The 60,948-nt window shown below is 43.7% G+C and overlaps 1 protein-coding gene across 2 annotated transcripts; it reads left to right on the top strand.

Annotated features, from left to right (window-relative positions):
• Positions 1-1,250: 1,250 nt before the first annotated feature.
• Anapc4 (anaphase promoting complex subunit 4) lies at positions 1,251-33,028 on the top strand. Of its 2 annotated transcripts, XM_026403876.2 has the most exons (28): positions 1,251-1,512; positions 4,246-4,351; positions 6,417-6,549; positions 8,332-8,406; positions 8,548-8,574; positions 8,667-8,711; positions 9,216-9,300; positions 11,626-11,730; positions 13,355-13,438; positions 14,982-15,068; positions 15,787-15,851; positions 16,541-16,583; positions 16,694-16,770; positions 18,514-18,614; positions 18,695-18,746; positions 20,853-20,908; positions 22,985-23,031; positions 24,677-24,733; positions 25,050-25,106; positions 26,302-26,395; positions 28,016-28,113; positions 28,777-28,838; positions 28,919-28,957; positions 29,056-29,157; positions 29,927-30,001; positions 30,974-31,147; positions 32,205-32,328; positions 32,699-33,028. In XM_026403876.2, exons 1-28 carry the CDS (start codon positions 1,384-1,386, stop codon positions 32,924-32,926), a joined length of 2,427 nt encoding a protein of 808 aa, XP_026259661.2. In that variant the 5' UTR covers positions 1,251-1,383; the 3' UTR covers positions 32,927-33,028. The 2 variants fall into 2 exon arrangements, with proteins under 2 accessions (XP_026259661.2, XP_077659275.1); XM_077803149.1 differs by lacking the exon at positions 32,205-32,328 and having other exon boundaries at positions 32,699-32,779.
• The last annotated feature ends 27,920 nt before the right edge of the window (positions 33,029-60,948 follow it).

Raw genomic sequence — 60,948 nt, 5'->3', positions numbered from 1 at the left:
TTGGATAGGTTGAATCCGGGAAAATTGGGGAGACATGTTAAGGTATTTGCAGCAAAGGCAAGAGTAGGAAAGCCTATGTCTGAAAGGGAGCAGGGAAGGCATTTAGTCAGAGATAAGAACAGTGCCTGGCACTGGCATATGTAACAGCTACTTGCATATTTGTTGCTAGAAGAATCTAATGCCTGCTCCTCAAGGGCCAGATTCAGAAAAGGGCAGGAATAGTGGACTTACTGAAAGATGGCTGGCTTTCTCCCATAGATGTCAATTCAGGAGTCCCAGTGGTGTTCTCTTAGGTGGGAACTGTTGAACATGTTGAATATATATATATATATATATATAAAGGAGCACCTGCCAGGCTAGGAGCCTTCTGGGTTGAGTCCATGTATCCATGTATTTTTACATAATAAAACCTTAGCTGGAGGATCAACCTGTGAGAGCCCATAGCCCTCATTTATTATAGTGGGCTGCTACCACCAATAATTTGTGAGGTGCATATTTAAAGAGGACGAAGAATCAAAGTATTATTTGCACATGTGAAGGAGTTTAAGCAGGCTCTCCCCGAACCTTAACTGCAAACTGGAGTCATTTAAAGGGTTTTAATAAACATTGGTTCCCCGGGTTGGGACTGTGGCTCAGCGGTAGAGCGCTCCCCTGGCATATGCGAGAGCCTGGGTTCGATCCTCAGCACCACATTAAAAAAAAAAAAGTGAGGTAAAGGTATTGTATCCAACTACAACTAAACAGTAAATATTTTTTAAAAAAATAAATACTGGGTCCCATTCGGTATTAATCCCTTTAATTGATCTGAGAGGGGGGAGGCGAGCTTTTTAAAATTCTGCTGAGCAACCAGGACTGAGAACTAAGACCTGTTAAAGGACCCCTGGCTGATAAGGACCTAAAGTTTACAGCGTCTCTAAGGCCTTGCCCCCAAATCCTGGACGATCTTTTTCCCTACAGCAGTGAATTACTCTGAAGACTGCGAAGACCTGAAAGCACACCCACACACGACTGGCGGGTGGCCGGAGAGACTCGTCCCTATCAGGCCCCGGGCCAGCCCCCGAGCTAGCTCCGCCCCGAGCCCGCCCTCGCCACGCCCCCGCCCTTGCCAGGCCCCGCCCAGCTCCTCCCCCGGGCACGCCCGTCAACACGCCGACCGCCTCAAGCCCTCCCGCCTGCTCGCCACCTCTTTCCTCTCGCGAGGACTCCCTGGCGCCGGAAGTTCCCGGAGCGAGCTGCGGGGCGGGGTGGAGGGAAGGGTAGCTGGGCTGCGTCGGCCGAGCGAGGCGGCTCTCCCCGGGACCCAGGGAGTCTGGCTTTTCGCCCAAGGCCGGTGCCGAGGGCTCCGCCGCCCTCTGACTGGGGTGTGGTTGCAGGGCCGCCCCTATGTTGCGTTTTCCGACCTGTTTCCCATCCTTCCGGGTGGTGGGAGAGAAGCAGCTGCCCCAGGAGATAATTTTCCTGGTCTGGTCGCCTAAGCGGGATCTCATTGCTTTGGCCAACACCGCGGGCGAGGTAAGTGAGCCGGCTGGGTCCACTGGCATTGGGTCGAGAACCCCAGCCCAGTCCGGCTCCCGTGGGCCAGACTGCTGGAGTGTCATCCGTTTCCTGCGCTTGGAGCCCACCTGCGTGCCCCGCCCCAGCTCCAAGGCGGCAGTCAACTTTTAAGTAGTGGAACTGTGAAGGACTGTATCTACCAAAGACGGTTTATTTATATGCCAGTTTCCTGTATTTGGTTCATGAGAAGTTTTCGCTACAACTACACAGCCCTGCATCCTCAAGTCGCCTCCATTCGTTGATTTGTTTCTTGAAAAGCCCATGCATGTGGTGCCACTCTGGAGCAAGGAGGTGGTAGATTCTTGAACCTGCCCTGAGTCTTTTTTCAGTTTAATAGCAGAATAAACATAAATTGTTCTCAAGCCTTACTGCAAATGTGCATGGTGTAGCTACCAATAGGGGAGGTTTTAAGGCTCTGTGTCCTGTTGTCCAACTTTTTATACCTGGGTTGGATGGCCACTTTCCACTTGAAGGTACCTTTAAATTGAAAAAGAATGGTGTGTCACTGGATTCCTGACAATATGTGTGAACGCTGTCAGCGTTTCTAGTCATTTATATTATGCTTTATCTTGTATAACCAGTTTGTAGACGGTTTTCTGCTAAAGGGTAGTCTTATTTGGCAGCCATTTTGTAAGGAAACCTTCACTTATGCATCTTTCCTCCTTGGGCAGGTAAAGTTGTGTTATGTGTAGCCAAAATTTGAAAACTAGGTGGTAAGGCAATCCTAGCAGCTGCAGAAACTTAGCAGCCTGTAAAACTGCATTACCATGTTATCTGCCTTAACTCAGTGTATCAGTATGATGTCTAGTTTCTTAAGGCTCTCCGTGAGTCTTTAGTCTCTCTTCTGCCAGGGTGCTTTGGAATTCTATCATGATTCTGGAGAGATTTACAGGTAATACAGTCGTGGTAGTAGAAAGGAAGGTAGATATTGGGGCATCAAGAGCATTCAGATGGGTATATGATAGTGGGCACTGTTGTTTCCATTTTCTCTAAGAAGCAGCAAAGGGCATTGTCTGAGTGAATATCGAGAAGTAAATTTGGAGGAGAGAGAAGAGGTGTGGAAAAGGTGACAAGACAGGAGGGTCTGGGAAATGTAATAGGATTGCTTGTCCATATTAAGGACTACGGAAGGTTAGTGGTCTAGTAGACAAAGCAGTGAGTATGCTTGTACCTGTTTCTTCATTCTGTTTTGCTCTGTGGATGCAGACATGATTGGGCTTAAGCAGGATTGTTGTTTCACAAGTGTGGCAAAGAGATGCAAAGGAGTTGAAGTTACATGCAAATGTAGTGACCATAGTGATGAATCTTGGATTCTAACCTGATCAAGGAGACTAGTGAGGGTATTTCAGGGTGAGTGACATTGAATAGGTAGTAGAATCAAAGGATTGTATACCCTGATGAGGTTGAGGAATTAGAGTTGGATCTTAGTAGAGATCAGCTGGAAAGTGGGAATGGAAGTTTGAAACAGATTTTGGCAGCATTGTTGGTAGTGATCAGGCCCGGGGCGTGCACCTAGGAGTGGCTGTGGTGAAGTAGGGAAATATGATCATTGGAGAGAGATAGCTGAGAACGCTCACCAAATGTAATAATGAGTAGTTTTGGAAAATGTGAGTGAGCAAGGAGACCAGCTCTTTAAGGAATGAGAAGAATGGCCTAGGGGTCTGTCATATGTTTGGAGATTTTAAAGAAGTCATCCAGAAATGGTATTAAGAATCGAGGAGGATACCTACTTCATCTCCTAGCCCAGTAGAAAGATTACACAGGACATGGGATACAAAACGGCCACCAGCTGCAATGTTACAGGGAAGCAGTAGCCTCAGGTGAGAGGTGCATTTCAGAGAAAAGGATGAAGATAGTGTTTTGAAGATGACCGATTGATCATGAATTGCAAAGGACGTGGAGGGAGAGTGTCAGAAGAAAGAAATAGTGTAGGTAATTCCAGACAAGAGGATCAAATCTAAGGTGTGAGCGATTCTTTGGGAGTCCTGGGTTCCCAAAGGTGACTGATATTATCAGGAATGAAGGGCATTCTGACCTGTGAGGGAAGGCAGGAGACTAGTGAGGCTTCATGTGTGGGGACTAAGGAGATGGGGAGTGGTCCCATCATGCAGTCCTGAAACTTTTCTTCTTTTTTTCCAATGGTTGGTTATATAGAGAGGCTAGAGTAAGGACAGGTTTAGTTTTGAGGCTCAAGGGGCCCCGGAGCATCATACTGACCTTACAAGGTGAGCATTTACTGGTGCAGAAACGCAAATGTAGACTGGGGTAAGTGACTTATTCAAGATTCATGGCTAGAAAGTGATACAGCTGAAATTAGATGCCAAATTGTCTGATCCAAAGTTTAATTATTTTACTATTTACAGCTACTTTTTAAGTGCTATTTATGTTCTTTGTTTCTTTGTTGTTGTTGTTGTCTTTTTCTTGGACAGCCTTTTTATTCCTTTCTAAAAGGTAAATCTGTTGATATAAAAGAAAAATGTACAAGTACAGGGTTAAATTGAAATGCTTATTTTATCGTTTTCTTTCAAAATGCCTTATGTTCATTCAGCTACTTGTCTTCTGTTCCTCTGATAGTTAAATATTTTACTCAGTAGATGATAAGTGTTTAAATTCTTATGTTGGGGGGGTCTAGCTTTATTTTGTTTTTTGAAATAGATTTTTAATTCTGACATTTTATCTGTTTTATCTTAGGTTTTACTTCATCGACTTGCAAGTTTTCATCGAGTTTGGAGTTTTCCACCAAATGAAAATACAGGAAAGGAAGTAACCTGTCTGGCTTGGAGACCAGATGGCAAACGTAATAATAATATTATAAAAAATAACTTTCTTATTTTCATAAAGAGTGTTCTGTATAAAAGCTTATTTCAGAAAGAATTAATTGTGTACACTAAAATTATAAGTTTGGGAATTTAATTTTTTAGAATGCTTTAACAATTTTTCATAGAACTCAGATGAATTTTACCATCTTCTTTCTTTGGCAGATATCTCTGGCAAAGATAACTTTGAAGTGAGATCTAATGGAGTATACAAATGTTTTGGTTTGATTCTTTCCTTCTTGTGCTTGTGCTGCACCATTTGACCCAAGTACCACCTGTCATTTACCAGTCAGTTCAGTGCCACCTTGGCCTTTTTCTCCCAAGAGTATATTTTAGCACTAACTATGTGGCTCATAAATATTCTTTGTGTGTCTATTTACTGCATCTAAACGACTGTTAGCTCTGACTCCGTTTCTTGCAGTTCTGTGCTGTCTTTTTCCTCTTGGTACCTTTCTGTTGTTGTTTGGGTATGGCTTTGATTACTGAACTCTTCTTCCATGTGTTATTTTATAGTGACAGTCCTTATATGAACTGTTGTACACATGTAGACTGTACAGTAAAATATTGTAAATCCTAAAGCCTAAAGTTCATTTGTATTATTGGTGTTTTAGGAAGAAAGTATATTGTTTTTCTGAAGTAAATGATATGTGCTCCTCACTGTTTGTTTTTTGTTTTTTTCTAAATAAACATAAGTACTAGAAATTCCCTGAAAGCCTATCACTTAGCAATTGGTGAACACTTTTCTGACATTTTCTGATAAAATATGTACATATAGAAATCTGTATGTAGGGTTTTAGCAAAATAAGTTATTTGATGCATGCTGTTTTACTGTGTGATTTTTTTCTTTTTTCTTTTTTTGTCTCAGCATGAAAAAATTTAACACATTAATGTTAAATGACAACATGCTAATTTATTATATATTGTAATTTACTAAATATATCCCTCTTGATGTACCTGTATATTATTTCCAGTTGTTGGCTTTATAAAGCAGTGCTGTATAAACATTCTGAACACTGACTGGGAAGAACTTGGTATGATTTCGTAAAATGCTTCCAAAACACTATACTCATTCTATAGTCATTTTGCCCAGAATGTGTATAGAATATGTGTAAAATTAGGGGACTTTTGTTGTGGTGGTTTGTTTTTTATTTATTTATTTTTGGCCATAATGGGGATCAAACTCAGGGTCTTGCACATGTTAGCGAAGCACCACACCTCTGCCCTTACACCCAGAGCCTTAAAATTTGAGGACCTCAAGGTCTTCAAGATGTTACTATCATCATAAAACCAGGATCTCAAAGGTGGAAAGCCAGTGTGTAGAAATGTGCTTAAGTAGATGAGTTTATCATTTTCTTGAAGTACATTTCATGTTTTTGGACAGTAAAATGTGTTTTTTGTTATAGAAAGATCATTTCAAGATACTTTTACATTGTTTTTTAAAACAGGAGGCTCAGATTGCCCCACATCTAGCAGAGTTATGTGTAGCGGTGTGCAGTGAAACTTCGTTGCTCTCTGTTTAGAAATTCTTAAATTGGATATGTTAGGAAGATAGTAGTGACTTATGTAGAGAAACTATAGTAGATAATTATTCAGCCACAGTCAAAGGAGGAAGACTCATCAGTATTCAGTGGTGGTGTTTACTATTCTGGGTTAGACACATAAATAGACTTTTCAAGAACACAGCAGATGGAATCACTTCCTATCTTTTGGACTTGTTTATAGGACCCATATGTCTTGATGATAAGTTAATTCTTAATCTATTAAGACCCATTTTGTATTTTCTGCTTGACAGTAAGATTACAGTCCAGAGTTTTTGATGTTTAAGATGTTAAGGACAATATGTGAGAAAGTAGATTGCTTATGAAATTTGAGCAATTGAAAATAAACTTGGATAATAATGTATATATGTGCAAAGATATCTTTAGTGTTTAATTTCTATGATTAGGATGTGCTTAAAATAGTCCAACTGGGCATTAAGTGAAATACCCATTTATTTTTTTGCAAATGTTACATAATCTTTTTTGATTTTTTATCCCCTTGTTTTAGTTTTGGCCTTTGCTCTTGCTGACACCAAGAAAATTATTTTGTGTGATGTAGAAAAGCCTGAAAGCTTGCATTCTTTTTCTGTGGAGGCTCCGGTTTCTTGTATGCATTGGATGGAAGTGACTGTAGAAAGCAGGTACAGTAATCAGAAAAGAACACTACCAGCAGTAACAATAGCATACCCAGGAAATGTTCATGTTTTGAAATGGGAAAACACTTGTCTTGAGTGTTCAGTGTACACTGCATTTAAATTTTGGTTTACGCCAAGTATGGTGGTATATGCCTGTAATCCATGTGGCTCAGGAGGTTGAGGCAGGAGGATCATAAGTTTGAGGCTGGCATTTCTTAAAAAGGAGTGGGTTAATCCCCAGTACCTAAGTAAATAAATAAAATTAAGTAAATAAAATAAATTGGTTTTAAGGTTATCAAGATAAAATGCTTTAATATTGTGCTGGGTATTTTTTCTTCTAAAATAGTCTATTATTGGAGCAGCAGTGCCTGAATGGTCACGATTTTTCTCTTCATTCATGTTTAGTAGTTTATATCAATGGTTTTATACTTTCAAGTAACGTTAATTAAAATTGAGATTCTGTTTTCTGTTTCACTTTTTTTTTTGGTCTGGAGTTATGTCTTTTGTGTCTTAGTTGAGCATTCTGTTGTGACACTGAATAGATTCTTTCCATGCCCATGGTTTTCATAGTTTCCTTTGTTTGGTGAAAGTATTTTGCCTTAGTGTGTGTAGTGAAGCAATGCACCAGGCTTGCAGTGAAGGTGGACTGAAGGGTCACTGAGTTATGACTAATGTTAAAAAGAAGAAAGGAAGAAAACTGTTTTTCTTTTGAGGGAAATTAGCTTTCTTTTCATTAGCTTTTCCTTTTTAATTAAGTTTCACTAAGTTAATATCAAATGAGTTGTAAGTACTAACTGTTAAGAATTACAAATGAGATGGTGTGAGGGGGAAAAAAAGAAAAAGAAAATGCTAAAGTCTAATCAAAAAAAAAAAAAAAGAATTACAAATGGTTATTTGACTTTCTAGAAGTGGGAGGAGCAGAGCATGCCTTGCAGTTCACGTCCCAGCCCAGTTACCTGCAGAGTATATTCCTAACACGGTATTGCTAACAGTGTAGAAATGTTATGTGGAGATTCTGGGATCTCTCATCTACAGTGTCGAAGTGGGAAAAAATACTTCCCAAGTCACCCCAAGTCACACGTTTCACTTGTTCACTAATTTGTTTCCAACCTCATTTGGAGGTAGACTTGGGAAAGAAAAGTAGTACATAAGACTATTTCAAAATTCATGGTATTTTCTCACACCTGCTGGGTTGTCAACACCCCCCCCAGGTGTATGTAAGCCATAAACCAATAATCAAATGATAGAATGATTGAAATGTTCCTTAAAATTACCCTTTACACTTGTACATTTAGTGTGGTTTCTTATGTGAGAGTTAAGATGTCATAAATCCTCAGTTGGTGTCTGAATACTGAAAGTACATAAAAGCATATTACATTTGTGGAGAAATTGCTTACTATTATTCATTTCTATAAATGTGAAATGTATAGGATGATTTATTTTACAAAAATAACAAATTCCTAGTTTTGCATTTCTCATTTGTGATATTAGAACGATTGTTTTATGATGATACGATATTGTGGCATCTTTTTACTTGATAAGTTTTATAAAACTGGAAGTCTTTGGGCTGAGATCATGGCTCAGTGGTAGAGCACTTGCCTCACATGTGAGGCACTTGGTTCAATCCTCAGCACCACATAAAAATAAATAAAGATATTGTATCCATCTATAGCTAAAAATATTTTTTTAAAAAAACTGAGAGTCTTTTGAAAGAAATGTACATTTTTAGCGAAAAAAGAAGTAAACTCTTTGGTATTTTTATAATGCTTGGTTTTTCTTCCTTTTTAGTGTATTAACATCTTTTTATAATGCTGAGGATGAATCAAATCTTCTCTTACCTAAGCTGCCCACCTTGCCAAAAAAGTAAGTATCATATCATGTGGAATTAATCTTCCACATTTCTCTGTCCTTTATTTTTAATACTGTGGCAATTTTCTTATGCATTAAAATATATATATATATTTCTTTTAAGAGTATTTTTTATCTTTATCTGTTTTCCCCCAGTTATAGCAGCACCTCAAAAATATTTAGGTAAGATAAACCTTTTTCATTTTCAAGTAAGGTAATATTTTATTATTTGAAGATATAGTTGAAAGATGACCAAATTTATTTTTCTATTTTAGTGAAGAAAATTCTGATGAAATTATAAAGCTCTTGGGAGATGTCAGGTAAATCTTGCAGATACCTTAAATAAGTCTGATTTCTTTAAGTTGATATTTCATATTTGAGTCAGTTTTCAGAAGTTTCAAGCAAGTCTTTTGTCATGTTGTTTCATTGTTGATATTAATACCACTAAACAACATAGTGATGTTAATATCTGTTGTTTTTAGTAGAGTCTATCAATGATAAAACTGATGACAATTTAAATTAGCCAGAAAAAGGATTGTTTTGTTATTGATTGCATATAAATATGATTTTTAATGTTATTTTACTATAAACTGGTTTTTCTTTAGGCTGCACAGAAAATTTATATTGTTCTTTTGGGGAAAGTAAAGGAATAGCCTGGATGCAATAAATCTTGAGTGGTAGTAGATTTGTCTGGTTTTTGTTCCCTGTTCGGGGCAGTGTTAGCATGTGGGTTATGTGGGAACAGTAGCCATGTTTTCTGGTTTAAGAACTGAATCGTCTCTGTTGTTGGTTGGTCCTCAGCTTTTTGCATTATTTTTAATTAGGCTGAATATTCTTGTCCTTGGAGGAAGCTCTGGATTTATTGAGCTCTATGCTTATGGAATGTTCAAAATTGCTCGAGTCACAGGGGTAAGTTTTTCTTTAAAAATGTTCTATATTGTTTATCATAGAATATATAGCAGTTTACTTATGGAATGAGAATAAAACCAAGATTTTTCAGTTCTTAAATAGAGGATACAGTGGATAGTGGGATAGTTTCTTCTTTTTTAAAAAATTTATTTATTTTAATTAAGCTTATATGTCAACAGAATGCATTTTGATTCGTTGTACACAATTGCAGCACAACTTTTCATTTCTCTGATTCTACATGATGTAGTGTCACACTGTATGTGAAGTCATGTGTGTACCTAGGTTAATGATGTCCATCTCATTCCACCATCTTTCCTGCATTCATACCCCCTTCCTATCCCTCCCTCCCCAGCCCTCCCTCCCCCTTGCCCAATCAAAGTTCCTTCATTTTCCCCAATCCGCTCCCCCCCTCCCATTATGGATCAGCATCCACGTATTGGAGAGAACATTTGGCCTTTGGTTTTTTGGGATTGGCTTATTTTTCTAAGCATGATATTCTCCAACTCCATCCATTTACCAGCAAATGCCATAATTTTATTCTCTTTTAATGTTGAATAATATTCCATCATTGTGTGTGTGTGTGTGTGTGTGTGTGTGTGTGTGTGTGTGTGTGTGTGTATCACAGTTTCTTTATCCATTCATTTATTGAAGGGCATCTAGGTTGGTTCCACAATTCAGCTCTTGTGAATTGAGCTGCTAAAACATTGATGTGGCTGCGTTACTGTAGTATGCTGATTTTAAGTTCTTTGGGTATAGACCAAGGAGTGGGATAGCTAGGTCAAATGGTGGTTCCATTCCAAGTTTTCTAAGGAATTTCCATACTGCTTTCCAAAGTGGTTGTACCAATTTGTTTTCTTTCTTTCTTTCTTTCTTTTTTTTTTTTTTTTTTTTGGTGGTACGTGGTACGGGGGATTTAATCAAGGAGTGCTTTACCACTGAGCTATATCCCAATCCTTTTTTATTTTTTACTTTGAGACAGGGTGGTTTTTGAGGCTGACCTTCAACTTGCAATCCTTCTGCCTCAGCCTCCCAGGTTGCAGGTATTATAGGCATGCACCACCATTCCCAGAAGATTCAGAGGATAATTTTCTTATTAAGATTAAATAGTAGCAAAATGATATATATGGAGATCAGGAGCTATTGGTAGAACTAGTCAAGTTTTTATCTTTAACCAAAAGATGAGTATGATCTACTTGATTATGATTTTTTTCTAGCTTGCAGTAGATAGGAGTTAGAATTTGTGATTGGAATATAATGAAAGTCATCAGAAGTAATTTTAAGCTTAATACCAAATCTACCACTATTACTAAATCTTGTTGTATTAGGGTTCTCTAGAGGAACAGAATCAATGGGAAATATAATTATAAAAAGAGATTGGCTTAGGTTGGCTTATATGACCAGAAGTTGGATAGTCCATGGTGGCTGTCTGTAGGTTGGAGAGCTGGAAGAACCAGTAACTGTGCGGTGCAAGAGGCTGAAAGCCTCAGAATAAGAGGGACCAGTGGTTCTACACTGGCTCATCAAATGGTTCTGAAAATTCCCTGGAGAATTGCTGGCAGAGTCCGCTTTGGAAGAGTGTGAAGAGGCGAGAGTATGATATCCTCAGACAATCACAGATGCAATCAAGAACCATTCAAGGACTGGGATTGTGGCTCAGTGGTAGAGCTCTTGCCTAGTACGTGTGAGGCACTGGGTTCAATCCTCAGTACCACATATAAATAATTAAAGATATTGTGTCCATCTACAACTTAAAAAAAAAAAAGAACCATTCAAGAAGAATCGAGCTTGTATCTGCTTATGCTTCCTTATTCGCCCAATTTTTATTCCATCCAAGCCATCATCCTATTAGAAGGTGCTGCCCATGTTTAGGGAAGGTCTCCATTTCAGTGTGCTATGCCACATGCCAATTTCTAAACACACTCTCATTGACACACTTAGAAGCCTCTTAATCATTGGCATGTCTTAATCCAGTCTAGTTGACAGTTCAAATTAGCCATTTCACTTGTTCTTTATAGTTTTTTAAAATCTTACTCTTACTATTCCCTAAAGGGGTAGAAAATACAGGCACTTTGGAATAGTTGGTTCTTTTAACACTTGGTATGAGGAGGAGCAGGAATCAGGATATTTGTGTGTTCTTTCAACTGGGAAGGCCCATGCAGGCAGACACCAACCTTCACCTGCTACCTGTGTCCTGTCTATGGCAGGGACCAGGAGTGTGTGTTTTTAATTGTTCAGAACTCTAAATTTTTGCTTTCAGTATTATAAGCAGATGAGACCTAGTGGTAATACCCCGTGTACTCAGGGTGGCTGATAACTATTTTACAGATTGCTGGTACTTGTCTTGCATTATGTTTATCAAGTGATTTGAAGTCGCTATCGGTGGTCACAGAGGTTTCTACCAGCGGTGCTTCAGAAGTTTCATACTTTCAGGTGAGTATTGAAATTTGATACAGTAGAGAGCAATTATATATTTCTTAGGCCTTATAGGGGCTTTTTTGTTGTTTTGGGGGCGAATTTTTCTCCTTCCTTCCTTTCTTTTTCTTTCTTTCTTTTTTTTTTTTTTTTTGTGTGTGTGTGTGGTGAACATTGAACCCAGGGCTTTGCACATGCTAAACATGCTTTCTACTACTGAGATACACCCCCAGCCTTTATAGATTTTTTATTACCTATATCTCAGTATACTTTAATAGTCACCAAAGCAAAATTTTAAAAATACTTGGAATTTCTGAATTTTACATATTGACTGCTCTTACATTAAATAGTATATTTTCCCTAAGTACTTCAATATCATTTTCATCAGAACAGTGTTTCAATGATCTGTTGATGACCATATTAATTGCTTTCTATACTAGTGTAACTTTGGTCCAAGTGCTTTCTTAAGATTCTGTCCTAGATAGTTCTAAAGGCTAATCGTCACTGATCATTTAACATGTGCTATGACTGAGTGCTTCAAACACAGCACTCTAATGGGTAAGTACTATGATTATCCCTGTTTTATAGATAAGTACATGATCACCCAGAGAAACTAGAACTTACTCCATGTCACAGAATTAGAAGGTGATGCTAAGCAATCTAGTTCTAGCATCTGTGCTCTTAGCCAGCACATAACCTCTTGGGCAAAGTGAACATTTAATATTGGGGAAAACCCATTTTTTATTGTTTGCTATTCATATTGTAGATGAGAAAATTTTGAAGGGGCTCCCATAGGATACTTGCATTATAGCTTTGCCTGCCAAGAAATCTTCCCCAAATTTTCATCTTAAATATCTCTGCTACTTAACCTAAGTACAGGTGAACTCTCAAAAAGTAGAAAAGATGCAAGATGTGGTATGTGTGGTGCGTTCCAGCAGTCTCGGTTGCATCCAGCATGTCAGAGAACCTACCACTGCAAGGGCTGTTTGTGTTTGCTCCTCATCATGAACCTGAGAAGCTATGATTACCATGATTTCACTTGGACTATGATAAAAATTATCACTTTCTATGAGTTTTGTAATAGATACCTTTTTAAAAAATTTTTTTTAGTTGTAGATGGACACAATATCTTTATTTTTATGTGGTGCTGAGGATCGAACCTAGTGCCTCATGCTTATGAGGCAAGTGCTCTATCACTGAGTTACAGCCCCAGCCTCATAATAGATATCTTTTAATGACAACTTCATTGAGAGACAACTCACATATCATTGATATTTTCTGTATATTTATCAATAGCCTTTAATTTTTTTACTTCCCTTTAATTTTGACATACATTTTTGATTATTTTTAATTTCCTCATAATTCTGTTACAAAATAATTATCATATTTATAACTACCTAAAAGGGACTGATGACCAGAGAGTGATCTGGGCACCATCACACATAGGAATCCTGAGGTTGTATTCTGTTAGTCTCACTGTGTTATGCTCAAAGCAGGCAGAATCCTGATATGGTCTTTATAATAGTTAGGTCTAGACTCTCTTTAATTACAGAAATATTTTTAGCTGGGCAAGAAAAGGTTTGTCTTTTAAAGAAGAAAATGCATCTGATTGTGACGTACTTTATTTCTTTTTATTTTATAGCTTGAAACCAATCTCTTGTACTCCTTCTTACCTGAAGTAACTCGAATGGCCAGAAAGTTTACTCACATTTCAGCTCTTTTACAGGTATTTATAGTTACTTTTTGTATTTACTATAAGCTTTTAAAGTTCCATAGAGAGAAAACTTAAAAATTTTATTTTGTAAAGCCATCTATAGTAGGGGATGTCTACCAATCCTCTCATAATGTTCATGAATTCAAGAAAATGAAATTTAATTGAGAATTTATTTCCACCCAACTCTATTTACCACTCCCAAAAGAAAAGGAAAAAGAATGGTTTTAATCTTTTTAAATGTTCCATAAATAAAATTTCATTTGCACTTTATTACAAATAAAGTATTGTGGAAACATAATCTCCATACTAGTTAACTTCTGCTTATAATAAACCCATCCCGGAGTAGTTCACAGTTCTGGAGATTAGCAGTTTGGATGGGCTCAGCCAGCAGATTCTGGTGATCTGGGCTTGGTGCAGCTTCTCTCATCCAGGTTGGTCATGCAAGCCAATCTGTGGCCTAGGCTAGAATGGCTGTGTACTGTTTCATATCTCTCATTCTCCCAACGAGCCAGCCTAGCCTTGTTCACCCTGTAGTAGTAGTAGCAGGGGTGGTATCAAGAGTGCAATTTTACATATTGACTGCTCTTACATTAAATAAAATATTCTTAAAGCTTTTTTGGGGAGGTGGGGGTGGTACATGCCTGTAATCCCATCTCCCCGGAGGCTGAGGCAGGAGGACCTTGAGTTTGAAGCCAGCCCAGGCACCTTAGCAAAGCCCTGTCTCAAAAATGACATGACATGGTGTGACTCAACACGACATGTCACAGGCTGAGAGTGTAGCTCAGAGGTGGAGTGCCCCTGGGTTCAATCCCCAGTACTGAAAGAAAAGAGTGCAAGTAGAAGGGTGCAAAGACTCGAGGCTTAGTACCCAACAGTGTTTTTTCTGCAGTGTTCTGTAGAGTGAGATGCAGGTTAGGCTAGATTCAGGGCTGGACGAAGGAGCCACAGAGAACTGTGGACATGGATTTTGTTCTATTATGATCCTTAATTTACTTGGCATCAGAGGTTTCTAGAGATCAATGCTTTTTTAAAAAGTCCTGTTTAATATTTGAATAGCAGAACAAATCAGCATGTTTACACTATGCATTAAACATATAAAAAGCTTGAGAATATTTGTTTTACCAGATACAAACTTAAGAATCAGCCAGGTGTGATGGTGCACAATTATAATCCCAGTGGCTTGGGAGGCAGAGGCAGGAGGATTGCAATTTCAAAGCTAGCCTTAGCAAATTAACAAGGTCCTAATCAACTTAGCAAGACCCTGTCTCTAAATAAAATATAAAAAAGTGCCCCTGGATTCAATCAATGGCTACTCACCCCCACCTCCCCAAAAAAGCTTTTAAGAATATTTTATTATAAAGTTCAAAGAATCATTAAATGTTTTATAGTTAAGGGATTACCAAAGATTAGCTCTGATTTCCTCTTTTTCTGGCTTAACTGAGATAAAAGAGTGATTGAAAGTAAATACTGGATTTCTTTGTGACTCTTTACATAAGAAGCACATATTATTTAAGTATTTTTTACTGTTTTAATATTTTTTTCTTTTTGCTAATAGTATATAAATTTGTCACTAACATGTATGTGTGAAGCATGGGAAGAAATACTGATGCAGATGGATTCTCGTCTCACTAAGTTTGTGCAGGTAATGTAATTATGGTTTCCCATGGAGTTAGAGTGCCTACTATCTACATATACTCTATCTATCAGGGACATAAGAAAAATCAGTCTGATTTATAAAAGGCTAAAATCATCTGTTTCAGGTGGCTTAGTCTAATCTCATATGTTATTTTCTCAGATTTGTGAAAAGGACTATGTATTAATTTTCTGTTGCTATAACAGCTCCCAGTTTTGGATACTGAAAGTCCAAGGCTGTGCATCCCCACATGTTCTTCCTCTCATGAGGAGAGTCTCATGGCAGCAACATGTATATGAATAAGAAGAATCACACAGCAAGACAGGAAGCCAAAGACTGGGGAGGGATCAGTCTTACCTTTTAGGATAACTTACTCCTGTGGAAACTAGCCAGAGTTCCAAGAGAACTATCTTAATGTCTTTCCAGGGCAGTATCTGTAATGACCTAACCACCTCCCACTACACCCCATCTCTTAACAGTTCTACCACTTCCGCATCACCACACTGAGGACCGAGCCTCAATACACGAGCCCACAGGGGACAAGTCACATCCAAACCATAACAAACTCTCTTCCCATTGGTACTACTTAAGTGGGGATAGGATTGTGAAGTGGAGCAGGTGGGGCTTGAGGAGCAGATGTTGAAATAGGGTTGTGTTCCCTATGATTTTGAATAAACATGCTTATAATTTATAAAGTATATATCATAATTATTTTTGCTTTGTACAGGAAAAAAACACTACTACATCTGTGCAGGATGAATTCATGCATTTGTTGTTGTGGGGGAAAGCAAGGTAATAAAAGCAGGATAAGTGCTCCTGCTCCCCCCCCCCCGCCTTTGTTTTTCTTTTCTTAACAGTAATTATTTCAAAAATAACCTGATTGCTTTTAAAAAGTAGAAAATTGCAGTACATAAGACCCCCTCAGGTGTATATCTTTTGGGGCTTTTTCATGTATTTTTTTATGTAAGTGTGGTTGTGTATATGCATGTGTATTTATTAAACGGATAAACGTTTTGAAATTTTTATGTAGCCAAACTAATCTTTCTGGTACCTTAAAAAGATTTGTCTTAAAAAATTCAATTATTGATCTGTATCTTTATCTAGAGTTTTTTTATGGCTTGTGGGTTTTTCCTTTATGTGTTTTAAATGTGGTTTACTGGTTGTATGCTGTGAAAGTTTAGCTTCTTTCTTTCTATAAGTGATTAGATCATTGTCCATGTGATTATTGGGTATTCGCCTTCCCTTCCTGATTTGAGGTGTTGGTTTGGCATACGGTGTATTCTCTCACATTTTCTGTTAGCTTCTGGGCTGTATCGTTTTTGTCCCTTTGTGAATATACCAAAGCCCTGATTTTTGTTGGGCTAGTTCCTTCTGTTTACTTTGTTTCAAAATCTTGTTTCTATTTTGAAATTTAAGTTTTAAACAATGGATTCTAGTTTTGAATGGAAAAATGACTAAAAACACTTTCTTTTTCATTGTAGTGCTGAACTTCAGACCCTCTTGATGAACCAGTTAACAGTAAAGGTGCTGTTGAAGTATTTATGTATTATGAATACCTTCTTCAGTTTCTTCTTTTTTGGAATGGCATATAGTGTCCTAATTGTATGCTAAATATATTTTCTTCTCTTAATTAGGGCTTAAAAAAGCTTGGCCAGTCTATAGAGTCATCATATTCCAGTATACAAAAATTGGTTATAAGTCACTTACAGAGGTATGAAGGTGATGTAGAAGTTTTTGGTATTTTATCCATGTGTACATGTCATTAGTCTCTCTGTGCAGCCTTTCTCAATTTGGCATTTTTGTTTTTGAGCCTTTCTAGCTACAATTGTTCCATTGCCGTTTGAGGGGAATATTGGCATACCCCAAGATTTAGAGAGTCAACAATGATAGTTCTGCTTTGTCAAATAATTTTCTAATATGTTTCTACCAGCCTGAATCTTGTCTGGGCCTTTTTTCAGTTAAGCATGAGATATATTTTAAAATAGGTCATACACCCTTTTTTGAGCAATGAAATTAAGTAAATGCATAGTGTGCGTTTTTTCTTTTAACACCTTGGCAGTTTGTTCTGGTTATCCTCATTTTACACAGGAAGAAACTGAAGTTCAGAATTGGTGTTACAGCTGGCTGGTAGTTAAAGTCATAGCTAAAACTTGCTCCTGGATCTTCTAGGTATCATGCTATTTCTGTCCACAGCTACTTTAGTGAAGCAGTTAGCAAGTGGATGCTGAATATTCAAGTTAGTTTTGTGAACTATGCTGAGTACCTAACTCCAGTCCTCTTGTAGCCCCATGACACTTTTTGCACTGGTCTCTTCAAGCCCACACTTTATCCCTTGAATGTGTTTTCCCCAGTGGATCTAATGACGTTTTGAGAACTTTGCCACCTCTTTTGAGAACTTCCCTTTGCTCTTAGAGCCAAGACCTTTGCATGGCCTTTAGCATACTACTTCTCTGCTTTGCCCACACTAATGGCCTTTTAGTTTCCCACCCAGGGCCTTCTTAATGCCCTTCTCATTTTCCAGAACACTGCTCTCGGCTTGCGCTCATCTGTTCTCGGGTACATTCCTTCAGAGAAGCCTTTCCTGGACCTCCAGATTAGATCATGTTCTTCGGTTATGCCTTCACCCACTGCCTTTCCTTCAAGGCAGTCGTAGTAGTTGGGACCTGTCAGTACTAAGGAGACACCATTGTTCATTTTGTCCTCAGCATCTAGCACAGTGCCTACATCAAGTCAGAGCTTAAGAAATATTTGTTGAATGTTGAATAGTCGGGTGAACAAGATAGCCAAATGGTTGTGATAAAAGTACCAGGTAGGACTGGAGCTGGAGATGTAGCTCAGTGGAAGAGTGCTTGCTCAGCATGTGTGAAGCCCTGGGTTCAATCCCAGCACTACCCACCCCCCCACCCTGTACTCCAGAAATGATTGGGTTAAACTGTGGAACATAATTTGATCATCTAACAAAATCTAATCTTGTGGTTGTGTATATTATCTCAGTCATAATGACTGGATGCTTCTGCTATGGTTTTGTTTTGTTTTGATACTAGAGGTTAAACCATGGGCACTTGACAATTTTGCTATATCCCCAGTATTTTTACTTTTTATTTTGAGATGGGACTTGCTAAGTTATTGAGGCTGACCTCAAACCTGTGATGAGAATTTGAGAATTCTTTTTTTTAAGATTTTTTAAATATTTATTTTTTAATTGTAGTTGGACACAATATCTTTATTTTGTTTATTTTTATGTGGTGCTGAGGATCGAACCCAGGGCCATGCATGTGCTAGGCGAGTGCTCTATCGCTGAGCCACAAACCCAGCCTGAGAATTATTTCCTGTAGAAAGAAAACTAAAGTTCCCTTCAGTTTTTTTGTTTGTTTCTGAAAACTTAGACATATAAAGTAGTTGCTCCCTACCACTTTGATGATAGTAATGATATTTATTTCTGCTGTTTTACTAGTGGCTCAGAGTCCTTATTGTACCATTTGAGTGAATTGAAAGGAATGGCTTCATGGAAGCAAAAATATGAGCCTCTTGGACTAGATGCTACAGGAATTGAAGGTGATGATTTAATTTCTCAGTAGAATGCATTAAACATAGCTGACTTATTCAATAAGTGATACTTATTTATTTCTCTTTAGATGCTATTACTGCTGTGGGTTCTTTCATACTCAAGGCAAATGAACTTCTTCAGTAAGTAATGGGGTTATCTAGGATCATTGATCTGAGAACACTCACTTTTCACTTAAATAAGAATCTAGTCTTTAATTCTCTGAAAGTGAGGTTTAAATTTTCATCAAAATTATGCTTATAAGTGATTAAAACATACATAAATAGCACAGAGATCTTACTAATTAAAACTGTGTTTTCCTGTCCATCCAGCCTCACCCCTGAGGGAATCAATCCATGAAGTCTAGTATCTGTCTAAATAGATTTGCAGAACAAAAATCTAGTTAAGAAGACTGGGAGGAGAGTAAATTATCAAAATAATAATACAATAGAGTTCAACGTAAAATAATTCTTATTTTCAATACAATGAATGAAAAGACCCACATCTTACAGATGTGTTGTAAAATTCCAAGATACTAAGATAAAGACTAAACCTCTTAGAGTGATCTTTGAGATAAGAAATAAAAAACAGCCCTTCTAAGAAGTGAGAAATCAGGAAGCAAGAAAACCTCCATCACCAACAGGAAATCTACTATAATGGAGCAGTGCTTCCAAAGTTACATGAGAACATATTTCCCCTTTGGAATTTTAAATTTAGCTAAGATCTTGAATTAAGAATGAGGGTCAGAGAAATAACACAAAAAAGTTTATCTTCCACATCTACTTTCTGAGTGAAGTTATTGAAGGATGCGTTTCAGGAAAATGATTAAGGAAAGAACCAGGTGATCCTGAAAGCCCTGAGCTAATCCATGCAAGCAGTAAAGTAGGTACAAGTAGGTACGGTGTGGCAGCTGCACAGGAACAGGAGCGCAGTGCGCAGACAAACAAGGATGCAGGCTACAGGAGGCCTCTGGGCAGAGGGGTTTCCAGGGGTGCAGTATTGCCCTTCAGACAGGGAAAGAATGGAAGGATGTAGCAAAAACAGCTGATGGAAGAAAATAAGAAGGGCTTACAGAGTCCAGGGAAATCAAAACAGGTAAAAATAGGTACATGCATTAGCTGTGGTTCAGAAATACAGAAGCAACCTATAAAAGAAGTAAAAACAGACTCATAAGGGTTAAAATGATACTACTTTTCCCTGTATTTTGAAGTATTCTTTGGTTTACCATATTTGCTGAAAGCAAATATATTGGTTTTTTTGTGTGTGTGATCACCTTTCAATATGAATGAAAGGTACATTAATTTCTTGTTACTTTCAGGTAAGTAGGATGTAGCATTTTTATTATAGGTTACAAGTAGAGAAATAAATCAGCAGTGATAATTTTGATTGTTAGCTTGGTTGCTTGGGAAGGGGATGAGGGTATTGTTTGGGAAAGAGGCTTCTAAGAGAGGCTTGTTTTTGTTGTCTCATAACATAGGAGATGTTGTGGTATTTTTTATTTCAAGAAATTTATTTTAAACAGAAGAGTGTATAATACTGACCCCACCTCTCCAATTACGTTATGAAACTCCATGCTTGGAAAGAGTCTTGAGACAGGAGTGTTTATCTTATAGATGTGAGCTTAAAGAGATTTTTAAAAATAATGCCAATCTTTGCATTCAGAAATAGTTACATCAAAATGAAAATGACTTTTATTTATAACTTAATTTTGGTTCATTTGTATAAAGCCCATGAACATTCAATTTTTGATATATTATTGTCAGATTGGAAAATCAACTCAAGAAAATAATATTTGTTGATATCAGAAGTATTAATGTACTACAAACTTATAATAATGATTTTCTTGTTGGAATTAATATTTTTCTAACTGACCAATAGTATTTGTTTTAAACTGAGAATGATGCTGAAAACTCTTTTTTTCCTGATTTCTTTTTTGCAAAGTTACAAAAGGATTTCATACTTTTCTGAATGTCAGGAAAGACTATTACACAGTTTATAGCAAGGAAGTTAGAACCAGTTAGAATGTGAGTTATTGGTTTTGTTTTTAAAAAGAATCAGGATTTGCTTTTTTTGACATTTTATTTTTAGGGATGTGTTTGATTTGTAAAATCTGCTGTTCCAAAGACTTAAATGTCATCCAGATAGAATAAAATAGAACAGTAAGGATTTTTATATTCCATGACAAATTGAGCAATGATACATGAAACCCACATAATAATCCTATTTCTGATTTATTTTTATCTTCTTAGAGTTATAGATAGCAGTATGAAAAACTTCAAAGCATTTTTTCGGTGGCTCTATGTAGGTAAGTTATGTTCTTGTTATTTTAACACTTTAAAAAAACGTGCGAGTATCATCTTAGACTGTTTCAGTTACTCCAGTGAAGTTTCAAATAAACTCCTTTGTCCCCTTCTGCCACCTTCAGTAGTTATTAACATATGACCAGCCCTACCTCCCCACAGAAGGAATAGAGCTAACTTGCAACATCTTTTGCCCCTGTCACTCATGGATGACCCATCCTTTTTCTTTTCTTTTTATTTTTTTAAAAACCTTCGAATGCTTTGTGGGTTGAAATAACATTTTCAGACCCTGTTATATATTGGTCACTTGTTTTTTGTTTATTTGTTTTTTAATATTTTTTAGTTGTTGTGGCATGCTCGGCCACTGAGCCACAACCCCAGCCCCCAGCACTTGTTTTTTTTTAAAGCTCTTGAGTAGCTCCTGTTTTATACTTTGGTCTTCTATCTCTAGATCAGTGCTGCCCTTGGTGGTAGCCACCAGCCACAGTGGCTTTTAAATTGATAGAAATTGTCTAAAATTACTTAGTTTCATAGTCGGTCTGACTGCACTCAGTTCTTAGGAGACGTGGTCATTGGCAGCACAGAACTGAACATTTCTGTGGGCATTACCCTTGGGCAGTGAGGCCCCAGCTTGATAGCTTGCAGACCACAGTGGTCTTTGCATCTCCATGCTGCCTTTGTATTTATGTTGCCAGTTTAGTTAACTTACTGATTTGATACCAAATGTCTAGATATTTACTCTGCAGTATATATACATCTTATTTAGTTTCATTTATACTGCTATTTTTGTGAACTCTTAGTATCCTTGAAATAACACTCTATACATATCCCTCAGCATATGCAAGATTTAGCTACGAATGGAATTTATCCCATATTTGTTCAAATTCTAAAGAGTGAAATAGCTGCTAAATTACTTGTGTCCTTTAAATAGATGTCCTTATCTTAAGTTCTGTTATTATAAAAAAAGATTTTATATTTGTCATCCTAATAAAATTGCTTTTGTTTAAAGATTGAATGTGATCTTGATGCTTGAAATTCTTAGATTTTCCTAAAAATTGTACAAGCACTAGTCAGAATGGGGAATCAGAGTGTGATTCCGGTTGTCAGAATGAATTACATTGTTAAAACTGAGATGTTAGGAGTCTTTCTTTAACAAAAGTAATAGTTTGGTTTGAAAAGTTATAGTTATTGGAGGTAATTTACTTAGTTTCTATAATTGCTTGTCCTGACGGCAGTAGGAATCAGGATTAGAAGAGAAATGGATTACTGCTCAGTCCTTGTCATGAGACGATGACACTGGGGAAGCACACTGGATTGCAGAACTGGACACCTAATTGTAATCCTGCTTCTGCCACCAACAGTAGCTGTTAAACCTTGGTGGTCTGTTTTGTAAACTGTAATCTCCATGAAGGCAGGGCCTAAAATCTGTATTTGCAGAAGTCCCTCTGACATGCTTGTTACTCACCAAACACAGGGAAGAAGTGGATTCAAGCAGGCAGGACCATGGGTAGTGCACCTGCTTAGTCTTCATATAGGTGGACTCACACCAAGTACAGTGCTGAATGGGGACAGCCCCATGAAAGGACAGTCAGCTGCTCCATGTACTAAATTAAAGAGAAGTATATAAATATGTGTGTATTTTATAACTCTTGTTGCAAATGTCTTTGTGTAAGTAAAAAGGCCAAGGGAAATAAGCACATTTCTTTGGTATCATAAGACTTTAGAGGAAAGAATTCCTCAATCTGAAGACAGAAAACATCACAGGCAAAAAGAGGAATCCTTGCACACAGTGTTAACACAAGACAGCAGGTAGACTTGTGTGGAATGGCAACAGGTTGAGTTGAAGGAGAAAAAGAAAAATAATAGTTTAGAATGGTTAGACTGGTTTTGACCCTGGAAATATGAATCAAACTTAAGTTCTTCATGCTTTTAGCAGAAAAATAATGTTTTTCTTAGTAAAAGAAACTGTTGAAAATAGGAGATTTAGTCCAGGGAAAAACACATTTCTATATTGAAATGTGCTATAATTGAAATTATGTACCTAGTTTTCCTTTAAAGGTAGTTTTTAACTTTGTTTCCAGCAATGTTGAGAATGACAGAAGACCATGTGCTTCCTGAGCTGAATAAGGTAATGTACAGGCTCACAGTGGGCCCTGCCTATCCTCTAGTTAGTGGGTTCAACCACCCGCAGATTGAAAGTATTCTGCATAAATATCACATCTGTGCTGAACATTTGCATAACCTTTTTCTTGTCATTTTCCCCTATACAAAATGTAACATCTTCATATAGGCTTTACATTGTATTGGGTGTTCTAAATAACCTAGATATAATTTAAAGTATATAGGAGGATGTATATGTGTTATTGGGTTTATACCATTTCATATAAGGTACTTGAGCATCCCCAGATGTCAGTATCCAAAGAGGCCTGAGGAGGACCCTGTGGGTACAAAGGGACAACTATATTTTTCTAATGTATTGGTAATGTCCTGGTTGAGCTTAGTTTTGCTGGTCATCTGGTGACCAGCAAAACAGTTATTGGTTAGCAAGATGTCAGGCTGTAGACGTCAGATAGATCCATTAAGACTTTTTAAAAAGAAATATGTATATTCTTTCATCTTACAGAATACTTTTAATTATGGCTGTCTAAATTTATAATTTTCATGCGGTTTTATAATCCATATAGTATATTTGTATTCTTTATGTGTTTTGTATTCTTTGGCTCCCTTGAAACGTGTGTGTGTGTGTAACGGGACTGAATCCAGTGGTACTCTGCTTATGTCTCCAACACTTTTTATTTTGAGATGGGGTGGGGGACAAGTTGCCCAAACTGGCCTCAACCTTCTGAGAAGCTAGGATTATAAGCATGCGCCACCACACCTGACTGGTTCCTCTTATTTATTGCTCTTTAAAGTTTTTCCTATTCAGGCAAAAGCTAAAGACACTTAAAAAAAATTTATATTGCTGTTAACTTTATTTTGAGAGATAAAACATGTAATCATTTGGAGGGATCTTAATGTGCAAGTTTTTGAGTGCTAGAAGAACTAGGGTGGGGTAAAGGTCAGATCGCTGCCAGCAGCCAAGGCCCACAGTGTCGCAAGCATGACTGTGGACTTGCAGTCCTTCACCAAGGTTAAGGTGACTTGTCAGGGTGGAAGGGTTTACGGTCTCCTTTCCCAAAGGAAGGCCCCCAGCACAAGGAGTTTTTTGCACAAGGCCTAAAATGACAGCCTTAGGCCACAAAGAGTTCTGTAGGTGTTGAATTAGCTGATTGAGAAATAGAATTAAAATGTTTAATTACATTATCAGAATTTTAGGAGTTCGTATTTTCACAGCTGCATAATCTATTTCTTTGAAGGAACTGTTTCCCCTCATGCCTTTTAGTAGATAGTAAAAAAGTCACATTTATTATTATATAATATTCGTTTTATTGGGAGGCTTTCTTTACAGAGACAGTAACCATTTTTAAAATTTATTTTTTAGCTGATACATAAAAACACAAATATTGTATAAACTGAGTACCAAGTAATGTTTGATACATGAAACATTGCATAATATTTAAATCAGATAAAACATACTCAGTGCCTCAAATTTTTATCATTTCTTTATGGAGAAAATGTTCAGAATCCTCCCAGCCTTTCAGACTCTTGAGTACATTATTGGTACCTACAATCACCCTCCTATGCAGTAGTGCACCAGAGCTGCTTCTCCTAACTATAACTTAATATGGGAAGCTTCCTTTTATCTTGATTTGTTTTCTTTTTGTTGTTGATAGATGACTCAAAAAGATATCACGTTTGTTGCTGAATTTCTTACTGAACACTTTAATGAGGTAGGAATTTGGTGTTACTGTAATGCTGCTTTTTTGAAAATAATTGCAATAAACCTGGCAATGATAAGAAATAATCAAATTTAACTCAATTAAAGTCTCTAACAACTCATTTTTAGACTATTGAACTAATCAATGGTAGTACTTATTTATTGAACACAGTCTATAATATGAACTTCTGTTTGTGTATATGTTTTTTAATCCATGAAAGAAAAGAGTAACTGCTACTTATAGCTCCTTCTAAAGTTTTTGTCTTAAACTTTAGTTTTTTTCTTTTCTTTTGAGCTTACTTAAGAATTAAACTGTGTGTTCTTTCTAGGCTCCAGACCTTTATAATAGAAAAGGAAAATATTTCAATGTTGAAAAAGTTGGTCAGGTATGGATTTTGGATTAACTGAGTTTGATTTTTAGAAACTGACTTTTAATCTTCATTAATGTACTGTCCTGTCCAAAGTTTACACCAAGTTATATAGTGGTTTTGCCCTGATAGCTTAATAACTGCTGCTCTTTGGTTATTTTACTATTTGGTCTCAGAACTCTCTTACATTCTTAATAATTATTGAGGATCCCAAAGAGCTTTTGTTTATGTGGGTTATTGGGTTGTTGTCTGTAAATGGTAGATATTATTAGGAATTAAACAGAACATAAAAATTATTAAATTTTTAATTCATTAAAAATAAGAGCTTCATTTATAATTATATGTTAATATAAATATTTTTAATGAACTAACTACAAAAATGTCAGTCAAGAATGGTGTTTTGTATTTTTGCAAGCCTCTGAAGTTCAGCTTAACAGGAGACAGCTAGAACTCCATTTTTTAAAAAAGTACCTGGCTTAATAACTAAAATGGTTTCATTAAGTGCCCTTCCTCAAGATGATTTTCTTGCTTTGGAATGAAACAAAAGTGCTTTGTGTATACCTCCAAATTCTATCCCATAGAATAATTAAGGTGTGTAGTCAAGTGTTGAGATTTGATAAAATTAACAATTTAATAGTTCCATAAAACATAAATGAAACAATGTATGATGTGGCAAAAAAGGATACAGTGGCTGCTGGTATGATTTGGGGCCACTACCCGTACTCAACAAAGGCATTGGCAGTTTTTCCCATCAGTGCAAACACCAACACAGTGAAAAGGTGAGTGGCTTCTTGGCATTATTATAACACTGGTATTGACCCCATGATCCCTGAAAGCATCATGGGATCTGTGTCTACACCTTGAAATCAGCCACCACAGATCATATTGATAGTTGGTACTTGTGTAAACTAATTTATAACTTATACATGTAAAATTAAAATAAGCTCATGAAAATAAAACACAAACTTTTAAGCTCAATTTATACATTCTGTAACTATCACATTCTAATATTTTAGTGATATTTTAGTGTTGTGCAGTCTGTTTAAATATTTGACATGTAGCAAATTTTGGTCACCTCCTATTCTCAGGAAATAGTGGTGAACTTTCAGAGTTCTTGGCAGTAAAACAGGTTAACTGATTACATAGAAAAATATCAAATATTTTGGAAGGTCTTATTGTTTTCTTTATTAAGTTTAAATTTTTATCTCTGTAGTATTTGAAGGATGAAGATGATGATCTTGTGTCACCCCCTAACACGGAAGGAAACCAGTGGTATGACTTTCTCCAGAACAGCAGCCATCTTAAAGGTACTTCATGAACTAGGTAGTCTTTGACTGTGTTTATGTTTAATTAAGACTGGCTAATAGTTTGTAATACTTACCTAAGTTATTCAGACCTATTCTTTGTGTTCATTTTATTTAAAGAAACAGAAAATAATAAATAAGGCATAACCGGTTAGTGTGATAGGTAGAAAACACTCTAAAATTTACTGCTGACACTGAAATATTTTTTTCCCTCCTGAAACCAACTGAGTGTCCTGTAGTTCACTTCAAGTCTTACACTGACTACCTGGAGTTCATGCAGACTCCACAGAGTTGAGGGCTCAGTCTCACGAGACAACCTGCCCTCACTTCAGGTGGCAGTCACAAGTGCCAGGTCCCTTGGTTACCCACATCTCTGATGTTGCTACAGGGGACTCTCATATTCCCCTTCCCTTTCAGGTTAAATAATCTGCAAGGGTGGCTCAAAAAAATCAGAAACACTGTGGTTTCTCACTGTGTTTATTATAAAGAATATAGCTCGGGAAGGGCCAGCTAGAAGGAGACGCGCAGGGTAGGTACGGAGGGAGAAGCTTCCATGCCCATCCAGCACTCGGTGTCTGCAGTGTCGGCAGGAAGTTCTCTGAACCTCATTGTTTGGGGGTTTCATGGAGGCCTCATCACATGAACGTCATTGATTAAAACACTGGCCTTTGGTAGTTGAACTTGATCTCCAGCCCTTTACTTCTCAGAGTTTGGGGGATAGAGCTGAAAATTCCAAGCTTCGGTCTTCTTAGCAACCAGCCCACAGCCAAAGTCTGTCTAAGAGACTCCAGAATTGCCTCATTGAAACAGAAGATCTCCTATCACAGCAGGAAATTCCATAGGTTTTAGGAGCTTTGTTCCAAGACCTGAGGACAAAGACCACATGTCTTTCTATGTGCACAGCATTGTCAATGGCTGAGGACTTAAAATGCTAACATGATGAAAATGCATCTTGGCCAGCTCAGCTGGGACATGGGATGCTGTATCAGGTGACTACAGAGCACCGAGGAAGACACTGGGCTGCAGAGTCGGAATGGGTGGATTCCAAGATCTAGACACTTCTTCTACATCAGGCAGTTGCCTAAACCTGCTCAGCCCCTTTGTTTTTTTCGTCTGTAATTTGGAGATGATGATGTGTACTTCATACGGCTGTTGTAAGAAGCAGAAATAACTATATCTAACTTTCTACTGATAAAGTAGCCTTTTTAAAAGTGAGGAGATTGTTTACACACAGCTGGTTTCTTGTCTCCTTTTTGGTTTAGGACCATACTCTTCCAAAACAGCACTGCACTGCCTTTATCCTTCTCTCATGGCCAAGATAGGAAGGAGGAGCTTATGGTTGCCAAGTCATTCCTTTCCTCTTATGGCCAATAGAAACCTACTGTTGGATTTTGGTGGGGCCAAGCTTGCACTAGTGTGGTTGTTTTTAGTGCCCGGGGGAAAGGGGTGAAGGGAGGAGGGTGACAGGAGGCAGAAGGCCATGGTCATTTTTAATGAGATGTGTGAAAATATAGTGAGAATTCCACCACGAGATGGGCAGGCCAGCTGTAAGAGTAGATCACTTTCTCCTACTCATTGGTTTGCTCTACCTTTGGTTTTGTTTCTGTTTTTGTTTGAAACCAGAAAGTCCTTTGCTGTTTCCTTATTATCCTCGAAAATCGTTGCATTTCGTGAAAAGGCGGATGGAGAACATTATTGATCAGTGTTTGCAAAAGCCAGCAGTAAGTTTAAAAGAATGCATGTCTTTGTATAGGAGCAAGAATATCTGACTCACTGTGTAAAGGACCACAATTATGCCAGTGAACAATATGAAAATGCTGACATTTGGCTGGTATTGGCTATCAAAAATGTCAGTTTCATGTGGTTCAGTCTTACCCATCTTGATGTTTTCTTATGTAAATTTAAAAAATATATATATTAAAGTGTAGGCATTTGTAGTATTTTATTCTCCCAGAACAAACTCAGTATAAAGTCTTAGTTACAGAGCTGATGTGACTCATATTTACTACCAAATAAAAAAAGCACTGATGCTCTGAGACTAGAGGAAGGTGGTCCTTCACTTGCCATGTGCTTGGTTCCACGGTCCTTTTCAGCCCAAAATTGCCTTTCTCTTTTTCTTACTGTTGTAATTGTCATTAAGATTTCTTGTGTGCAAGGTTTGGTGACATGGATCATTTTTCTTTTTTTACTACCCTTGAACAGTGATGTTTAGTTACACTTTTCTGTAGAGTATCTCTGTGCATGTAAGTGCTCTTAAGTATATTTTTATTTCATTGCAGCGCTGGGGATCAGACTCAGGGCCTCACACATGCTAGGCAAGTGCTTTTCCAGTGAGCTACCTACTTAGACCCTCTAATCATGTTTTTAAATCTTATTTTATATAGGATGTAATTGGAAAATCAATGAATCAAGCAATCTGCATTCCCTTATACAGAGATGCAAGAAGGTAATTCTATTATCCTGTTGGGTAGTATAATTTAGCAGCCCATTTAAATTTTTCTTACCTTTTTTCCCTTTTTGTTTTAGTGAGGACTCTACACGTAGATTGTTGAAATTTCCTTTTCTGTAAGTTTGTTTCTCCCCTAGCTTGTGTGAACAGTACAATTTTGTTCCAAGCTTAGATAACTAAATACTATATTACAATGTTAACTTTTTTTCTTTAGGTGGAATAATAAGACTTCAAATCTACATTATCTTCTTTTTACTATTTTAGAAGATTCACTTTATAAAATGTGCATCTTAAGGAGACATACTGATATTTCTCAGTAAGTATTAACTTGAAGATGTGTCAAAGAGATGGGACTTTATTATAATAAAACATATACAGCTTTCCTTCCAGAATTTCCATAGTTAACCTTTAGGTTTGTCATTTAACTGTTCTCAGTCACATTTTTCACAGTAACATTAAGATCATAACACTGAATTAGGAGGCTATATGATTCCTTTTTGTTCTAGGTTACTTAATTTTACATTGGCATCTTACCATTGTATGTGGTATTTCCCCCTGGTTAGGAAAAATATGACAGCAGAATCAGGAGGATATCTCATGCCCTTCTAGAAGTTCACAACTGAATTAGTGAAAGAATTTTTACCTCAGGTTAAGTTTGCCTTTCATTGGACAGAGGCCTTTGCTCATAGAGACTTGTTTTGAGAACCCAAAGTGAAAATTCTAAAGGGTAAATCATGTTCAGAATGCCATTAATACCTTAAATAGTTTTAAAATCTCAATTTAAAGAAAAATTTTTGAGACCAAGATGCAGCCAAAGAAAAACAATTTGGCCATTCCAGAGGTCCTTAGTTAAGGAATCTAGCTACTTGGAAACTATAGGATTTTAACCAAGTTGGTTTGAATATCTAGGTGTTTAAATTAGTTACCAGTATTCTGGAGTGAGAATAGTGCTGTTTTGCTGTGAGATTTAGGTTTTAGGTAAGTGTGCTAACACTGCCAATCAAGTGTACTAACACTGCTAAGCATTTAGATTATTGGCTTTATCCAGTTGTTCCACAAAGTCTTTTCCCTTTTCTTTCTTCAAGATCTGTAAGTAATGGACTAATTGGTATTAAATTTGGGAGCTTCACATATGCCACAACTGAGAAAGTCAGGAGGAGGTAAGCCTTGACCTTGTGTGGATGATGTGTACAGATACTGGTGAGGTGGGCTTGTATGTGTCTGTTTAGTTTAATGCAGTCACAGAGGAGTGTGGACAGACTTGTGTACAGAGATGATATGGGCAGAAGGGCTCTTACTTTCTACAGAGGGGCCAGGTTCTTTACATATTTATATGCAGAAAATAATTCGACTTCTAATTGAATAGACTTTTACTATCCTGCAAGAATTTATGTGGTGTGTTTTCATAGGAAGAATTCATTCTTTTGAGTTTCCTGTCTACTAAGAAAGTAATGTGGTTTCAAGGGCCAGACGGCCTGCAGGGCTCAGATTCATGTTGCCAACAGAAAAAGTGAAGTGATAGTCTCACTGAGCTGGGATTTTTTTTTTTTAAGGATACAAAAGGGTAACAGTACCAAAGCCATCCCAGAGGGTTTCCAGGGTAAAGAGCTGACACTATCGCAGGCTGGTCTTTTTCTCACTCTTTTCTTCCTTACACACAAGGTTTTTTTTATAATAAGGTCTTTGGAGTTACTATACCTTTTTCATGTGTGAAATCCTATTTTTACTTTTAAGTCTGGTTTTACTCTGGTTTTCTGTTTACTTAAGGTGTACATAAGGCGTCACTGGGGGAATTTTCACAGGCTTAAGGCTTAGCCATTGATGTGGGGCGTTTTTTAGTACTGTAATTAGAACCCACAGTTGCCGCTGGTGCCACCCCTTGTGATCCAGGGAGAGAAGATCCTTTTGATTCCTGATTTTTTTTATTACCTATTTGTAAGGTCTAGTTATATTTATGAAAATTAATACAAAAGGTTTTATTACAAACTGATGATATGTTTTAATTGTCCACTATAAAGAATATCCCTTAATTCTTTACCTTTTTTCTGCTTGGTACAAGTATAATGTTATGCATACAGTATTTTCAGTAGTCCTGATCATTTTTGATATAACAAAACTGATTTCACTTCTAGCACCTACAGTTGTTTAGATGCACAGTTCTATGATGATGAAACTGTAACGGTGGTTCTTAAAGACACTATAGGACGTGAAGGAAGAGACAGGCTCTTGGTCCAGTTGCCATTGTCTTTAGTATACAACAGTGAAGATTCTGCAGAATATCAGTTCACTGGGACGTACTCTACAAGGTAACTAGCTCTTTAGTAAGACTGTCTACTTGATATAAAAAATCACTATTTTTTGACATATACCAAAGATTGCAGGTTTTTACAGATATGGTAGATAATGGTTTTCTAGTTCCTAGGGGTAACCTTAGAGGCAGCTGAGGGGGATACTCCCACTTTTTTTTTTAATATATGTTTTTTAATTGTAGATGAACACAGTACCCTTATTTTATTTGTTTATTTTTATATGGTGCTGGGGATTGACCCCCATGCCTCACACATGCTATGTAAGTGCTGTACCACTGAGCCATAGCCCCGGCCTGATACTCCTACTGTTTATTCAAAAATGCTGACTTTGATTTAGCTCTCCTTGTCCCTTTGCTTTAATAATAAATCCAGAGTATTTGCTGAGATAGTATGGGAAATTCCTTGAAGTAGAGGATGAATGGGACTTCTCTTTAGTTTTATTTTCAAGGGTAGTATTAACCCTAGTTTGGAATTAATTATTTTAGATGTGCCTTTAGTACTTTCTAGAATTAGGAACCTCAGTACCCATGCAGAGAATACACAGCTAATTCTGAGATAACTTTAGTTGACTGAGATTTTTAAGTAACTAGAGCCCTTCTTTAATTTAAAATGTTTCCATCCTGGTGCCATGATGCACTCCTGTAATCTTAGGGGCTCAGGAGGCTGAGATAGGAGCATCGTGAGTTCAAAGCTAGCCTCAGCAATGGTAAAGCGCTAAGCAACTCAGTGAGACCCTGTCTCTAAATAAAATGCAAAAAATACAGCTGGGGATGTGGCTCAGTGGTTGAGTGCCCCTGAGTTCAGTCCTCAGTACCCCCACCCAAAAGTTGCCATTTGTTTTCCTTGAAAAGGAATCAAAATCTTACTAAGATGATACTGTGGCTGTTTGGAATTACAGTATTTTTATAGAATCATATCCCAACCGGCCCCTTTTTAATACATTGGAAATGAGAATATGGGTACAATTAGAACCCACGGTTGCCCCTGGTGCCACCCCTTGTGATCCAGGGAAAGAGGATCCCCTTTTGATTCCTGGGTTGGTTTTCCCCTCCAGGCTAGATGAACAATGTAGTGTCATTCCCACACGTACCATGCATTTCGAGAAGCACTGGAGGTTACTGGAAAGTATGAAAGCACAGTATGTTGCTGGGAATGGTTTTCGAAAAGTGTCCTGTGTGGTAAGTATTTGCAACTTGTTCACTAAGAGCAGGAGGGACCTTGCTTCTGTGGAAACTTCTTCAGATTCAGATACATGATAAAAAGCCCTTCTGTTGAAACATTGTGTGATTTACAGTTTAATTGATGATGAGCTTGTGGTGGCCTTAGCTATTTAATTCTCTTGTAAAAAAAACTTAAAATGTAGTTAGGATAATAATCTGCTTCAGTTGCCCCTATTGTATGTTTTATATAAAATGAAGACTGAGTTTAGTAGTTTTATAGTAAATTAGTAGGAATATAACTTTCTGTCAAACCGTTCTTCAAGTTTTATGTAATGTATTTGTTAAGTCATTAATTTAAAAATTCTTCATATTGCCTTTTCCTCTTTAGTTAAGTTCAAACCTCCGTCACGTGAGAGTTTTTGAAATGGACATTGATGATGAATGGGAGCTGGACGAGTCTTCGGATGAGGAGGAGGAGGCTGGCAGTGAGCCCGTGAAGATCAAGGAGGAGACGCTGTCCGAACCGGAGGTGGGGACCCAGCACACGGCCGCTTCTGCTCTGGCCCCAGAGATCGTCATCAAAGTGGAAAAACTTGACCCTGAGCTGGATTCGTGATCCAGCTTGCCAGTAGTGGTCTGGAGCAGTTTCACAGGACGTGGACTGAGATGTCTTGGACCATTTTTCTTTGTGTAACAAAGAAATAAACAGTAAATTTAATTTCACTGCGATAGACAGTTTTTTTGCTAAGGTTTCTTTTTAATACTGTGTGTGGGGCTAGAGTTTAAAGAAAACACAAATTGAATGTGAATTTTAAAAAGGCAAATTTTCTGTCAAAAAGATGTCCAGAATTATTCTTACATGAGGAAGAATTGAAATAGTAATTTCAATTTCAATTTATTACTGGAAATTTTAATGAATTAATATTTTAAAAACTTACTTCCATTTTACCCTTACAGTTCATTCTAGAATACATTCAAATTTGTTTTAAAATAAATTATACCAATTTACTCTAAGCCCATGATGATCTTACCTTTTATGACTTAGATAGCAAAAACACTGCTTGATACCTGCAGGGTTATCTTTTCTCCTTACATTCCTTTGTGCTTGATTCTCTGAATCAGCAGTGTCTAGATGTGTCTCTTTCCTATGACTTTGTTAAGGACTTGGTAGCTCCCTGTTTAGTGATTACCTGGGAACATGAATAATATGGATCCATAATCCAGCATCAGTGCAGAGCCAGTGTTGACTTCTTAATGCTGATTCCAGTAGGGTAGTATTCTTTTTTTTTTTTTTTTTTTTTTTTTTTTTGTGGTGCTAGGGATTGAACCCAGAGCCTTGTACATGCAAGGCAAGCACTCTACCAACTGAGCTATATCCCTAGCCCTGTATTCTTTTTTTTTGTACCAAGGATTGAACCCAGGGCCACTTAATCACTGAGCCACATCCCAGCCCTTTTATTTTTTATTTTGAGACAAGGTCTCGCTAAGTTGCTGAGGCTGGCTTTGAACTCGAGATCTTCCTGCTTCAGCCTCCTGGGTTGCTGGGATAACAGGTATCTGCCACTGCACATGGCTCAGAAAGCTAGTATTCTTCTGTGACCTTCAAAGGGTATTCCATTTTATATATGATTTATTTTTATTTTTTAAACAGGCAAAGTACAGATTAATTAAAGATGAAAGTAGCACTCTATAAGGTAGAGCAGAGTGAGCCAAGCAAGAGAGAGAGGCTGAAGGCCTGTGTATGAATTCTTATACCAACTCACTGGTAAATGAAAGAATCACTTGTTAAAGCTTTAAATTTCTCCAGCTGCTTTCCTGATTATATGCTGTGTAGTTTGTCAGTTGAATAGTAGGTAGGCAGCTTACACTTGAGTTTTAGGTACTGTTTAAAAAAAAAAAAAAATTACAGGAGGCCATTGTTTTAGACTAGGCTCCTGTACTGACCCCAACAGACTGCCCATATTGAAGTCCCTTGTCATCAGACTGAAACCAATTTGTTATCTGACCTAGAGAAATCAGAAGAGCCTGAGGTAATAGCCAAAATTTCCAAACGGGCCAGTTTCCATTGACATGGCATCTGGGATTCTCTCTGCCTCGATCCTTACCAAAAAGTAACCTGATACTATTTTTCTGTCTCCCTGTAACTTTGAAATGATCAGTCTGCTTTTTTTTCTTTGCTTCTATTTTTTTTTTTTTCAGCCCTTCTTAGGCTTTATAATCAACTTCTGCTCAGTGGAGTGGAGCTTCACTGTGCTATTTTATGGGATGAAGTGGTGCCCAATTCTAGAATTATAAAATAACACCAGTTAAGATCTTAAACTAAAGTGGTACTTTCATCCTTTGATGGGACTACAGGGCACCTCCACTGGGGTTTGAGGGGAACCCTGAATGGAAGCCACTGCGGTGTGTGATGTGCAGGTGCAAGGCCAATATCTTCAGGAGACCAAGCATATTGAACTGCAGCCTTACACATTATAGGCGTTAAACTTGATCAATATGTAAAGTACATAAATGTCTTGATTCATGGTTGGTGTTCATGGTATAGCACAGAATATCTGAAATGAGCTTTTGCAAACAAGGTTAACGGTCAGACAATGTTGAGAAATGATAGGTTGCAGAGCATTTTAGAATTAATGCATTGCACAAATTTACCACATAATTGTGAAGATTAGGGACAAAAAATTATAGCTTGTCCTTAGAATGAAATACAATTTCACAATAAGAAGTGAGTTATTACTATCCCATATGACTTCTACATTTAATAGATTTTTTTTATATATGCACATTTGCTTCCTGTGGTTTTGGCATTGGCATAAGTTGAAACCTAAACTCCCAGACTTCTCTTTTGAGCCAGGGATGGGCGTTGAGGTCGACTCTCTCGTAATGTCAAATTGAAGTGGATCATTCCTATTGTGACAGAGTGGGTTTTCATTACTGCTTTTAATATATGTAACAAATATTTAGGAACTGGATTTGTATTAAATCCAAGTAAAGTTTAAATTGATAACCAAAGCTCTTCTAAGTTTTAATAAGACGTATAGATAGAGTTAATTTTCTGTTTATTGTTGTATGTTTAGATGTATGCTATATTTTTTTATACCACTAGGCACTGCTTTAATATTTAGAATCAATTTGATAATTTTAGACGTCACTTTAGTATATGTAGCCACAAGTACTGCATTTGAATTTTGAATTTAGTGAACAAGCAGATGAACTGTGGAGACATGGAGGAACCTGAGAAGTGGAGCTTCACTGTAGGTCTCTTGGCACCTGGCCTCATGCATTGGGCCATCGAATGCCTGTCTCAGGATGTGAGGACTGAACAAGGGGCACTTGTAGAGCATGGTGGTTGATGACTTGGTACCTGATCAAGACTGGCACTTCTGGCCTGGGTATGTAGCTCAGTTGCTAGAGTGCTTGCCTCGAATGCATAAGACCCAATCCCCAGCACCACTAGGAAAAAAAAAGACTGGCACTTCATGCTTAGAGTGTTCTGTGTTGTTCTTTTCCAGAATAAATTGTGTTGATTTAAATAAAATTATAATTTTTGCCAGACTTAACTGTGATAAGTCTTTTCAATTCTCTAGCTTTGTAGCTTTTTGGTGTTTCTCCCCCCCCCCCCCATTGTGTTCTTGATTTTCCTCCAAAATAAAAATCTTACATTCAGCAAAATTCTAAAACATTCTATCTTCTTAATTCAGAACATTTTAATATAAATGTGACTATGGCATAGCCTTGAGTTTAACAACATGACTAGGGGAGTTGTATGCATCTAATCCAATTGTTTTCATACTTTTTAGGGAATTCCAGCAAGCAGACGTGGTAAAGCCTTATTTCTAAAGGATGCTGTGAGCCAGGCACACGCCTGTGTCCCAACAGCTTGGGAGGCTAAGGCAAAGGCAAGAGGGGATCACAGGTTCAAGGTGGACTTCAGCAATTTAGCAAAACTCTGTCTCAAAAAGTTAAAAAGACAACCCTCTACCAGGTCCCCATTGCCTTGCAGAAGTTCTGTTCCCATTTCCACTTGAATAAATTCTACTGTTAGACTCAAAAATAAAAAAAGTACTGGGATATAGCTCAGTGGTAAAGTGCCCCTAGTCAATCCCTAGTGTAAAAAAAAAAAAAAAAAAAAAACAAGTAAATAAAGGGTGCTGTAACTGAGATTGCCTTCCATGATTGCACTGGAGCTAACCGGTTTCTCTGATAGCTTTTGAAGTTGTGACAATTAACTGTCTCTGTAGAGTTCACATTTACAGCGTCTGCTTTTGACCCTCCATCTTATTTTTACTTCTCATGGAGCACAGGGAGCTAGTACTTAGGATCACATGTCAAGATAATAAAAATAAGGTGAAAGTAAGGAATATGTTAGAGCAGAAATGATCTCTTAGGAATTGTCTATTCTTGGGGCTAGTGTTATAGCTCAGTGGTAAATTACTTGCCTAGTAGGTGTGAGGCCATGAGCTCAATTACCAGCACCAAAAAAAATTAAGAACTTCAGAAGCTTGTGTTTATTAGCTCTAGGAAATGAGTTGTTATTATGGTAGGTAATCAGTGTTTACCTTCTAATTTTTTTCTTCTTAGCAAACTAGAACTTCTAGAAACAAAACATTTCTATATCAAAATTGCCCAGACAAATGAATAAAAATGCAAATTCATGGATTCCACTTCAAGCTCATGCAGAACATGAGGGTCAGGCCCAGGGCTACATTTTTTTTAAGAATAAAATACAATTTATTAAAGGAATATTGGTTACATACACATGGGACATCTTAAGTAAATCAACACTATAGCAATCCTAAATTCTATTTGATTTCTGCTTGTATAAAAAGTTTGGTGATAGATGCCTGCATTATCAGTTTTGTTGGGTATGGCTATAGGTGGCATCCTATATAAAAACCCTACACTGCATCCTGTGGAATACACACATCTTAAGTTCATTCACACAGTCCATTTCTCTTAAGCTGCCACTGAAATTTAAATCATTGCTCAGTTTAAAACAGTGAAGAAAATTGAGTTTCTCAGGAACCTAAATGATAATTTGTTCTTTTAGAACTAACTTTTCACTTAACAAGTGTTTTGGTATATTTCTCACCCACATTAAGCCCTTTGCTAAAGGAACCACCTACTTTACATAGCCTAAAAATAAACTACTAGATTCTAGAGTATTTTTCAAGTGTTTTAAAAGATTTGTCATTCATGATAAAAACATCGTGGAAGTGTAGACACGTTCTGTGTCACACATTCCTCTCAGCAGGGTAATTTTTTAAAAATCATTTTTTATTGTTTATTTTTTAATTTATATTTTAATTATATTGGTGGTAGGGATTGAACTCAGGGCCTTATGCATGCTAGGCAGGTGCTTTACCACTGAGCTATCTCCCCAGCCCCTGTAGGATAATTTGTAGAGTGTGTATAATCCTGGTATTAGATGTTGATGGAAATGATTTGTCTTTAAATACCTACACATTTAAAAAGGAAAGAAGCTAAGCTAGATGCCAGTTTTCCATAAGAATGAATTTGTGCAACATTTCTTTCTATTCTGCAAATACATAGCCTGGCCTTAGCTCACTGCACATTGTAGATAGCACTGTACAGCATTTAAAAAATGAAGAGAAGCCGGGAGTGGTGGCACACAACTGTAATCCCAGCAGCTCGGGAGGCTGGGGCAGGAGGATCGTGGGTTCAAAGCCAGCGTCAGCAAAAGCGAGGCACTGAGCAACTCAGTAAGACTCTGTCTCTAAATAAAATAAAGAGAAAAACCTAGCTTGTTCCATTAGATCAAATAACCTGCTGATACTTAAACATGATGACATTTTTATGAAAGTTGTACCCAGACATAGGGCATGATGTAATGTGGGTCATGTTGCATCAGAAAAGAGGAAACCTAACTTGCTGGCTGCTACCCGCTTCCCAGTCTCGGGGCCACGTGTGGCTAAGAGAGCACCTAGCGATTAGCCAGAAGGCATTGCCGTGGGTTGTGATAAAGAATTGGACCACCTCTAGGATAGGCTCAGAACCCTTCTGCGCTCACGGACAACTTGGACAGCTCATGTCTCCCATTACTGCCTGTAGGATGGGTGTACACGTGAACTCTCCCCACCCTGATTGGCTCCTGTACATTATGTTAGCTGTGTGTGTTTTCTCAATAAATGAGATCCTGCTTTGTTCTCCCTGACGTGTCTGATTGTCCTCCGTCGATGGAGGGCTGGGTGTGGGCGGCCAGTCGACCTTTACCTTTCTTGGCCCGTCCTGGTCGGGGCATGCTCCCCCAATCTCTCCCACAGGTCAGGAGGGAATGGGGGGGGTGCTAAAAACCCCGGCACCCAGAAATCCACTCAATGTCCAGGGTTGCATTTTGAACCATTTTAAAATGGTTTAATCACCTGATCATTTCCGTGCCCACTAAGGTCTATAATTTTTTTTTAATGTAAGCTGCTTTTTTAGAAATGAGATGTTTGTGATTACGTCGTTGTAAGATCATAAGTTGCTCTCCAGATTGCATTGAAAATTGGTGTATGTTTTTCTTTAGAAATGAGCCTAACTGGTGGTTAATCACACAGGCAAGATGCCCACATCTGTACAAATCTGTGTAGATGAGGGAGGGCGTGATTGTGCCCCAACTCTTTATGTATTGCGGCATGTAGAAACGAATCCTTTAGGGCCACATTCCAGCCCTAACAAGATTATGTTCAGCTGAGTAGTGGATGCTGAGTTGGTATTTAGGGGCCATTCTGGTAATAAGTCATTACAGTCCATGAATGTCACCTTTCCTCTGGTGTACGCGGGCTGAACTCCGCGCTCCAAGACAAGTGTGATGTGTAGTTATCACCGTATGGATGATGAATCTGTCCTGTGACAGGACTAGGAATGAAACTGGTACTTACTCACTTGCTGTATTTTAAACATTAAAAGGAGGACACAAGTTTGTTCCTGTCTCCTGCCATTGAGTTGACACTGTTCTCATATTCTCCAGTGAGACCTAAGACTTTTGTTGTTCTTTTCTGCCTTCCTGATTCCTGTTACAGGGTAGATGTTATTGTTATTTTAAATTGTGTTGGTCCTGCAGTTTGGGTAGTAAAACTGGGTGTTTAGGAGCCCCGATCAGATGCACAGCCAGCTGCTGAGCCACACTCACGAATGTCACACTTTAGTTGATTCTGCAGAATGGCTAATGTTGGAACCACGGCCCTGCCCTTTCTCCTTCACACTGCTGTCTGCCCAGTTGTTGCACAAAGAGGTCTAAAGGGTAAAATATAGATAAGAAACGGTCTCTAGCCAGGCATGGAGGTGCAGGCCTGTAATCCCAGCAGCTCAGGAGGCTGAGACAGAAGGATCCCGAGTTCAAAGCCAGCCTCAGCCACAGCGAGGTGCTAAGCAACTCAGTGAGATCCTGTCTCTAAATAAAATATAAAATAGGGCTGGGGGTGTGGCTCGGGGACTGAGTGCCCCTGAGTTCAATCCTGGGTACCACCCTCCACCAGCCAAAAAAAAAAAAAAGAAGAAGAAGAAATGGTCTCTTCTCATGGGATGTGAATTCAGATCTACCGTCAATGTGGATGGTGAAGGCGCTGACGCCATTGTTCTGTGGCCCTACGAGGTGTAGGCCCTGTTTTCTGCTGCGCTAGAGCAGGAGCTCTCAGATGGCCTGGGTGGCCGAGGAGACCCAGGTGACTGGTCATCACTGGAGTTCCATCAGCCTGGAGCAGTCTGGCTGATCAAATGCCGCCAGGAGGTGGAGAAAGGGTGACAGGATTGGCTTTGATCCCTGAAAAGCTGTAAGCGGATGGTGACCCTGCAGACACTTCCCCGGGAGGTGGAGGGCAGGAGCCTTCTTGGAATGTCCGCGAGCTGGACGTGGGTGAGGGGTGGAGAAATGGAGTGGCCGGAGATGGACGATACGGTGCACGTTGAAACCTCAGTTGAAGGAATTCACTGAAGTCGGGGAGAAACTGACCATTCTAGAGAAAAGGGGGGAACACGTGAGACAGAATCTTTTTTTTCTTTCTTTTTTTTTTTTAAATTTATTCTAACAATATCTTTGTATCAAGGCAAAAAGGGCTTAAAATGTGACAGTGGAGGTGCCGGCTTTAGGCTGGAGCAGGTGGTGGCAGATGCTGGCATTTCTACACCTGGCAATAGGTGCAATTTTGCAGTTTTCTTGGGAAGCCACTGTTGGGATCTCAGTGGGGGGGGACTTCTGCCTCGGCACGGGAGTGGATTCTCTGAGGAGGTGCCAGCCTTGAGCCATCCAAGGTTTGGGTACAAATCAGAGCGAGCCCAGGGAATGGTGTCTTCTCCAGCTGCTCGAGTGTGAGGCTGGACTGGGGGCATGTGTTAAGCTTCTGTGTTCATGGACTGTTCAGGGGGGAGGTGATGAGATCATGAGAGCTGAGATCTGATCAGTGAGCCGTCCACTTGATGGGTCACAATTTGCAAGGACCGAGAGGTTGACAGGTGTAGGCAGCTGGGGCACGGCGGGAGGAGGAAGGTCACTGGTGCTTATGTTGAGTCCTTGGTATCTCGCGCTCTCTCTGCCTTCCAGCTACCTCACCTCAGGCTTAGAGCGGTGGAGTTAGATTTAATTTGGGTAGGATTTTTTGCCCCCCTTCAAATTACAAAGACTATCCAGGCCTTTGCAAAAGGAGTAGGTAGGGTAGTGGTAGTGATAGGGCCTGTGGGTTAGAAAGTAGGAGGATTGTGCAGATTCAGAATAAGAGAGATGGAAAGTCAGGGAGAAATGATGGCCAGAGAGCAGGACACTGGCAGTGGAGATTCTGGAGGTGATATTTGGTGATGACCGTATAACCACAGCAGTGGATAGCTGGCAGGGGGTGCAGGGCAAACACTGGAGCTGAGCAGGCTGCTGCAGTTGGGATCCGAGGTTCCCCAAGGCCCGTTGTTAAAGGCCTGGGGTGCTACTGGGAGGTGGTGGAGCCTTTAGGAAGTGAGGCCTCCTGGAAAGAAGTGAGGTCCTCCAGGAGAACCCTTGAGGGTGATATGGGGATCCCCTTTCCTGTTTCTCGGTTTGCTGCGTGAGGTGAACGAGACTCCTCCACCCCTTGCTCCCGCCATGATGTACTGCACTGCCACAGGCCCAGAGCGACAGTCAAGCAATCATGGACTGAAACATTTGAAACCATGAACCAAAAAACCCTTTCCTCCTTTTAATTTAATCATCTCAGGTATTTTGTCATAGTAACAGAAAGCGGACTGGCACATAGGTCCAGAATTGAGTAACCAGGGTTTCGGATGGCTTGTGCAGGTGGCTGTTAAAGTCACCAAAAAAGAAAACAGCAGCCATGGTGGAGAGGATAAGAGTGAGAAGTGGCCAGGAGAAGCTCGTGTGCCTCCAAGGTCCCAGGGCTTTGAGAGGTCAAGGGGAGGGCCAGTCACTTACTCCAGGTCACTTAGTGCATAGTGAGGCTGGGATTGAAGCCCGGGGGGGCTAAGGCAGAGTTATAATTCTCAGCCCCACACCAGCTGCCGAGGAGCCGGTCACAGACACCGTGCTTATAAAGGCTATAAAAGCAAAATCAAAAGGCCAGCCAGCCTCCAAGCCCGGCAATGCCTTCTAATCCCTACCAGCCAGAGTTCAGTGCTTCCGACACCTGGAAGATAAGAGGAGGGGCTGGGCGGAGGGGGAGGCAAGCTCTGGCCCGATTTTAAACTGGAAGCCACACTTGTCTCCGAGCGCCCTGGGAGGTTGGCATACACGGCTGCTCTTCTTATCTTTAGCGCACTGATCACAGAACCAATGTCATGTGACCCAGGGAGGAGGCAGCCGGAGCTGACTGCTCAGGAGAGTGGCCTGAGCCACCGCTGCCCAAGGGCCAGGTCAGGAAACGCGGGATGTGTGGACACGCCTGCGTGAAGGCACAGCAGGGCCTCCCAGCCCTGGGTCAGTGTGGTCCAAGTTGCCAGCCGTCTCCCGGGTTGTCTGAAGCCCTCAAAAGGAAGTGCCTAGTCCAGCAGCTCTGGCCATGTGGAACGAGGCAGGACAGGCCTGTGCTTTGTCCTTGTTTCCAAGAGGTGGCACTGGGCTTCAGCTCACCGCTCGGCAGACCCACAGGGGCCTAGACCCAGCAGGACCTGGGAATCTCTGGATCTGCCAAACCACACCCCAAAATGCTGTGTTGGGTGGGGCCAGTCCAGCCCCCAGGCTTCTGGTGGCCAAAGGGCCTGCCCCTGCCCCTGCTCCCCACCCCGGGCTTTCTCCTGGTCTCCATTTGGCTTTTCAAGGTTCCAGGCAGAAGTCGGTCATGGGAGCAAAGCGTTAGTAGCATCCTCACATGCTCTGCGCATGCCTGCAGTGAAGGAGCCGCTCACCTCACAGGAGTTCAGAGAGGTTGCTGTGACTTGTCCCAGATCACACAGCAAGCAGGGGGCAGCGCCGGGATTCAAACAGCTTGTCCGACTCCAGATGGCGCTGGTTGCTGACGGCGATGGAGCCCCTGCCAAGCCCGTCCACCATCACTTTAGTAAGCCTCGCCCTAGTCCTGCAGGCAAGGGCTGCTCTCAGCTTCACTTCACAGATGAGGAGACCGAGACGCGGTGGGCACTGACCAACAGCTACTCCACGGCCCTGGGCGGGATGGGATGTGCAGCCAGGGGCCCCAGTGCAGGGCCCGGGCATGAAACCAGCACCCCACACCCGCTGCCTGCTGGGCGCTGGTTCCTCCCTTCACTGCTCCCCCCATGGCTGCCTTGCCCTGGGCCTCCTCCGGCCTGGGCTCCTGCAGAGGCAGGACACCATTGTCTGTGGCACAGGCCAGTGGCAGTGACGGCGAGGTGTGTTCACGGGCTTCACTCTTCACGGAGCTCCCTCATCAGCTCGGCAGGGAAGGTGGCCTCAAGAGGGTTAGGACTTTTGTCCCCTAAAGCTCTGGGAATGCCATTGTGAGTCTGGGAGGGACCCGGGCGTCCCACCCCGCCGTTGGGCATGGTTTCCTTGGCAAGGCAGGGCTGACCGTGTCCCCGGGACTCCTCCTCCCACGGGCTTGCTCCATCTGCAGAGAGGCCACCAGCTCTTCAGGCGGGGACGAGGGTCGTGGCCTGAGTGTCCCCCAGCCCCGTTTCCCATTTGTCAAGATCATTTTGCATTTTGCAGAGGAACAAGTTCCAGTGAGACATGTCCTGGGGACGGCCGTGAGTTTGGGGAGAGGAGGAGAAATGGTTCTGAGGAAGAAAACAGGAGCCCAGCAGGAGGCAGGTGGGCAGCTGGCGGTAGGGAGACCCTCGGGGACCAGAGAAGGCTCAGTCCTCAACACCGTGGGGACGACCCTGTGATCCTGCCAAGTAAGGACCAGAAAGGCACTGGCGGGGCCCCCTCGCTGGGGGCTGGGGACCAGATGATACAGTGACAGGGAAGAATCAACAGCCGAGCATCACGCGGTTTAACACCCAGTCAAGCATCACGTGCTCATTATCCTGTTTCTCCATCCAACACCTAAGAGGGGCTCGGCTGGGTGAGGCCATCCTGGGATGGAGCAGCCAGCGTCATAGTTTGCCTCTGAGAAATGGAAATCCAAGGGGCACATTTGAGAATCGACTCAGCAATTCAGGAAAACAAAAGCCTTCCATCTTCCAAGCGTCGAGTCCGGTTTGTCACCTCCTAGAAAGTTCCAAGGTGAGCGCGATGGCCCTGAATTAAGTGTCCTTTATGCCTAATTAAATGTCCTGCTAAGTCATAGCTAGTCTTGCTCAGTCTGGAAACAGGCAGGTGACACATCCCACCTGGTCCGGGCCATCTGCAGAGAGCAAAGGGAGGGACGGTGTTTGCACCAGGAGGCCACTGGATAGATGACGCGCTGTGAATCCTGAGGACAGACGGTCACGTGCTCCAGGGGAAGCAAACCGCAGAGGAGCGGCAGCCCTCGGGGAGAAGGGTATCACTTAAAGTACAAGAATAAAGGTTTGTTGTCCCCTGTTCTCACTCTTTCTGTCCCCGATGGAGAAATTCAAATGCCTTCCCAAGCCTCTCTTCACTCCTCCAAGCTTTCCCCCCAACATCCCTGGCTGGCCCGCACCTGCACCTCAACAGAGCTCTCATGGAACTCATGTATTCATTAAGCATCGACCAGGATGACGCCCTAAGTAAAATGCACTACTCAGGAGGAAGGAAGCCTTATTGATCTTTTGTGCAGTGGAGGACGGAGAGGCACAGAGAAGTTAGGTAACTTGACCAAGGCCACACAGCTAGTGAGGGATAAGACCAAAATTCTCAATCATTGGCTGTACATTTCTGACATCTACCACCTGTTCCCTTTACTTGTGGTTCATGCACATTTCCTTTCTGGCATGTGAACTCCTTGAGTTGAGGACAGACACTTCCAGGAGCCTGGTTGTTGATCCTCACTAATACAGTGCCCTCTGGATGGTCCTAATTCTGAAGTTAATGGGGCCTGTGCCTGAGTCCAGTTTGGAGGCTGCAGCGCCTCCTGGTGCCTGAGAAGCCCACCTTCGGCTCCTGGCAGCCAAAGCTGCAGGCTTTCCAGCCCTCAGCACCGGGTCAGAGGAACGGAAGTACCCAAGGTAAGGGGGAGCCTCTCTCTGCAGCCACGTGGCCTCGTGAGGATCTGAGGGTGCTCTGTGGGAGAGGCTGGCAGCGGGATTAGAAGCAGGGAGTGGAGAATGCGTCCGTCCAGGAAGTCTAGGCACAACACAGACCTATGGCTACTCCTGGGCCCAGCAGTTTAGGCCTGGGCCTGGGGCCAGGAAGGAGCACAGACCAAAGACAGGGGCTGTCTGTGCGCCCCTTCCAGAGTCTGCAGATGTGGCAGGTGGTTGGAAGTCCCTGCAGAGGGCAGCAGCTTGCTTGCTTGTGCTGCTTGTGCAGGGGGTCTTCTAGGCATGTGACCTGCAGCCACACGGGGCCCAGCTCCTAGGGGCCATGCTTGGTTTAAACCCTTAAGACCTATGAAATGAGAACAGGCACAAGCCCTGGGCTCAGAGCTGCCCAGGGAGGGAGTCCGTCAACATCACATGGTGGAGGTGGTGCCCAGGGTGGAGGAGGTGAGCCCCAGCAGGAGGGCTGCAGGCTGGGGGAAGCTGCAGGTGGCTGGGCAGAGCAGGCGAGGTGTGTGGTTGGTTCAGGGAAGCTCAGTGGCTGTCTGGTTGGAGCAAAGGTCAGGGAGGCTGTCAGTTATTAACAGGTCTGTGGAGTCTGGGGCGATTGCTGCAGAAGTTATCACGCAGCTTCCTGGGTGACCCTGCGGGTGACTCACAGCGGGCTGGCTTCCTGGGCTGCTCCTGTAGATAAGGCTCCACTCCTGGGCAGGTGGTGGGTCAGAGTCCTGTTCTATGGGCAGTCCCACCAGTGTCCTCCTGGATCTTCTGTCTCTCTGTCTTCAAGTCCTGCACAGGAAGCCCTGCTCTTCCTTTGACATGGGACCCACAGTGTCCTGGCTGCTCGGGTTCACCCTGGGGCTGGTGACCCAGGGAACGCCCCTGATGCTCTGTGGCTTTGGGAGGCAGCCCAACACACATCATTTCTCCTGAAGGACTCGGGGCCTCCCGGCCACATCCCGGTGAATGTCCCCGAAGGTCTCGCGGACATGCCCTCTCCTTCACAGCTGCTCCACGGCACTGGGGCTGTTTCCTCTGTCTCCGTGTGGCCAGGTGTGGAGTGGCCGTGAGCGCAGGCTGGGCGCAGAGCCAGAGCTCACAGATTCAGATCCTGTTTGTGTTGAATAGGGAAGTTTTGATCTTACTGTGGGAATTTTAAAATTTTAAAAAAGATTTGCTCAGCAAATGTACTGTGCAAAAAAGGTTTGTGGGAACAAGGACGGCGCTTAATCTGTTGAGAGTGAAATTATCAAGGACCTAAAGAGTCCCATGATCACCCTGATCACCTCGTATATAAAGTCTGGTTTCAGTACATTCTTGGCTGTCCATGAGAGTGACTCTTCAGGCCCTCTACTTGGAAACTCACCAAGACACCCTGAAATGCAGGAGTACCCCCTCGCCCCCTTATTGGTGGTGGTGGTGGTGTTCCAAGACCCCCCGGGAGATACCTAGAATCTCAGACAGTCCTGAACTCCAGGTATGTATATATATATATATATATATATATATATATATATATATATGTTGTAGATGGACACAATGTCTTTATTTTGTCTATTTATTTTATGTGGCACTGAGGATCGGACCCAGTGCCTCACACATGTGAGGCCCGCACTCAACCACTGAGCTACAGCCCCAGCCTGAACTCCAAGTTTGCTGTTTTACTATCCATATCTGCCTGTGGTGAAGTTTTATCAGACACAGGAAGAGATGAACAACAACAAGTCATGTGAGTGAAGTCTCTTTCTAGAACTTTCCATAATATTTTTGGACTGTGGTTAACCTCGGTAACTGGAGCCTTGGAAAGTGCGACCTCAGAAGAGAGGGACAGTCGCATTCAAAAGCCAGAAGCCAACTCTCTGGTTGGCTTGCTCCCGAGGGTTCGCTGCACAGCGCAGCCCTGGACACAGGGCTGGGGCTCCTCTGGGCTGTGGTCCCCCCTGTGGCCCACAGGCTTCCTGAACGACCGACCTCTGTCCACGGGGACCCGGGGTGCCTGCAGCATGAGCACCCTCCCTCCCCTCCTCCAGGCCAGTCCTCTGCCCAGGATGCACATCACCCTCCTGCTCGGAGGCGGCCTCCCAGGAGCCGTCCCTCAGTCCAGGCCCCCAGGGCACCAGGTGCTCAGGGAGCTCGGCCGGGAGGCCACGGGCCACAGTGCCCTGAGAACCCGACCAGGCCACTCAGCCTCCCCATCTTTATCAGGGGGCCGGCGATCCCACCCCAGCAGCATTCAGGTGGGAGCTGAAGCCGGGCCCCATCCGCCTTGCCTTCCTGGGGACCTGCCACCGCCTCTCCTCATTGCTTGGGTTCAATTATTTATCTTTCTGATCAAAGCAAATTTCCCTGTTTAAGTGTCAGGCATCCTTGGTGCTTGCTTGGTTCAGGGCCTTCCTCCTGTTGGTGGGCGGATGCTGTTTACTGACCTGTGTGTGCTGTGTGCTGTGTGCTGTGTGCTGTGTGCTGTGTGCTGTGTGCTGGGTGCTGTGTGCTGGGTGCTGGGTGCTGGGTGCTGTGTGCTGTGTGCTGTGTGCTGGGTGCTGGGTGCTGGGTGCTGGGTGCTGTGTGCTGGGTGCTGGGTGCTGTGTGCTGTGTGTCTATCAACCTGTCTTTGCGTTCCAGGCGTGAATCCCACTCGCTCATGGTTGTTGTGGTTTAGCTTAGGTGTCCCCCAAAAGCTCATGGGTGAGAAAATGCAAGAAATTTCAGAGGTGAGCTGGCTGGGCTGTGAGAGTCTTGACCTAACCAGGTGCTGACCCTCAGGAAGGGATTAGCTGGGTGGTAACTGTGGGCAGGCGGGTGAGCTGGGAAAGGTGGTGCCCTTGGGTCACATTTTGTCCTTGCTGAGTGGAGCACGCTCTCTCTCTGCTTCCTGGTGGCCATGTCCCGATCCCCTTTCCTCCTCTGCACCCTTTTGCCATGGTGGTCTGCCTCACCTTGAGCCCCGAGGAAAGAGTCGGTCATCTATGGATCGACCCCTCTGGAACCTGAGCTCCAGGAGAAACCTTTCTGATTCTAATTGTTCTTGTGTTTTGGTCACAGTGGCAAAGAAGCTGACTGAAACCACGGGGAGTGATCTTTATAGTGTGCTGCTGCCGCCTTTGATTTGCTGGAATTGTGCTGACCATCTGGGCATCTGTGTGGTCAAGGATATTGGCCTACAGTTCTCTTTCTTTGTCATGTCTTTGTCTGGTTTTAGTATTGGGGGAGTACTGGCTTTGAGCGTGAGTTTGGAGGAATCCACTCCTCTTGAGCTTTTTGGAGGAACTTAAGAGGAATTGGACTGGGTGCAGTGGCACATGCCTGTAATCCCAGCAGCTCCAGAGGCAGAGGCAGGAGGACGGCAAGTTCAAAGCCAGCCTCACCAACTTAGTGAGGCCCTAAGTAACTCAGTGAGACCCTGGCTCTAACTATAATGCAAAAAAAAAAAAAAAAAAAAAAAGTGGGGGGTGCTGGGGATGTAGCTCAGTATGCACCCCTGGATTCACTCCCTAGTACCCCCCCCCAAAAAAAGAGGCGTTGGTATTATCCTTTCTTTGGTGCTTGGTGGAAGTGAGAATTGAGGTCATCTGGTTTGGGCATTTCTTTGATAGAAGCTTTTTTAGCTGATCCAATCTCATTACAGGTTACTCGTCTGTTCAGGCTTCCTGTGTCTTCATGATTCCGTCTGGTAGGGTGTACGTGACCAGGGACGGGCCTATGGAGTCTGTTGACAGGTAGGTGACCCTTTGCATCCCTGTGCTGTCAGTTGGGAAGCCTCCTTTTCCGACTCTGATCTCATCTGGGTGTGCTCTCTCTCTTTTTTTTCTTGGTTAGTCTAACTACGGATTTGTCCATCTTCTTGATCTTTTTGAAGAACCAGCCTTTCGTTTTGTTGACCTTTTACATTGTCTTTTTTAGCCTCTATTTCATGTACGTAGGCTCCGATTCTTATTGTTTTTCCCCTTCTACTAATTGTGGTTTGGTTTGTTCATGTTCTTCTGGTTTCCACCGGGTGCAGCAATGAGCTGTCCATTGGGATCTTTCTGCTTGTTTTTTTGATTTGGTGTTGATTACTGTGAACTTTCCCATTAGAATTGCTTTTGCTGTATTGGAATTTTTTTAAAAAGAATCCCTAATTTTTTAACTCTCTTCACTGGTCTGTTTCCTTTTTCTGAAATTCATAGAAAGGGATCCTCTTCCCCCTTTTTTTTTTTGGTCTTCTTTCTCTCATTTTTCATATCTTTGCCTTTCTGCTCTGTTTTCTGCCCACTGTTGATGGCATCGGGTTGCTTCCAGCTTGGGTCATTGGGGACAGCTGTGCCATTCTTTTGTTGTTGTTGTTGAGGGGATACTGGGGATGGAACCCAGGGGCACTCGACCACTGAGCCACACCCCAGCCGTATTTTGTATTTTATTTAGAGACAGGGTCTCACTGAGTTTCCCAGCACCTCACTGTTGCTGAGGCTGGCTTTGCACTCTCAATCCTCCTGCCTCAGCCTCCCGAGCGGCTGGGATTATAGGCGTGCGCCACCGCGCCTGGCTGGCTGTACCATTCTCATAGGTGCACTTTGGTCAATCTACTTAAGCGTTTCTGTTGGGTATATACCCAGGAGCGGGTGGCAAGGTACGCGTTTCAAAATGGCTACACCAATTGACACCCCCTCCCGAGGTGTCTACCAAAGCGCAGCAGGAAGGCGGCGGGGCCTCTCCGGCACTGAGAGCCTCTGGTTCTTGGACTGACTTTAGGTCCCTGGGATCTCTCCTCAGATATCCCTAGTGGGGAAATTCCTTGTTATGATGACCTGCCTGCCAGGGGCTGCCATCTGTCCAGGGCACTGGAATTCATGAGGAATCCACTGGACAGAGTGTCCCACACAGCTTCACGGAGGGCTCTCGTTTGTCCCAGGCCATTTGAATTCCTAGTTCCAACCGCCAGTTGGGGCAGAGCTTGCTTTTACAATACCCTGTGTGTCATGGAACTTAGCACTTACCGACCTTTCTGAGCCAGCCCCTTAGATGTGGTGAGAAGCAATGTGATCCTCTCTGATTATACTGTCTCATTTAAATGCTTTATTCCCCCATGTGATGTTGATAAAAGAGACAAAACTTAACTCCTCTTTCCTACTTCTCTGAATTTCATATTAACAGTCAACTTCCCCCTTTCAAAATCTGTTGTAGTGGAAATGGAAACCTTATCATTTGGACTCGGACTATCCTAATTTAATTCCTAGTGCTATGTTTAACTGTGTGATTTTGAGTAAGTCACTTTACCTTTTTGATATTCAGGCTGCTTGACTGTAAAATGAGTTTATCTACCTTACAAGGATAGGATCAGACAACTGGAGCAAAAGAAAATTATAAACTTTGGCTACTGGACAAATATAATTTATTATGCACATTAAAGTTTGGACTTGATCTATTTGGTTATTAAAAACCTATGAGAGGGGCTGGGGACATAGCTCAGTTGGTAGAGTGCTTGTCTCTCATGTACAAGGCCCTGGGTTCAATCCCTGGCACTACACGCACACACACACACACACACACACACACACACACAAACCTATAGGAGAGGATGTTGATGAAGTGGAGCTGGGGGTTAGAGAACAGGGAAAGTAGGGGAGGAGTGACGGTGAGAAAAAAAGTAGACTCCAGAAAGCTAGTGACAGGTCTTCGTTCCTGGGCTGCCTTGGGGCAGAAATTGGGTCCCCAACACCTGTGAAGTGGCCAATGCAGAAATGCATCCGGCCACTAGAGGGAGCCACAGATCTGGCTGGGTATCAGCCTCATATTGAGCTAAACTCCTTAGAAGTTTTGCAGATTTAACATTTGTAAGTCTGGAAAAGGCACCAAGCCAGACATGCCTTTTCTTGGTTTTTAAAAATCATCTTACTTTTCAACATCACCACCATCATCACCTTAAGCCTGGTCTTTGCTCGTCTATCCATTAGTCTTGTTATCTCACCGGTTTCTTTTCAGAGTAAAAATATCGCCTTTTAAAAATCACAATATTCAATGGAAAAGACGATTTTCTCACAATTCAGAGGGGATCAGGGCATCTTTCCTCTGTAGTGGAATCACATGACAGGCCAACTTTTTTCTTTCTTTAGGTGCTTGGTCTGGGACCCAGCACACTAGGCCAATGCTCTGCCACCGAGTTCCCAGCCTGAGGTGTCACCTTTTAAACCAGAAGTTTGCTGGGTCAGGACCTGACCGGGGGCCAGGCCTGCGGAGGGACTCATTATTGCATTTGATTTCCGCAGAAGCGGAACACCAAGGCCAGAAGGGGTCCCGGCTGGGAAAGAATCTGTTTGTTTTCAGAGTTTCTGATAAAGCCTGAGAAACCACACAGGTCCAACATTCAACCAATTTGTTTCACTACGTTACCAACTTTTCTGGGAAAATCTGTATTTGGCCACTCTGCTGTGATAAGAAGCAGCACCCCCTCCTCATGTTTTTCTCAATTCTGGGAAGAGGGGAAAGCCGAGGGGTTTTCCTCCTGGGGGGAGAAGTCAACCCTGTGGTGAGCACAGCCAGCCTCAGCCCTCCCTCCTCTGCCCAGCACCCAGGGAGGGCCCTGCCAAGAAGCCACTCCCTAAACCCCTGGCCGGCTGCCTGGGAGGAAGAACCCGGGTCAGGAGCAGCTGGGGAGAGTCCCGGGACATTTGGGAAGGCTCCATCTGGACACTCGGGTATCGGCATTGACAACAAGCACGAGCTACTCTTGTTGTGTTAAGGGTGACAGTGACAGAAGTCGGACTTGGTGGAGTTGGTGGTCCCCTTCCTTCTCTCCTCCATTCAGCCAACACCTGGGCATGCTCTCCCGCTGGACTCCAGTCTGACTCCCGCATGCAGGATGAAGGAGGCCCAGGCCTTGGTCAAGGTCACAGATGGAGTGTCTGAATGACATGAGAGGGGCAGGGACCAGGGGAGGGTGGTACCAGACAAAGGAGCCACAGGCGGCTCTGTCTTCAGGAGCCTGGGGAGGTGTCATGGGAAGGTGGCACTTGAGCTGGGTTTGTAAACGAAAGTCCTCCTACAGACCCGGCGAGGAGGAATGTTCCAGATCCACAGCACAGGTGCAAAAGCTTGGAAGTGTCCCTGTTTGGGTCACTTCCTGGGACCTGCAAGTCAGCTGAGGATGGCTGGAGTGGTCTCAGGAAGAGGAGCAAGAAACCTAGCCAGAGGCCTGAGCAAGGTTGGGACCTGGAAGACCCCATGGCCATGTGGGGAAGGTGCAGTGCTGTCTATTCATTCAGCAGACCTTTAGTGCTCCTGTCTCGGGGGACACTGACCAGCAGCCAGTCCTTGCCCTGTGGTCTTACATTCTAATGGCTGAGGATAATAATCAATAATCGATAACAATCAAGTGAATAAGCAAACTAATCTCAGGCAATGGTGCCGTGTATGAAGGAACGCAAAGCAGACTGAGGAGCGAGGGAGGGAGGGAGGCAGAGGGGAGATGGGTTCCCGGCTACATGGGCACTTGAGAGGTATGAGTGAGGTGCGGGGCCAGGTGAGCGCGGGATCCATGTCTTCCTGGCGGAGGGAACAGCAGTGCGGAGGCCTAGGGTGTGCAGAGAGGGGAGGAGCCATGGGCCCTGGGCCAGGCGGACCTGGAGCACCAGGCAGGGCTGCAGGGTCTGCCCCAGGGGAGGACGGTGGGGGGTTTGGCCAGAGGAGCTTCTGTTTCAAGAACTGCGCTTGCTGGAGGGGAGACTCAGGAGGAGGCCACTGGCTGCGGAGTCAGGTCCTGGGGCTCCTCACACTTGCTGAACCCTGGGGCAGGGCTCGGGGCCTCCACCCCAGGGTTTAACCCGCCCTCTGGGCAGGAGCTGGGCCAGGTGAGGGTCCGCTGTCCATCAGGATGATGAGCCCCGGGGAAGCTGGGCCAGAGGCTGGACTAGATCTGACGTTGGCCCCATGAGCTGGGTGACACCATGGGGGGTGCACTCGATGTGGGGACATGTTAGTCATGGAGAGGTGGCCAGCGTGCCTCGAAAGTGGTCTGAGCAGGAGGGATGCAGGGAGGAGGCTGCCTAAAGCAGCTAATGTTTGCTGGGTTCCTGGTACAGGCCGGCACTGGGTCCTCCCACTTGGACCGTCCTATGTCATCCCCGAGGTCACCCACTATCGTCACCCCCACGGAACCCATGAGGGAACGGGGGCTTATTGAAAATAAGGAAGAAACACAACAGGGTGAAAGTAACCAGCACCACTGAACTGGACACCTAAAACGGCCAGACTGGCACCTTTATGTTCATGGTGACTACCATTTTAGATGTGGTTTTAAAAGAAAACAAATACAGCAAAGAAAAACCGCAGTTTTGTCCGTGAGAGAGGCAAGATTGAAACAGAGGCAGCGGGAATGAACCCAGGCCCGGGCTCTTGTGCACGGTGACCAATGGCCTGAGGTCGGAGGATGGGTCCCTGGCCCCGTGCTGGTACCCTCTCTTCAAGACTCCAGCGCCTTTGTGTGGAATATTTGGAATTGACATTTGGGTCTGCAGGCGAGCACAACAGTTTCTGTGGCTTTGTTCATTGACGCATCCCAAACTCCTGGTGCCACAGACATCTGTAGAATGAACGATGGATGTTTCCTCCACTTCCCAAGGAAATCCAGAGTTATGTCATGTCCCCCGGCTCGGCTGCCCACGAGTCTACACTTAATGCTGACTCTTAATGCTGACCAGGGCAGAGGTGAAACCTTGGTTGTGAGTTGCAACCTGACCTTGGCCGGGAGGCTGCTTTTCCCTGCAGCAGGTGCAGAAGGAAGAAGGGGCTCCTCTGCTCCCCCTGCAACAGGTGCTGTCCCCGCCAAGGAGCTGAGTGGGGAGGGTGGCTAGCACAGGGAGGGAGGGGGAGCCCCAGGGGATCTCGGAATCGCCTTGCATCTCCCAGGAGGACCAAGACTCAGAAAGGAAGGTGGTTTTGTAGAAATTTAAATTAAAGTGCTTTTCTGTGTCTGTCCCTAGAACTTCCCTGCTCCGGTGAGGTGTTCCAATCCAGCCCAGGACCAGCCAGGGCACAGCGAGCTAAGAGGGGAGCTCTTTGGGTGGCCTCTTCCGTGAGCTGGGCCTCCCCCAGGCCTTGGTAAGCGTGGCCCGCGGACCTGCACCTCCCTTCCCCTTTCCTCTGCCTGCTGCCAGCAGCTCAGGGCTGCCCCTGCCCGTCTGCCAAGCAGGAAGTGGGCACCCAGTCCCCGCCCTGGCTGCTGACTGCAGGCTGGGCCGTGCCAGGATGTCAACGCAGGTGGCCTGATTTCCAGGCGGGCTTTGCTCCCCTGGCTTCACAGAGCCACTGTTTCTAGAACTCACAGAGCTGCGTCTTCACCGTAAATGCAGCCAGCACTGAAATCCAAAAGTCAGTTGGCATCAAATGTGACCTGGATTTGGTGGCTCAGCCTCACCTGGACGGAGACTGTAACACGGCTGCATTTAGCCTACTAGTGTGCCGACGAGCGGGTTCTACAGCAGAGATCTTAATAGGTTTCATTGTGGTGTGCTCTGCCGAGTCCCTGGGGCCGTCCAGCCAGGTGGGCCAGCACTGCCTGGGCTTTCTGAAATGTGAGCATTTAAGGGACATGGACCTGTACCTGTCCTCACACTGGTAGACAGTGGGGAAAGGCACGGCACAGCTCTCCGAGTCAGACTAGGTGGCTTCAGCTACACATGCTGGTTGTGTGGTCTTGGTGGGCCCCACAACCCTCTAGACCCTCTGTTTCTTCTTCTGCGAAACGGCAGGCATGGCATTGCTTTCCCAGAACTGTAACAAGGTCTGTCACCTGCACCTCTGTCACCTCCTCTCAGGTCCTTCTTAAACGGCTTCTCCCCCGTTGTCTCCATGACAGGGCTCAGATGTCCCTTTGCTCAGGGCTCTTTCCCAGGGAGGCCCCCCATGCCTTCCCCGTTCTCCTGCCTGTGTCCCTGCGGCTGTGACGTGGCTCTGCTCACACCTGTGGCTCTGAGGGTCAGTTCCTGAGGGTGGGGTTCCTTGGCCTGGCTGCCTGCTGCCTGGGCAGAGTGTGCAGCAGCCTGTTGGTGCTCAGGGTGGGTGCACAGGAGTGGGGACACCGGGCAGAGTGGAGGGAGAATGGGGTCCAGTCCGGGGGTGGGGCAGCAAGACCGAGGCCGACACGGCTCCCCGGCCCACTCCAGCCTCCTGTCTTTCCCCCACATGGAAGTCCCCCTGGAGTTCCTGGGTTCTCATCCTACTTTTACGGGGGCTGGAGGAGGCCGAGGTCCCCGGGGGGCTGGGGGACGTGTGGGTGGGGGTTGTGAGGATGAGATGCTTTTGTTTTCAAGGGAGGACACAGAGCCAAGCCGGTGAGATCTTTCCTTAAAGGCCTGCTGTACGGGTTTCAGGGAGTCACCTGGAGGGGTGCTTGCTGCTGCCCCCACCATGCAGCCCTGGAGCCTGGGGCTGGGGTGTCCCCTGCGGGAGGCAGACCCCTCCTGGGGTGTGGACAGGACAGGGCCCAGCAGGGGTGGACAGAGTGTCCCCGACCTTCTGGGTGCCCCTGGGTGCCAGTTCCTGGGGCAGCTTTGACTCTGGACAGGTGTCCTCAGGCTTCCCGGTACCTCTGACGAGGAGAGTCACCTGCTGAGGAGAGGAAGTTTTCTCTGGTCCTTTGGTCGCCCTCGAAGGCTCTCCAGCACCTCGGCGGCTGCCCAAGGGCCCTCAGCGGCTGCCGAGCAGATGCTGCTGCTCCAGCAGCCGGAAGCAAACGCCCTGCTGAACCTGGGTGGACGCCCCAGAAGCTGGCCGCGGGGCTGATGACGGCAGGCAGGGGGTGTCCAGGACAGGGGAGGCAAGGGGTGAGAGGGGGTGACTAGGTGTTGAGTCCACGGCTCCCAGGATGGGCTTCATAGACCTTAGTGACGGTGACCATCGACGTGTGAGGAAGGAACCAAGTGGGCACCCGCATCTCTGCTCCCAGGTTGATGACATTTTAATGTTTTGTCATATTTTCTTTAGATATTTAAATAAAAAACCTAATGTCAGGGAGGCATTCTGGGTGGGTGACTTCTGTCCGCCATGGCTGCTGTGGTTCCTGGCCCCGCCCCACCTCCGGCCTTTGGAGGAGGATCTGCTGACCAACAGCTGCCAACCGTGTGCCCGGCGGGCCACACGCACACCCGGGCTCCCTCCCTCGGCCTGTCCTTGTACCCATCAGGCTGGTGACGAGGCCAGGCTCGGCCCCTCCACTCCCACAGTGTGAGGCTGCGGGCAGAGTTCCCACCGGCCACCCCTTGCTGCCGACTGTGAACCCGACATGGCCTCCGTCACCACCGAGGGCCGCCGTCACCCAGCACGAGTTATAGTACCCTGAGCTGCCGTCCGTCTTTCATCCAGGGTCCTTGGATCCTGCTCCATGCCCTCTTCTGCCCCGGATCCCATTCAGTCGTTGTGGGTCCCTAGCCTGCTCTCGGCTGGGACGATTTCTCCGATGTCCGATTTCTTTTCTTTGGGGAATATCCACGGGTGGTTTGGAGCACGACCTTTGACCCGGGTGTCTGGGGTCTTTCCTAGGGTGAGATTGGCTTCTGGGCTCTCAACAGAGACCACAGAACTGAGGTTTGGTCCTCATCTCACTGACCAAGGTCATTTTCATTGAGGATGTGGGCCTGGTCCCGAGCTGAGGTGGGGCTGGGGAGTTTCCTCCACCCGGAGGCAGCCCCCGGCCCCATTTCCATCCTGTACTCATGGGAGCAGTCACGGTTCGTCAGTTTTCTGCTGTGAGACAAAATACCCGAGGTGATCATTTATAAAGACAAAAGGTTTCCTGTGGCTCATGGTCATTGAGGTTTCAGTCCATGGTCCCCTGGCCCTGTGGCTTTGGGGGCTGAGGTGAGGCAGCTCCTCACGGTGGGAGCAGGTGGCTGGCACCCTCTTCCTCACCCTCTTGCTTTGTCCTCCCTCTTCCTTCCCCTTCCTCTCCCAGCCACCCTGAGCCAGCTGACCATGCAGGGCTGCTGTCCCCCACGGCAGTGCCCAGCGGGGTTCCTTCAAGGAAGATGCCTGCAGGGGGTCAGTCTGCGCCTGGGGAACAGCCCCTGGGGTCCGCTAGGTCTCCCCGTGGCCTTTGCCTCCTGCTTGGGGAAATGACCTCAGCAGAGCCCATGGCCTCCCCAGCCCTGCCCAGCCTCTGCCCTGGAGGTCTGTGGAGAAGAGCAGGTGAGGGGCAGGGAGAGCAGGTGAGGGGCGGGGAGAGCAGGTGAGGGGTGGGTTGAGTGCCTCCTTCTCCCCAGTGGGGTCCCGCGGGTTCTCCAGAGGTGGAGGGAGAAGACCACGCTGTCCAGGGCCCCCAGGGACCTGCTAGGCTAACCTGCTGCCTCCCCGACTGGGCAGTTGGTTGGCTCAGTGGACAGCGGGGCAAGGTGAAGGCCCCGGTCTTGTAGCTTCGGCGTGAACAGATCGTGCACAGATCGGTGCCTGGGCTTCGGGAAGGTGGAAGCTGCGAGTTTGTTTGTTTGTTTGTTTTTTTTTTTTACAATAATTTGGCTGATCTTTATTGATAGACATTTAGTTTGTTTCCTATCTTGATATTTTTTTTCCATTTCTAATTGGTTGTTCAAAACATTACAAAGCTCTTGACATATCATATTTTATACATTAGATTCAAGTGGGTTATGAACTCCCATTTTTACCCCAAATACAAATTGCAGAATCACATCAGTTACACATCCACATTTTTACATACTGCCCTATTAGTGACTGTTGTATTCTGCTGCCTTTCCTATCCTCTACTATCCCCCCTCCCTTCCCTCACATCTTCTCTCTCTACCCCATCTACTGTAATTCATTCTCACCCTTTTTTTCCCCTTTCCCCTCACTTCCTCTTGTATGTAATTTTGTATAACAATGAGGGTCTCCTTCCATTTCCATGCAGTTTCCCTTCTCTCCCTTTCCCTCCCACCTCATGTCTCTGTTTAATGTTAATCTTTTCCTCCTGCTCTTCCTCCCTGCTCTGTTTTTAGTTGCTCTCCTTATATCAAAGAAGACATTTGGCATTTGTTTTTTAGGGATTGGCTGGCTTCACTTAGCGTAATCTGCTCTAATGCCATCCATTTCCCTGCAAATTCCATGATTTTGTCATTTTTTTAGTGCTGAGTAATACTCCATGGTGTATAAATGCCACATTTTTTAATCCATTCTTCTATTGAAGGGCATCTGGGTTGGTTCCACAGTCTAGCTATTGTGAATTGTGCTGCTATGAACATCGATGTAGTAGTATCCCTATAGTACGCTCTTTTAAGGACTTCAGGGAATAATCCGAGAAGGGCAATAGCTGGGTCAAATGGTGGTTCCATTCCCAGCTTTCCCAGGAATCTCCATACTGCTTTCCAAATTGGCTGCACCAATTTGCAGTCCCACCAGCAATGTACAAGTGTACCCTTTCCCCCACATCCTCGCCAGCACTCCTTGTTGTTTGACTTCACTGGCAACATCCACCACCCTGAATACAAAGGCTCAAGCTAGGAAGCTGCCCCCAGCCAAGGCCAAGGTCTCTGGAGCCGCCTTGCAGGGGCAGGGGCTCCCTCTAGCGGCCGTTCGTGGTAAGGCATTAAACGGCAGCCGCTGAGGGGAAGCGGGTATGAGGACAAGGTCGGAGGCGGAGGTCCGAGGCCGGAGGACCAGGCCTTTCTCCTTTCTCCTTGGTGGAGACAGGTGCAGGAGGAGCTGCGCACGTGGCTTCTTTCTCCTCGGGAACCTGTCCACTCCCACGGGGCTTCCTTGACAAAGAGGCCCCTTTGCTCCCTAGTGTGTGTGGACATCAGCCACCCATCAAGTTCTATTTGATTCACTCAACCACCCTATGAAGAATGAGCCTCATTTTGCAGAAGAAACAAAGGCACAGAGAAGTTAAGGATCTTGCCCAAGAACACACGGGGAGTAGGCAGAGAAGCCCTACGTAAGTGAGAAGTGAGGTGCCAGGGCTGCAGGCTGGGGTCCTCCTCTTGTACCTGGGCCCTGATAACAACTCTAATGATATCTGCCAACTCCTTGTCATGCCTAGAATCCCTGCAGCCAAAGCCCTTTACTCCATGCCCCTCCGCACGGTGGGCAGCCCAAGGACCATCATCAGCTCCTCTGTACAGAGGGACAATCAGGCTCAGAGAGGGCCAGTGACCTACCCAGTGTGGCACAGCTGGTTGGAAGGCAGAACTGAAGGTCAGTCTCTGTTGCTGCACTTGGCTGCTCTCTCCCAGGGGCTGGAGACAGACCCCCTGCCCTTCTAACCTGTATTGTCCCCCTCAGGACCAGCTTCCTCTGCCCCGCACCCTCATCTTCATGCTGCCTATTCTGAGGTCCCGTGCTGCCCTCTGCCTGGTTCTCGTTTCGCTGGGTGGCCCTTCTCTCCCGACACACCCCGACTCTGACCCTGATTTTCTCCGAGGCTGTGTTACCCCTCCCCTCTCCCAGCCCAGGGAGGAGCTCTCAGAACCACGGCACGTTTGGGGCTGAAGATGGCAGGTGGCAGATGCGTCTTAGCCCCTCCCTCCTCCCTCTGTTCAGAAGAGGTGGCAGGTGACTGTATTCATGCCGATTCCCGGGCTCCCGCGTCAAGGGACTAGCCTGGACTCATCTTGCACAACTGTCTAAAGTGATTCTGGTTCAGTTTGAGAAACGGCCCCCACCTGGGTGGGGGTGGTCCTGGTGCGGATCGGGACACAGTGCTGGCCTCAGGGGTGGGGTACTGGGGACAGCCTGGCCACAGACCTTCGGTTGCAGCAGATCTCGGAGCTGTGATGGGAGAGGGCTTGCATGGCCAGGGGGCATGGGAGTTCTGGAAGTCCTGTGGCCATCAGCCATGGCCCAAGTGGCCGTATGGGCCAGTCTGCCAAGGTCGCCGGTTAGACTAGGTGGCTGACCTGGTCCACGTTCCCTGTGTTAACCCAAAGCGCTTTTGGCTCAGGGTTCATGGCTCCTCCGTTTGCAAGGCAGAGTCAGGAGTCCTGAATTCTCAGCTGATATCGCTGATGAACATTGATAAGTTAAGGATCAGTCCTGTGACCTAACGTAAGTTTGATCCCCGAGAAAGCTCTGGGAAAGGGACAGATCAGGCGGCCTTGTCACCTCTCCATTCTTTGTCAGGGTTCCTTGGGATCATTGGTGGGCCACGAATTTGTCCCCGTGGTGGCTTTGCAATGCCACTGCCCCTTCTGAGACCACCCAGGTGAAGCCAGTCCAGGATAGAAACATCGAGATGCTTTTGGAGCCTCCGAATACAGCTCAGGCGGCGGATGGTGGAGTAAATCTTCCATTATCTGGGCACAAGCTCCGTGGAGAAGATGGAATCATCTGGCGGCCGCCTGTTGCAGGGGATTTTGTTGCCATGGTGATGGAAAACTGGGGACCAGGTGGAGAATATATCATGACACCAAGACTTGAAAACCTTCGTGGGAGTGGGACACGTCTCGGAGTCCACGTTGGCCCAGGGTGTGCCTGACTCTGACCTAGGGGCAGTAATGGCCCTACCTGGGCTTGGCCAGGTGGACTCTGGCTCTTTAAATGGCACCTTGATGACCCCAACACGGGAGGGGGTCCTGCCAGGTGCTGCCTCCACCGCTTCCTGTTTGCAGGTCTCAGCTTCCCGGCTCCTCCCACTTCTACCTGTAGTGGCTGTTCCCTCCTTGAAATCTCTGTAAGTAGAGATTTTCTGCTTTGCCCAGAAAGGTAACGGGGAGTCCTCCTGCCCCCCACCCGCCCAGGCTGTGTCTGCACTGTCCTAGATGTCACGGGGGCTGCAGGCCTGATGCCTGTTCTCAAGGAGAAATAATCTCGTAGGAAAAGCCGTGTTCAAAAATAACTGCTATCTACAGTCGCTTGGGGTACACTACAGGCAAGGTACAAATCCAGGCCCCAGGGAGGTTTATTCTGTCTGGAGAGGGAGAGGCCTCCTTTCAGGGAACAGGGAATCATTGGCGGGGCCTGGAGCCCACTGCGGGGAGGACAGCGTCACAGAAGATGGTCACGATCCAGGTGATTTCAGCAAACGTTTATTGAGCATTGACTAGAGACCAGGTGTTGATTCACCAAAAGCTCTCAGCACAGACCCCTGAGGCTGGCTACTGTGAGGGAAGGAGGAGG

Source organism: Urocitellus parryii, chromosome 10 (assembly GCF_045843805.1).
Source record: "Urocitellus parryii isolate mUroPar1 chromosome 10, mUroPar1.hap1, whole genome shotgun sequence".
In the NCBI taxonomy this organism is placed as follows: Eukaryota; Metazoa; Chordata; class Mammalia; order Rodentia; family Sciuridae; genus Urocitellus; species Urocitellus parryii.
The sequence above is the reverse complement of the archived record's forward strand: the minus strand, read 5'-3'. Positions and strand labels throughout refer to the sequence as shown.

Bases quoted from the DNA above. Each gene is read 5' to 3' on its own strand.
- Anapc4 (XM_026403876.2), top strand. From the start codon at position 1,384: ATGTTGCGTTTTCCGACCTGTTTCCCATCCTTCCGGGTGGTGGGAGAG. The intron at 11,731-13,354 runs GTGAGTATTGAA...TTTATTTTATAG, and splicing joins CAGAAGTTTCATACTTTCAG to CTTGAAACCAATCTCTTGTA. The intron at 13,439-14,981 runs GTATTTATAGTT...TTTTGCTAATAG, and splicing joins ACATTTCAGCTCTTTTACAG to TATATAAATTTGTCACTAAC.